Consider the following 60,948-nt stretch of genomic DNA (forward strand, 5'->3'; position numbering starts at 1 on the left):
ACACCCCTCCTCCTTCTCTTCGTGTCAGGCACTGCGAGGACACAAGAGGGCTGCTACCGGAGGAGAGAGCAGTCCTTTGTAGGGTGCAGTTTCAGGGAGTTACCCCCAGTCCCCCAAATGGGCCCCCGTGCTTGGCCTTGGTGGTTGTTTAGGGACTTCTTTGTGTGGACATATCAAACTTGAGCGTGCAGTTTGCTTCTGCCAGGACAGGCAGAGTTGCTCGATACAGTGTCAGGAAGATGAATTGTCTGCTAAAGGTGGTCAGGGTTCCCTGGACCTTTCCTTGGCATGGCTCGGCCCAGCCTTGGTGGAGAGGGGCTTAAGACCATCCAGTTCAGGAGTAGCGGAGGTGTTACATACTTATGCTCTTGATCGACAAACCAACTCTTCCTGCTTAAACATGCTTGCTCTAGAAATTGCTGTGCCATTTTCTATCTCGTGCATTACTTAAAAGGCAAGCAAACTTGACAGCAAATGGGACCAAGCAATAAATGAACTTGCACTGTGTGACTTCATAGGTCAACAGGACAGGGAGGGGAGGAAAGGGAGGGGAGAAAGAAAACACAATTAACAGCTTGCTTTCAGACCCATTTCTCTCTCTGCCACAGTCAGACAGGTTCCTACTTAAATCAAGCAACTACATTTTTCATTCTGAATGAATCACTGCAATTCTGAGACAGAAATAATAAAGGAACTGTGTGTCTGTGCCTGCCACCCAAACCATTAATACAGCACATCTGTGGCTAATGATTGCTAGTGGCATTTGCCTTTTGCAGGACTAGGGAGAAAGAAATTGCCTCTGTAGGAAGTAGTGTGACTCATTTTCTTTTCAGATGGGAACATCCCAGTCCCTAGCATAAGGTGAGAAAAGGGGTTCACGATCCCTGGGCAGTTACTTCTATGGATGCAAGAAGCAAAGCACTATGCACAGCTCTGCATTTGCCAAAACTATGGTCAACAAACAGCCATCGTGCTGCTGTCACAAAGCACTGGCTTCCAGGGGTAGGAAGGGATAGGACACAAGTATTAATCGTCAATAATCATTCCCAACCTCTCTAGCAAGACTGCAGAAACATCTGTTTCTGTCTGCAAAGTGGATAACTGTGCTCAGAAGCCACAGCAGATGGGCAGGATAAGTGTGTGTGACTGATTATGTGACATGAATACTCAAAAACTATGTTCAGTTTTGGGCATTTCACTACAAGAAGGAAATTGAGGAGCTGGAGTGTGTCCAAATAAGAACAATGAATCTGGTAAAGGGTCTAGAGAACAAGTCCTGTGAAGAGGAGCTGAGGGAACTGGGGTTGTTTAGTGTGGAGATTAGGAGGCTGAGCGGAGACCTTATCGCTCTGTATAGCTACCTGAAAGGAGGTTATAGCAATAACCTAACTATGCCCCACCCCTCCCATCACTCCAGCATCGTGGCACTCTGTTGTATTGTTATGTCCCCTTACCTACTTTTGGTGTCACCTTCTGTCACACAAATAGCCTGCTGTGCCACTGCCAAAAGTTAATGCTGTGCTGGCCTTTCCCATATGCATATGGATTCAGCTGGGTCTCCAGGACTTTTTATAGTCCTTCAGCTCAGTCCTATCTTTGGTAGCATCAGCATTTCCATAGCAACCAACTGTGATGTCAAAGTAACGTTTTTTTTTGTTTTTTTTTTTTTTTTGTGAAAACAGCAGGGAACAATGAACTCTTCATAAGCAAAGATTCAATTTTCATGCAAGTGTCTCTCATAATGTCTGCAACCACTGCTGTTTATGTTTCTAATCCTAATTATCTCACTGTTATCTTGTTGACCCCCATCTGTCACACCCACCTGTTGCATGATCTTTAGTTCAGTAGTGCAGCGTGTGCTTCCTTACAGGAATATGTGTGTGCTGTTGAGGAGGAAGGTGCGCTCCCTTCAAAGCAAAGGGAAGCAGCAAGAGGAATAGAAGAGATGTAGCAGTAGCATTTAGATGCAAAAATCATTTTTTTTTTTCTAAACCAGAACTAGTTTAACCAGTCAACATGAGCCATCTCCAACCATTTTCTGTGGTGGATGTTTTTACAAGTAATAGTAGTGATGTGAACTGAGCCTCCTGATGATACTTCCCCTAACTTCTTACAAGCAGGATCTCCAGAGATCTGCAGATGACAGGGGAAGAATCATGGATTAATCTATTACATTGACAAATAAAGGAACAAAGCTAAAAATGAGCTTTTAAGCCACAAAGTCTGCATGCTAACCATATCTTAAATAAACCCTCAATACCACAGATTCTGCCTTAGTCTTGTCCACTTGCAGTGCTTCCACTATGCATACGCTGTAACCCGGAAGACAGCAATGAACAGTGGGGGATTTCACTTGTAATAGGATCTGTCCATCTTCATCTGCAGTACTGGATATTCTTTGGACAAAAACACTCATGTGATGGAGACCATCTTTTGGTACTGAGGATTAAACCTGTAATTTGTAACAGTTCTGATCTGTAGGACAGACTTCCCCCCTATATAAGGCAGGAGAAACAACATATTGTAACTAAATGCTGCAAAGAGTAGAATTTATCTACTCAGAGCTTTCCAACATGTCATCCGTTTTGTTGGACTGATTGTGTCTTTTCACTTTAAATGAAAATATAAAGGTTACTTCTGTATGCACACCAGTGAATGGGGTTTGCCCAGTTCTAATTTGGGCAGTAAAGAGTCAACATACTCCTCCCTGCCCAACCTAAATCAACAAATAAATGAGTTAATGTCCTCTTTAATTACAGGTAAGTCACTGGGTCATTGACAGCAGAAAATGCTCTGTGGTTTCTCCTGCTTTGAATTCCCTAACACTATAAAATAAGTACATAAATACAAAACAGAGTTGAGAGGTGAAAATGAACTGGTTACTCCCTGGCTCTGCAGAGAAAACAAGTTCACACAAAACATCCACCTGCATTTACTACATCAGAAGACATAGGCAGGACTCTTACTAATCTATAAATTAGCTTGCAGACTTGCTTCTCCCCACTCATGTAGGCACTAGCCATTGCCCTGCCTCCTCTGGTGTCACGCAGTGACCATTGGAGCACTGGACATGGGTCTCCGCTGCCCAGATGTGGCACAATGCAGGCCTGCACAGAAAAGGGGGCATCAGGTGCTCAGAGTCCTAAGCACAGAAATGTCTCATATCACAGGGTGTCTGCAGCTCCCATCTTATCACTGTATGATGTGCAGCTGGGCCATTTGCTGTGCTGAGCTGGCTGCTGGTTCAAGCAGCATGCAAGACATTATCTGAGCACCTGCATGGCCTAACCTGACACCCTTGGCCTCCATTCACCTTGCAGCAGCCACTAATTCTGAAGCCTAATGATGTCCACAAACCTGGCAATTATTCAGTTAATCATTTAAAAATAAACAAATGCATTTAAACTCAGTATATCCCAATAGTTCCAGCCATATTACAGCTATCCCTGCATTAATGATTTGAAAAATGCTAGTGTTACAGTTACTTATTGCAGACATACTGCAGTTTATTTCAGTATTGCCACCACTTTGCAAAAATAATTTCTATCTGTTTTAATTCTTTTTCAGCCAGTCTGATGACAATAATAATTATTTTTGGAAAAAATTAAGCAAGACAAAACACCAAATAAATACTCGTAACATGATTTATTACAAAAAATCCCAACAGAATGCAGATAGATAGTATATAACAGGATGTAGGTAATACAGAACAACACAAACTTTGCATGCTACTTTCTAAATTTTATGGCAAATTGATTGCCACCCCAAAAGACTTTGTAAGGATTCAACTTTCTAGCTGTGACATTCATGATCTTTTCTATCAACATAACATGTTTGAATTTGTTGAGAAAATGTGTGTTTCTATGTTCCAAGCACTCAGGCACACATTCCTTCATGCTTCTTATTAGTTTTAAACAGCTATAGTGCAGATCCAGTCTAAAGAACCCATTTCAAGCTGTATACAAGAGTGAGGGACACAATAGTACTAGATTACCAAATTCCTTAATTACTAATCTGGGACTGTATACCCCAAACTGACTGTTTCTTACTCCAGACTAGAGCACATAACTCCTTGCAGCAGCAGTAGACAATTACAAATGGGGTCCCAAGAAATCAAAGACTTAGATGGCAGAGCTTAAAGGGAGCAAATCTGGCAGTCAGTTGAGTTAAAAATATATAAGAACTATGCCCAGACTGCAGGCCAGGAATATTGTGGCACTGAAAACACGATTTTTTCTGGAGCTGAGCCTGAGCTATTCCAAGCTCTTTCACAACCACCTTGGGACGTGATGGAAGGAACACGCATTCATCCTCTTCCTATTAGGGAAGGAGAAACAGAGTCCTCTGGGACCATGGGCAGGGCAAAACTCATCCTCAAACTCCTATCTGGTGCTTCTGTGGTACACTGGCATGTTGCTGAAGTCACCTGCAATGGTGCTTTTCAGCTGTTCCCAAAGATACCCAGGACTTTCCATTGACAGCAACCTTCTGTGGCCTCCAAAGGGCCATTGATTAGCTGAAGAGCTTTCACTGGGGCTCACATAAGCCCTCGGACTCAGTTCCATGCTCTGTTATCTAATCCGGTATTTTTTCTGAAATTTTAAAGCCAGTTTTTCGTTATCTTTAGCTCTTCCTAATAACAGGCTAATATCTGTGTTTTGCTCATTATAAGTACTAGACCTCTGCAGTACATATTACCTGTGAGAAAAGCCTGCAGCTCTGAAAACTAGTCCAAAGGTGCCTAAAAATCAGGCACCACCCGAAAATGATGGATGACTTTGGAAAGTCTGCCTTACTTCTCTTTTTGGAAAACAGCAGCATCTGGCTGATCAGTAGCTGGTGGTTTTGTGACAGGCCAGAAATAATCCTGTCCCTATATATTTCTGGGCATATTAGAATTTAATTAATTTGCGCAGCAAAATTTTATTCACTTATTCAGTTAGCAAAACCGATTACAGTCATAGGATTTCTTGGTTTTACTAATTAAAGGCTCAAAGCAAAGTTTCATTTCTGAATCTTCGGAAGTCTGGAAAGAAAAAGGGGGGGAAGCCCCATACATTTGGAAAATTATCTTACCTCTGAGACCATCTCTTACCCTATGTAAAAAGATAGGCTGTATTTACTGCTACTGGCAACAGAAGGGCAAGCTGCAAAGATAATACTGGCAAATAACCAAAGCTGGTAGTGCCCTGGAGGCTGACAGCAAAGGAGATATCCATAGCTGCTATACTTGTATGAATTTGATTGGGAGAAGGAGGTAGTCAGAACAAATGTCTCCAGCATCTTTGAGTATTTGGTGGTATCACATCCTCTTCTCAGCTTGTGTCTAAATGCCTGTATAATGCAGAACCCAGACGCCATTTTTTCTATTCTTCGCCTTGGAAATGCTCAGTTGGCTGACAGTTGTTCCAGAGAAGCAGTGCAACAAGCACACCCCTTCCTGTCTGCCATGTGCATCAGGAGGGAAATCAAAGTTTGCCTGTGCAGCATGTGACTGACACCTGACTCCTGTGTAATATCAATCCTGCTTCCCCACTTCTTCCCTCTAAGTTCACTGCCACTGGCAAAAGTTGTCTTGGTATACAAATACAGCAGTGCTTCTGTGTCTTGCTTGAGCTGGAGAGAACAATGGCCACTAGTTAGCAATAGCCTGCTGAGTATTTGCCATCCACTCGGTTCTTCCTGATGTGTCAGGAACCTCAGACCCTGCTCAGGTGATGGACAGGGAAGAAAACAGGAAAACTGGAGGAGCTGAGCTCCTACCTGTAGGGTGAAGGTGGAAAGTGATGTGCCTCTCCTCTTGTTCCTAACCCATGGCGGTCCTGTCTTGATGGCATTCCTTTTTTTTAGAGAGGTGAGATCCTTTATGAAGCCTCTTCTGAGAAATTTCTCTGGGCATATATGAGGGGACAGCTTCTGCCTTGCAGTGAGGAATGACGTGCCTCAGTCACAGAGAGGCTGATGTGTGATGCCAGAGTGCATATATGCTGTTCATGAAGCAAGGAAGTTTTAACTGCTTTTGGAGCAGCTTTGTTGTTGTTTAGTTTTTTAATTAACTTTCCTCAGAATAAGAGACAAGAAGAGAGAACAGATTTTCCTTTGCCTGCAATTCATTTCCAGATGACAGGATGCCACAAGCCGCTGAGACACCGAGAAGGACAGGCACTTCCAGTGAGGTGGGAGAAAAGCATCTTCCCAGTGGTCTGAACTGTTAGCATTCAGAAACTGATCCTGACCTCCCCACAAACCATTTGTGATTATGTTGTGGGGAAGAATTTCCCTGCTCCTTTCCAGCTTTATAATCCCATGGACCTGATAATAAAAAGAAGCCACAGCATGGGGAGTCTAGGGCAAGTCTCCATGGGACAAGTCTCCACAGCCAACTCTCCATGGACAACTCTTTATGGGACAACTCTACATGGCCAACTCTGCAGGGAAAGCTCTACTCAATAAGCCCCAAACCTTAACCCTCCTGGTATAGGATTATCCCCGTGGAGAGCTGTCTGTTTAGAATTGTTTGGGGATTTGTCTGCTGCAGAGAGTTGTCCCTGAGGAGAGTCAGGCATGTAGAGTTGTTTCATGGAGAGTTGTCTCTGCAGAGCTGTCCCATTAGACAGCACAGGCCAGGCAGCTGTTTTGGTGAGATTCCCCAAAACACAATATTTATATTGAACTTGGGTAATAAAGTGACTGTCGTAATTAAGGAGGGGTGATATCCTTCTTTTGCAGGGCCATCAGTGTTGCATCTCTCCATCTTGCACCTCTCCATCTTTTATACATATTTCTGGGCCACACAAACCAGTGCCTCCTTCATTGGCTGCCTTCCCTCTGCACCCAGATTCTGCTGTTACACTCCAAAGAACAGTGGGAAGTTGCCCTGATGACGGGATGTCCTCATAAAGCTCCTTCAGCCCAATCTTAGCCTAGTTTGTCCTGCTAGGCTGACCATAGTCTTGCCCTGGCCTCTCTGCATGAGTAGCACTGGGGTGGTTTTTTTTCCACCTTCCCTGAAATAATCCAGTTATTATGGAGAATGGCAGCAATATGGCAGCTGTGGCAAGACTGATCATGCTAGACTGGATGCAAAGGTGAGCTAACAGTCCTGCCAGAGGATCTAAGCTTTAGAGTTAGAGCACCTTTGTGTCATCTATTTGTGTGTGGAATGAATGAAAGAAAACAGTCACTGACCACAAAGTTGGAAGCACTGAGTGAAGCCTCCATCTTTGTATTATCCACCATTATTATGCCAATGCCTACAGCATTCAATCCTTCTGCTGGGAGTAGGGCCAAGCAAGGAACCACACTGGTCCTTTCTGGAGCAGATTAGAGAGATCTCTCCTCAGCAATACATCTTTGGCCAATGGCTACTCTATGAAAGATGGGACAAGCCTGGCTTTCATTCCTTGCTTGTGCCAGGGCTTCCTTAGGATAAACACAGTTGTTGTATTTTGCCCATCCCCTAAAGCCATCCTTTATAGAGGAACAAAAGAGGAATCTGCCAGTCCACATCCACATGTCTGGGTGAAAGGAAGCATGAGACGTTTTCTTCTGGGCCACTGAACAGGAAGGAAAAACTCAGGGAAAATCTCTTCCAGCTGCTTTTGTTCGTTCATTGCTTGTGAGCAAGATATTTTTCTTCCTAGGGCATGAAGGAGGTTGGGCTTATTCTCCTCAGAGCTCAAACCCACAGCAAGCATAAGAAAGGTGTCTATTTCCCAACACTCTCTCCCTCTTCACAGCTGAATTCAAGAGTAGATCTACTGATTTTCTTTAGCGAATGAGGATGTGGCAGGGATGTGGCAGACTACCTTGGAGAGCGGGCTGGTCTTTGCATGCCCAGTAAGATGCACGGCCTCAGGCTGGCTGTCTCAGCTTCAAGCCCCACAGAACTGCTGTCATTCCTGCCTTTCAGACTTTGGATGGAGCAGTTCCAATCAGCAGACTGTGAATGACTCAAATGCTCTTCATCAGCAGATACTAAATCTTGCCCTTTCACTTTCCAGGAAGGGTGAAGAAACTGATTTATTCAATGTGCTGGGGTGGCAGAGGACAGAACAAAACTGTGAAAAGGAACAGCATATTCTCTGACATTATTCAAATCTTGAGTCTTTAGCATGCAATCCGCCCTTCCAGGATTTCAGCACTCTCATGAGTGATATTTTAATTTGCATCCAATTACAAATAAAGTGTGTGCCATTCAACTTTCTAAGGAAACTGACAAGCTGGCATGTGAGATCCTCCTTGTAGCTCATGATAAACTGGTTGCAGAAAGCTACTGCAACTGTGCTTGATTGTATCATCATTGCTTCTCAGAGTGGTCAGACTGCTTATCTTTATCATGTGTTCCATGCTGCAAACTGCATGTGGTGATTTTTGTTTTGCTGAAGGGGGAAGGAGAGAGCAGGTAGTTCATTTTTGGAAAAGCACATAGTGCAAAACCACTCTACTGTGGTACTGAAGTCCTGAGCAAAGGATTAGTTTTATTACTAATATTCTCTTCTAATACAATGATGATTACAGGTATCAGCACTTCTATCGGGCACAGTGCAAACACAATATATTACCTCTCCCTGCCCCTCAGATTACCAAAAATGCAACATCAGTCTGATGTCAGCAAATCTGAAACCATCAAGTGGCTGGGAATTTATCATCCTAGACAGAAAGATGCAGATCACTGATCACCTCCTCCTCACATGCTCAAGCCTTTGATTCAGTCCCCTGTGCAATAACTCTCTTTGCCTTTAAAAAGCAGAGCAAACCAAAGATCTATGCTGCGACCCAGGATTCTGTAGGACCTGGGGCTCTTGGTAGGGAGCACAGCCTGTCTCTGGAAGACTTGCAGCAAGTGGCATCTTACAGCCAGGCAGACTTCATCCCCGAGTGGATTCATCTCTCTGTCCAGAGATATGTGTTCTGCCAGATCAGCCTTTTTAAAGCCTTTACTAAACAAATTCCAAAGGGATGCTGGCAAGACACTGTTATCAACAATGTTAAGATTTGTTTTAAAAATACTTCACTTCTATTGTTTTAAGGGTATTTTTTATTTCTGCTATTATTTTTTGCTGAAAAGTGCTGACACCTGTGGATGGATTCATGTCTAATCACGCTTAATTCACTCCTGGCTAAAGCCAAGGCAATACACTTTTCTTATCTCAGACAGTGCTTAATCAATGGTGATGCCAGTGAATGAACTCTTGACTTCTGAATCTCTTTTTTTTTTATTCTTTTCCAGCTTCTCTCCAAGGAGGCCATGGGATTCAAACCGATAATGTGGCCAACAGCTTTTCCAGATTTTTAGTGTCATGCTGATATGATTCATTCCCACAAGCAGCCAATTTCCCAGTTGGCAAATAACCCCTCTACAAGCCTCAGTTCTTTCCCTGCCTTAGATAATCCAAATTTTAGCCTCTGGGGAGCTGGCAGTCCCAAATTCTGGGGCAAATGCTAATTAAACAGCTGCATTTCTGCCCCTCAGGGCTTGTAACAAAAGGCAACAGCTGTGTGAGAATTTCTGCTATCTCAGTGCTGGAGTCAATGAGCTGAGCAAAACTTTGTGCATGCCCCGTTCCCTGACCTGTGCAGGTGGCTTGCACAGTGCACAGCATTACATAGGCCTTGTTTTTTGGCTGTGCTGGAGCACAATGAGTAACGGGGACTGAAGCTGTCTTTCTGACAGGGCAGAAAAGGTGCATCATCCCCAAATGACACTAACCCCATCCTGAGAGGTCAGTTCCCCACCGAAGAGAAGCACCAACCCCTGGTGGTGTATTTCCAGGGATTCCAGGATCTTTCTGGAGATCTTTTGCTCTCCTTCCATAACGAAGAGGATTTGCTTCTTTGGGTGATGTGTTGATAAAGGAAGGTCTGAAATCCTTTCTTTTTTTCTGAAAAGAGAAATGAAGTATTTTTCCTCAGCTAGTTTTTTTCATTACAGATAAAGCCAAGTACCACCTGGCTTTTCCTCTGAAATGGTACAGAAATGGGTGAGAAATGGGTTACCATTCTAACATCACAGATGCATTTGAAGGGGACCATGAGGGAAAGAGACCCACCTAAAGCCATGTTTGCTTTTGTTAACACTTAATCAATTCAGATTTTCAACACAGAGCTGGGAGAAAAGACTGTGAAAGGAGTTCACAAGCCGCCTGAGACCATGGGGAATCTCCCACCACTCTTGCTTTGCCTGTGGCATCACGTCCCTTGGTTGCTTTGTCATTTTCCTTGGGTGCTGCAACTTGAGCACCCAACCTTGTGTGGAGTGACCCTGCAACACAGTGGTGAAGTCAGGACCAGAGTCCAGAACCCAGTAGCTTGGGAAGAAGTGACAGGGAAACTGCTTTCTCCTCTTGCTAAAGGATTTTACCTCACCCATCCTGTCCTCCCTTGTCTCTGCTCAGGGACTAAAGTTCAAATATCACAGAGATTACAAATGGGGAATAGTTTTCAGTGAGAGCATGGGCAAGTTCACCTCTGATGAGCTGAGGTTTCCTGACCATGCAATGTTTTGCCAAGTGACTCTCTTCCCTGAGCCCTTATTGTTTTTCTGTTTGCTGTGCCAACAGGTAGAACATATTGTATAATGGCATCTCTTTTTGCATGTTATTATTCTGTTTTTAATATGAAGCAGCAGAAAAGCTGAGGCAGATCTGGGGCCTGGAAGAGAACCACGGGGAGAACAGCATCTCTTTGCTGCAGTGCAAATGGTACAGCATCGATCCTGACTTGTTATGGCGCTGATCCCAGGCTTAGGCAGAATGCTACCAATCATGTCTGCTGGTCATCTTCTGTCAACCTGTCAACATAAATAATAGAAAGGAAAGCTAGACAGTTCTAATTACTTTTTCCTAGGCTGTACACATACCTTTTCTATGCTAGCACGTAATCACTGCTTATGTGGAAAGAATAAAGTGTGGCTGGCCCTTATCTCCTAGCATTTTTCCCCAAGGTAAGTGGTGTTACAGAGTACTCAGAGTATCAGGCAAAGCCTCCTACAACATTTCAGATCAACTACATCGCCTCAGTCTCAGTGTGTAGCTGCCTGCTGCTGAGGATTGACCAGGATGTGGCAAAGAATATGTCTAATTCTCTGTTCCTTTATATACATACGTTTTGAACTGGTGCTTTAAGGTTTGTGCAACACAAAGTCCTGCAGCTGTGGATTTTTTACCTTTGCATGTAAGCAGCAGCATGCAGTGCAAGGCCTTAAAGCACTTGTGGCTCCCCATGGAGCCAAGGACTAGTGCCCTCTTCCTGGCCTGGGGAATATTTACCCTGTGTGCAGCCTTTGCTGCTTTCTGGAGCAACCTGCTCCTCCCTGAAAAGCACTTGCCCACTCTATGTCAATCCATGTCCCTCAGTCTGTAGAGCCTCTTCTGCTCTATTTAACCCGAGGCTATCATGTATATCCATGCTTAGCTTGTGGTCTCCTCTGATGATTTTTATGTGGAAAGCCGTTTACTTTTCCAAGTGCTCCTGAGTCTGTTCAGAAGGGTAAACAAAGTGTTCAGATTTCTAAAACTCTTCAGCTGAGATTTCAAACAAGCAGCAGAAGACCTCCATTGGTGCACACCCTGGTGCAGGGTATACTAGGGACAGACAAGTGGGCACACACTCTCCCTCTGTAGCATTCGATTCATCATTGCTGCAGGTGACTGAAGCACAGCAGATGAGGAGAAACAAGGCTAGAGACTTTCTTCTCAGACCAGAATAAGAAGAGGTTTAAGCTCTGTATACTGGAAAGGTGACAGGAGGGGTTAACAGTAATCGGCTAAACCGGGACAGCCTTGTGTTACCAATTTAAAAAGAGGCAGACAAATTTCTCCCATTTTCAGCATCCAGCACTGCCTCCAGCTTGGTAGTTCCCACTCAGTCTGGCCTGTTTCACAGAGACTGCATGACCTGATGAGCTGAAAGGGAGCTTTACCCTGCTGGGGCAGAAGCTGCAGCTCTGCTTCTAGCCGGGAAGAAAGCATGGCCAAGGAATGGGGGAATGTCCATGCTGCATGGGGGGCATCAAGAAGCTCTTTTCTGCTGCCCAGGAAAATGGGACATGGAAAAGCAGAGTTCTTGCAGAGTCTTGAAACACTGATACGTTCCTGTAGTCCATAGAGAGAACAAAAGGAAACTGTGGAGAAACCCTAGCAGACAAATGACAAAAAGCTATGGCAAGTCTGAAACTCCCTAGAAGCAGTAGAAGAGACCTGGAGGAAGATTCATTATTCGTTCCCTGGGTATCTGCAAGTAACAGCAGACAGAAACAGGGGAGAGGCTTCTTTCCTGAGAAGACCTGAGCCAATCAGTGAACCTAACATTTTGTGTAGCTCAGGCAGAAAAGGCAAGCTCCAGGTCTGCATTAGACAACAGCAATCAGTGCTGGTGCAGCATAAAACCAGTATTTCACCAGAGTGAGGATGTCCATGCGACTGGTCACTACCTCTGAGAAAAGCGCTGGGAGGGCATGAGCAATGGCCTCAGGACAGTATCAAGAAGAGTCACAGCAGCTCATCAAATCCATAATTACTTGTAACTGAAATAAAGCAGTGAGGAGAGAAATGAAATCAGCAAAGTGGACAGGTACAGAAGGAGGAGCCTGAGGACGTTAACTGCTGGCTTCCCTCATGGTCTGTCAAGACTCCTTAGAAAGGAGGGTTAAAATGCAGAGTTATGGAACTGGAGATTGCTCTCAGGCAGTGAGGTTTGAGGCTGCCAGTCTCAATGAGGCCCTGGCCAAGCTAAAGGAGTCAGTTAAAACATACCTCTACCTGGGCTGTTCCAGCAATCTGCTTGTGTGCAGCAGATACCTCCAGCAATATTAGAGAAGAGGCCAGTCTAAAATACGCAGGGATCTTCTGGTGATGAAACAGCATCTGTGGATGCAGCTGACACCTGAACTCAAAACAAAAAGCAGTTTGCTGCTTCTGCTAGACACTATCGCTACAGGAGAAATGCAGTTTCATCCTCTTGCACGGCTCAATGATCTAACTAAAGCAATCCAGCTTTTGTGAAGTGTCCCTAACAAATACAGAACTTGCATGGGCCCCCATTGCCCAGTCCTTCTCCTGCAGAATATCTCATATCTTACTGATGGACTAAACCTTGCTGTAGATTGAGCTTTGGGGCCTTCATCCTTCCCAGAGCTCTGTTGCTCTCATAAACCACCCTGGCTTTGCTCTTGTGTCCTGTGCTTTATGGTACAAGTCTGACATTCACTGATTGCTTCATAGTCTTCTATGCACTCCAGTAATACAGCTTTGCTGCAAGCCAGCAGCACCCTCCTCCAGCCAAGCTAAAAGTGGACACAGAAACTAGTCCTCTAACAACAACTTATAATGCCCCCATTACATCCAGATTTAGGTCCTAAGGGGACACAGGGCTGTAGCGCTCTCCTGCATAGTGCACAGTCCTGCAGCACCTGAGCTGCATGAGGGACACAGGGATAGTAATGGTAAGGGGTGCCATCAACAGTCTTGTCATAGCCAAGTAGAAGTAAAGATGCAAGCCAGGTCTGAGGTCAAGCCAGGAAACCCAGACACCCCAGGAAGAGGTACGGGGGCAGGTATGCCTACAACATACAAGGTCTGACACAAAAACCCTACACTAACCCTCTAGCTCAGTAACCAAGGGTGAGAGGGAAGAGATGGTTATAGAACATGTTCAGATCTGTCACAGTGAGACAAGGCTCAACTTGATCACTTCACTGAAGTGACTGGATGTGTGCCCAAATATAAATGTTTTCTTACCATTGGTTGGAAAATGTCAGTGTGCAAAAGTGAACAGTGAGTTAACATCAAGTTTCTTGTGAAACTGAAGAAATCCATGACAGAAACTTTTCAATTATTGACTGAGAGTTATGGTGAAGAGATCTCAAAGATCAAGTTGGTGCTCAAATGAACCCATTTTCTGTCGGCAGAAGAAGTGAAAACAAAACCTATGGAGATCCTCAACAGCCTTTCAGAAAATGATTTGTGGAATGGCTTTGAACGTTGGCAGCATCATATGCGGCTGTGTGTCAACTCAGAAGGGAACTATTTTGAATGTGATTATAGTTTATTTTCTTAATTTGTTAAATAAGAAGAGTTACAGGCACAGTGTCCGAATTTTTTTGTGTCGGACCTTGTATATGAGGCTAGGACTGAAGGACCAGGGATGAACTTAAATAGGGCTCCTGGGCCCAGGGCAAAGGCTGTGGATGGGGGTCCCAGGTGAGGCTGGCAGGATTAATTAAAGAATATGGATGTCCTCAGGGCCCTGACACAGAGCTGCAAATGAGCAGTTTTAAAAGTTGTGAATGACTATTTCTTACAGTGAGAGCCTCCAATTCACCTTGCTTCCTCTCCTGTATCTGGCAGTGGGTAATTTCAGACACCTGAAGAGCCTAAGAACAGAGCAAGCCCAGAGTCAAACCTCTGAAGGTTTTCACAGCCTCCATCAATGTATAGTTTAGGCACTATCTGAGCCAAGTACGGCCTCTGCATTCTGCTGGATTTGTTTTCCCTGAACCTGTCTGGTGTTTCCCATTCAGCATCCACCATATCATTTTGTGGGCAGTTCTGCAGCACCACTACACATCATGTGAAAAGCTGCTTACCTGTGAACGTTTTGAATCTGCCACCTGTCACCTTCATTTGAGCCCTCTGACCTTTTGAATCAGAGGAAGCAAAGGCTAATCATTCTCTGCTGATTTCTTCCATGCCACCTGAACCACTGATTTCATGTCAATGGGCACAGAACAGCTGAAGGCTGCAAACTCTGTGTGCTCTTAACATGTCAGTGAACATGCAGTGGATTGGTAGCAGCCCCTGTGTCCTCTCTCTTCCTTTGAATGAGCTTATTTTGGTAACTTGATGGGATAGAGGGCAAAGATGGAGGTACCCAGGCAGATGCTTTTCTGTAGTCTTTGCAACTGCTAGACTCATTCAGACCTAAGAAAGCCACCAGCACTGTGAAAACACGACCTCTCTTGCCTACCTCAGGCTCGCTGGTTGCTAGAGCCAGCTAGGCAGATCAAATGCCCATTGCATCTCATTACTTCTGTGACCTGACACTGAAAAAAATGCACCTTTTCTGTTAATGTTCTTACCTGCCACCCATCTCCAGACTATGGAAATTAAAGTTTGAGATAGGGAATGACATTCAGCTGTGCTCTTCTTGCCTTCGCAAAGATGAGTATTTCTTTACATATTTGCTTTTTTTTTTTTTTTTTTAAATCAGGGCCTCTGGAAAACAATCCCCTCCTCTCCCTAAAAATACTGGGAGATACAAACATTGAGACTTTGGCCTCTGTGTTAATGTCATTGAATAAGCTGCACCTCTCCGCTTTCTCTCTGCTTTTTTTTTTTTCTTTCATTTTACCCTTCAAACTCTGAAAGTGTTCCTGAAAATCATTCCTTCAGACATTCCTTAGAGGATGCTACTGCCTGCACAAGAGCAGCTGGACCCCCTCTGAAGGTCTACAAGGCTGAAATGTGCTGATAGGAGACAGCAGGAGGGAGAGACTCAGACAGCCAGAGCAGAATGGCTTAACCTCTGAGCTGCTGGGTCTCACCCGCTCACTGTCATGCTCAATGATCTCATGTGTAGGCTGCTGGGTCACACCCAGCTGCTGTCTGGATGCCTTCCCTCTTGGAACGAATGATTGGTAGGTGGAAAAGTGGTGAAGTGTGTACCAAGCAGATGGAAAAATAATGCAGGACCAAAAATGATACAGCACCTGCAAGTATCAAGAAAAGACAGCAGAGAGGAGCTGGGAGATGCTAGTCAACAGAATCACAGAATCACAGAGATCACCAGGTTGGAAAGGCCCACTGGATCATCGCGTCCACCATTCCTAACACTCCCCTAAAACCATGTCCCTCAGCACTTCATCCACCCGTTCCTTGAACACCTCAGGAGAAGGCGACTCGACCACCTCCCTGGGCAGCCTGTTCCAGTGCCCAATGACTCTTTCTGTGAAGAGATTTTTTCTGATATCCAACCTGACCTCCCTGGTGGAGCTAGCAGGCCATTCCCTCTTGGAGAAGAGGCCAGCTCCCTCCTCTCCACAACCTCCTTTTAGGTAGTTGTAGAGAGTAATAAGGTCTCCCCTCAGCCTCCTCTTCTCCAGGCTAAACAACCCAGCTCTCTCAGCCGCTCCTCGTAAGACTGTGTTCTCACAGCCCCTTCACCAGCTTCGTTGCTCTTCTCTGGACATGTTTCCAGAGCCTCAAACATCCTTCTTGTGGTGAGGGGTCCAGAACTGAACACACAGTATTCGAGGTTCAGTCTCACCAGTGCCGGTACAGAGGGAGAAATAACCTCCCTGAACCTGCTGGTAACCCCATTTCTGATAAAAGCCAAGATGCCGTTGGCCTTCTTGGCCACCTGGCGCACACTGCTGGCTCATGTTCAGTCGGATGTCAACCAGCACCCCCCAGGTCCTTCTCTTCTGTGCAGCTCTCCCAGCCACTCTTCCCACCAGTCCTGTAGCACGCATAGGGGTTGTTGTGCCCCAAGTGCAGGACCGGCATTTGGCCTTGTTAAACCTCATGCCATTGGTCTCAGCCCAGCGGTCCAGCCTGTTCAGATCCCTTTGCAGAGCCTCCCTACCCTCCAGCAGATCCACACTTCCTCCCAGCTTAGTGTCATCTGCAAACTTGCTGCGGGTGCACTCAATGCCTTCATCCAGGTCATTGATAAAGACATTGAACAGAGCTGGACCCAGTACTGAGCCCTGAGGAACTCCACTTGTAACTGGCCTCCAGCTGAGTTAACTCCATTGACCACCACTCTCTGGGCCCGGCCATCCACCAGTTTCCAACACGGAGAGTGTGCCAAAGGGAAGCAATGCATGGCTGGCTATCTTTCTGAAACAGCTATGTTGTAGTCACCCTGTGATTTTCTATAACTGGAGTCCATTGTCTGCTCTCAGAGGCAGCACATCGTTGTTTCCTAGAGGGTTAGGCTGGTATTGAGCACACATCAAAGAGGCCATCCTTTGTGAATGGCTACTGGATGCCCTGCAGATGGTGAGGATCACCAGCAGCCTGTGGTACGTGAGTGGGGCCATGGTTCCTTAGCAGAAAGCTCCTCTGTTCTCTCCTCCATAGCCCCCTCCAGTAGATGGAAACTTCAGTCCTCTCCAGAGTTTTATGTGATCCCGAAGCCTGTGACAGGTCCTCTGCCTTGCTTCTTGGAGCAGAAAAAAACCTGGGTACTCAAAGGAATTCATTCTTGTGCCATTGTAGACCTTTTTCCTGTTTTACTTCTCTGGTTTGGCTGTCTGCTAGCCTTTGTGCCATCCTCAGCCCTAGCTGCTGATTGTAGCTCCGCAATGGACCCTAATTCTTCCTTCCCCTAAACTCCACCCTTTGCAGCTTTACCCTCCCCTTCTACATCACTCTAGTTTTTGCTCCGAAATGCTTCCATTTGCTTCTGTTCACCAGTATATGAGTGGAGTCAGTGTGTTGTGAGGCCTCGGGGCTCTTCAGTGTACCCCAAATAAGGAAAAGCACTTGTATATCATATTTGCAAATTAGGGCTTTCCACTCCTCTGTGCTCCTCTCCCTCCCCAGGGGCAACCTCCACACCTCCTCCCATGCACAGAGTGAAGGCTGATCTGCTGGGCACAGCTACGTTCCTGCAGGACAGGAGAGGACATACTGCAGATACCTCAGCAGCATGCTCTGTTCTTGTCCAGCGCTGGAGAGCTGCATCAATGTGATGGACCTTTAAGCTGAGCTGTCACAACGCAAGTGGAAGTGACATCACAGAGCGAATCACAGCCCGTATCTGTCTGCCCACTATCCTGCCTCTTTGCTCCCTTCACACTCAGAATGTGGCTTACTTACAGCAGTGATTCCTCCAATGTCAATCGCACAAGCAAGGTGGAGAATGAAGGATGCAGAGGGAACATATTGCCCAGCAGCATGTGGCCCAGCAGCCAGTAGGTTGTGACCTAACACACCAGGAAACTCACAGAACCACATGTGCTCTGGGATTAAGCCAGTCTGGTACTGGGGTGTGCGTCAGAAGAAATGCATCCTTGGGGTAACACCCTACAAGGGATTTTACCACCCTGCCTGCCCCTCCTTGAAAGGAATTTTCAGCATCCTTCTGAGTCTTGCTCAGATCTCTCTGCTGTCTACTTTATCCGGAGTTTTCTGCTTTTGGTGGGAACAGTTCTATGAGTTTTAGACTGGACCAGAGATCAGCAAAGCCTGTCTGATGAAGTGGGTGATGCCGGCAAAACAGTGGCGCCCTCTCCTGCCTTATCCTTCCTTTTTTGGTTTGCAGCCAAGTCATCGCTGCCTTTACAGGGTTTTATCAGACACAAATACCCCGTGTCTCTCCCTCACCCAAGGAAAGCAAAACTTACCTCATCATCCTGGAGACCTCTTCTCCCACAGCAATCTGCAAGCCATTGCTCTTACATAACGCTTGGCACTTTTACTCTTCTGACTCTCATTTCCATCTAACAGTCTCTAAGATCTTGCAGGCCCATTTATTTCCTCTGTCGCGTGTCCCTGGCAGAGATTTCCCTGCTCCTAGTTTGGCTGAGGTCTGAGCGGACCCTGCATTACCCTACCCTGCCCCAGCACTCCTGATGGTGGCAGCTGAACTCTTTCTATCTGCAGTACAACCTAGGCTTTATTTGCAGCTGTCTGGTACGTTTAACTGTACAAACCCACTGTTGTGCAGTGGAAGGGGAGAGGTCTGATGCACTCAGCTACAGGGCTTGCAAATCCACCAGTGGGGTCCTGCAACAATGAATCTGTCTCAGACTGGCTCTGATGGACTTCTGCCCTGCAAACTTAAGTGTACAACATGAATTTGTTAGGTAAATTTTAATTTATATAAATACCAGCTAAGGTTTTGTTTATTATTTCCCAGCAAGAGATTCCATTTAAGAGAGAGAGAAGACATTTTGTAATTATATAATGAGAGTATGATGCACATTTGGAGGTCCAGGTGGTTTTCTAGGGGGCAGAGATTCACCTAGATCTCGTGCGTGAATATAGAGCAGTCTGCAGTGGGAAATCCCTACACACTATTCTGCATATAATTCCCTTATGAGGTATCTCCAAGGTATGAGGTTTAGGCAGAGATTTCCAGCAGTCAGTTGTCCTTCATAACCTCAGCAGCTAACGCTGCAACCTAAGCTGTCCAGAAAGTTGTCTCTTATTGTACCTATTGCCATTAATGAAAACTTCCAGGTTGAAAGGGAATGTCGTTATCTTAACAAGATACTAAGGGTTATGGTTCCAGTAGCAAATGACGAAGCCCAAGAAAATTCAGCAGGCTAGAGATCATGGGAAATACAGGACCTGACCTTGTACAGTCTCCAAACTTGTATAGTCTCTGCACTTTTTCTGTCAGCTGATGCTAAATGCACATTTATGAACATCAAAGGGGGAAGAGGTTAGCTGGCAAAGATTGAAGTCAGGATACCCACTGATCAGCTTTGCCGTTGCTCTGAAGTTTGACAGTATTGTTGCAGCCCTTCTGTTTTCCTTCAGCAGCCGCTGTGGTCCAGTGCGGAGGGGCAGACCTTGCTAGCAGAGCTGGAATGTGATTTATTGCACTGATGCTGACTCAGCTGGTGTACAAGGGTACATTCTGAACCTCATCTACCTGCTAACGTTTCCTTAGATGTCTGGGGAGCTAGAACATGGGGACAGACCACCCATCACCCCCTAATTAGAAGAAATGTTTGGAAAGCTCACTTGGAAACAGACATGTTGATAGGCCAGGGGATCAAATCTTGGACTCTTACATGTGAATAATCCCATATGGATTGACATTAGCAGGAACCAGCAACCTCTAGGGCATACACACATGCTGCATTGTGCATCTGGAATGCATGGCTTGGCAGAGTCAGGAAGAAACAGCTGCAAAAAGCAGCACCAGGTTTTGATGGAATATGTATTGACTCCTATTGGATCAGAAACAAAACCTGTGGGGAGGAGGGAGGGCTGTCCTCTCACGTGGCTTGGCTTCCTATGGTAAACTGGTCACTTCTCTGCCAGCTTTCAGCAATGGTGTAGGTCCTCTCAGCAAAGTGAGGCCACATAATGTAGAACCCCGGGCACCTGTGGCGTAAAGCTGTCCCAAGGATAATCAGAGACACCAGGGTGCAAGCTTCAAGAACAGAGAAAGTATTTCTGTTGGATTTTGGGCTTTTAGCCCTGCTATGACACCATGAGCCCAGGTCTTACCACGGAGTGGGCTGGCTGCCAATTTTTTCTAATTTACATCTTGGTTGGCCAAGACAGGGTTAATTACAGATCAATTCACTTTCTTCTGCTAATGTTCGAAAGTTGTTGGAATGCAAAGAAAGCAATGAAAAGTTTAGCTTGGCTGTCACTCAATGGCAAGAAGGACAGGTGCCCTTAGGCTGTGGTGTTGGGCAACAACCTTGGAAGGAAGTATTCTAGTAGCCTGCTGAGAGTCTGGCTGGAGATTTGAGAAGTGACTTTAAGCTTCAGATGCCTCAAGGGGTAGTGAAGCTGGAGGCTGGAGAGGGTGGTCAAAGTATTACACGTGCTAGCTCAATTATAAACATCCTGAAATATTAAGGTTTTTTTCCCTCCTCCCCCCTAAAATCATAGCTCTCTGCTTGTTACTGTAGGCTACAGGGTGCACTTGTTCTTAGACTCTTTTCTCTAATCATTGGAATTATGATCTGTATTATTGCTAGTGGGAGAAAGCTCAGGTGTCTAAATCACTATCAAGAAACTGGAAACCTACACCCCCAAAGCCCTGCTGAACGACTGCAAAATAGCCAGAGTTGACAATGCTGCAGATAAGTCAGGCCCAGAGCAACTGAGTATATTTCCAAAGGTTACTTTCCTGCAATTCCTCCTCCTAAATGGCCCTGGCTACTCTGATGAGGGTTGATCTTCATTAATGACGGAGAGGAATGTGAGAAGGCAAAATCAGCAGCAACTCCTACAGACAGTTTAATAAAGCAACAAATGCTGTTTTCCCCTGAGGTTTGTATTTATTCTGGCAGTGCTATGATGAGGCAGAAGAAAAGCTAGGTTGGAGGGCTGGTTCTGGTGACTCCTGGAGCACCAAGTATCCTGTGTGGCTTCCTTTCTATCTCATAATGGATATAGGATTTGTGTCTCCTCTTCCTCAGTGAGGAAACTTCCAAGATCCTTTCTCCTTACTGTCTCAGCTCATAGGAACTCAGCGTCAGAGAATGCAACCTTTCTGTTCCGCAGGCCCAAGCTGTACTTGGAGAGAAAAGTAGAAGAATGCTTTAAGACTCCAGCCCACTTCCTGGCGTGGGAATAAACAGTATGTGTAGAGAATCATAGAATCATAGAATAGTTTGGGTTGGAAGGGACCTTAAAGATCATCTAGTTCCAACCCTCCTGCCATAGGCAGGGACACCTCCCACAAGATCAGGCTGCCCAAGGCCCCATCCAACCTGGCCTTGAACACCTCCAGGGATGGGGCGTGCACTACTTCCTTGGGCAACCTGTTTCAGTGCCTCACCAGTCTCATTGGGAAGAAATTCTTCCTTATGTCTAGTCTAAATTTGCCCTTCTTCAGTTTATAGCCGTTGCCCATAGTCCTGTCACCACAAGCCTTTCTGAACAGTCCCTCTCCAGCTTTTTTGTAAGCCCCTTTCAGGTCCTAGAAGATTGCTATAAGATCTCCACTGAGCCTTTTCTTTTCCAGGCTGAGCAAGCTTCTCTCAGCCTGTCCTCGTATGAAAGGCACACCAGCCCTCTGATCATCTTTGTAGCCCTCATCTGGACCCGTTCCAACAGCTCCATATCCTTCTTATGTTAAGGATTCCAGAACTGGACACAATACTCCAGATGAGGTCTCACAAGAGAGTAATAGAGGGGCAGAATCACCTCCCTCAACCTGCTGGCCACGCTTCTTTTGATGCAGCCCAGGATACAGTTGGCCTCCTGGGCTGTGAGTGCACACTGCTGGCTCATGTCAAGCTTCTCATCAACCAGCTCCCTCAAGTCCTTCTCTGCAGGGCTGCACTCAGTCACATTATCCCTCATCCTCTATTGAAATTGGGAATTGCCCCGACCCAGGTGTAGGACCTTGCACTTGGCTCATGAGGCTCATAAGGTTCTCACAGGCCCACCTCTCCAGCCTGTCCAGGTCCCTCTGGATGACATCCCATTCTTCCACTGTGGCAACTGCACCACTCAGCTTGGTGTCATCTACAAACTTGCAGAGAGTGCACTCAATCTCGCTGTCAATGCCATTGATGAAGATATTAAATAGCACTGGTCCCGGTATGGACCCCTAAGGGACACCACTTGTCACGGATCTCCATCTGGACTTTGAGCCATTGACCACTACTCTCTGAATACGACCACAAGGTTCCTATTGGTTCCTCTGGTAGAAGTCTGTAGGCCTCACCAGGTTGGGAAGTTTACCCTTACCCAGGCTCCTGGGCGGCAGCAGACTTCCCCGTGAGTAGGGTCTGCTCAACATATTGGACCCTCTGTCCCCCTCAGTAGAGTCTCCTACAACTATGACTCTCTTTTCCATCCTCGTGGCAGTTGTGGTAATATGGCGTGGGTGTCATTGCGGTCTCTGCCCTTGCTCTGATGTAGGTGCATCACCCTCCACTTTTTCCTCCAGTCCGCCCTCCACATTAAGAGCCTATGTGATCATTCGTACGTACGTGACCCAGAAAGGCATGCAGGGAAAATGGAGTTATGTAAGAAGTAACATTACCAATATGTCCAGAGAGACAAGCTCAAACGGTGTCACATGCACCTTCATATTCGGATAAGTAGCTCTGAGCGTCTGCAGTGACAACAAGGTCAAATGAAACATAATAAGAACCAAAAAGAGAAAAGCAGCTTGACTACACAAACCCTTGGCAAAATGAAACCAGTTTTGAAGCCCAGCTACAAAAAATATGGCCAATAGCAATTTTAATTCTCCTGTGGTGAGTAATGTCTCCTGGCACCTAGCAAGCAGTTGACATCAAGCTAGCAGATGTCAGGAAGGATGTTGAATAATCCCGTGTTTTGCAGCAGCATCAGCACATGGTCATTCTATACGCAGAATGCAGGCAGCAGTCTCCTGAGATGCCTAACTATAATAACTGACTCTTTCTGGCACCCCATGGGTGGGGCAACTATGGAGCTGGTCTTGGTAGCTCCTGAACAGGTGTAAAGGGTACGAACTATATCATTTCCCAGATCAGTTTTCAGCAGCTCCTTGAGCTTCTGAACTGAGACAGTCTCTGAGGCCCACCTGCTGTTTCCGCAAACACCAAAGTGAAGGTACTTCACTGCAGTAAGCACAAGATCTGAGCAACACCTTTCTTTGTGGAGATACCCAGTGAGAAAGTGTCTCCCCTGGATCTTGTAGAGACTCTAGCCCTTTTAAAGGGAAGTCTGCAAGCTGTGGTATAAATCCATGAGTATGATCTCTGAAATGTAGTTATTTCTTTGAAGGGTGCTAGCCCTCTCTTACAGAACTTCAGCATTCACTTCCCCTTCTGCTCTTTAGTCTACTAAACCAGAAATTATATGTTACTGTAGGTAAGTTAAAAAATACTAAAAATGGTTTGTGATCTACTAAAAATTGAGGGAGGTTTATCTAGCATGTTGGGTAACTGTGTGGACTGTGTGAAGTATTGTCTAACTTGTTTGGTCTTCTGATGGTTTGACGTGTCTTGAGTGACATAGTAAAAAACAGTTGCCATACTTAGTCATTAATGAGTGGAGGACCACATATTTCACTCATTCAGCTCATATACCAGAAATGACAGCTTATTTCAGTGTGTTATGCTGTTGCTCAATGCATTGTGCAACCACATAGGGTTTAGGACTGAACCCAGTACCTTATTAATTCAAACAGTACGGTGCCAGCCTCTGATCAAGGGGATCTAGGGACCTCATGCAGTGCCAGTGGTTTGTTTCTTTTGTTTTCTATGCCAGCAGGTGAAACATTTTTCTCTGCACAGGAGTCATGAAACTTGCTCTAGTTGGAGTTTTTAGGAGCAGGGAGTGGCATGTGGCCATATGTTTCATAGTGATAGACAAAAAAATACCTGCAAGTATATTTGCATTACTTAAGGATTTTTCTTGCCTGATATGATTATGCACTTCTTTTTCCTGTGCTTTTGCAATATCAGAAATGTCAAGTCCCTTCTATTTCTCACTGTTGTTGGGATAGTTGTGAAGTACTAAAGAGTGCTAACCCACAGATATTGACTCATGACTCTGATCACCAGTTGCCAGCCTTGAATAATTCCCAGGTTCCATTCCCTGTGCTCCCCCTCTGCACAGCTCTTAGTACATACAGATCTTTTTATGTGAACTCCCGAGCCACCTGCTCCCCTCCTCACTTGCTGCTCTTTCTCTCTCAGCATGAAATGTCTGGCTAAGGTCTTACTGGCCTGAAGGACCTAACAGCTGCTGAACTGTGGTTATTACCACAAAAAAAAGGAGCTAGGGAAGTAGAAAGACTAGTCACTTAGCTGTAATATTTTTTCTCTCCAAGTGAGGAGGCAAAGTGGTGGAGTTTGTAATTTCTTTTTCTTTTTTTTTTTTTTCTCATTTATTTGCTAAAAGGTAAGAAAAGAAGCTTTATTGAATTGTTGGCTTCATGTCTTGTCGTCCCTCCCTCCAGAGTCATCAATCTACACAGCTATTGGCAGCCCAATTGTAATTCTTCGTACCCAATAAAATTGAGTTTTTTCCTCTATAACAACAAAGAGCTTTTGTTAATTCACCCCAAACTTTTATTAGCTGTTTTTGCTAGGTATTTTGCAAGGCTTCATGTCTGTGTTTGGCTTGTGTTTTATTACATTCACCATTACCCTCTCCAAGATGCTCCTGTGCTCCCTCTCCTGTGCTTTTGTCTCCTTCCCACCACCTCTTGTCAGCTTGGGATGAAACTCCTATTTCTTGATGTTTGTCCTTGCACATGGTTGTATCAAAAAGTACTTAGATTGAATAGGCCTATGGCCAAGTAATCCAGCCAATGCCATATGACTGATAGTGGTAGACACTACCCTGTAGGTTGTAAGGACTTTGTGCCAGAGTTGAACCACTTGGAAGTATTGTGCTGCCCTCTGGCACAGTTGTCAGACAACACAGTGTGATTATTATTATCTGCATCCTTTTCTTCCTTCCCTATCTTCTTCCATTTTACAAAAAAAGACTTTTTTTCTGAATACCGTGAGACTTTGTGGAATTTGGGGCAAGGAGTATTTCTTATGAACCGATTCAATAACTCCTCCTTAAATCCTTCTTTCCTCTCCCCTCCCATAATGGAACACTCTTACTTCTCCCTTCAGTGGTTTCCCTCTCTCCTCTGACAAATAGCCTTTGAGCAACTAATCAGCATTGCTGAAAAGTGAGCCTGGACCAAAGGATTTCCTATATTTCTGATTTAGGAAATAGAGATTACAAAAAAAAGATCAGGCCCAGAGCAACAACCAGAAGGCTTTAGCTGTTGGCTAGATCAGTGGTAACCAAAGCCAGGGGGCATGCACTTCATAGGGTGCACAAGATGATCCATTGGGGTGCAGAAAGAAAATACTATAAATTCAGTAGTTACATGTAGGAGGTCCGACACAATAAGCCCGAGACTAATCCTACAGCCTCCGGAACCAAGAGTGGGAGGGAAGAGATAAAGAGATGGTTATAGAACATGTTCTGAACTGTCACAGTGAGACAAGGCTCAACTCGATCACTTCACTGGAGCAAGTGGATATGTGTCCAAATATAAATGTTTCTTACCAATGGTTGGAAAATGTCAGTGTGCAAAACAGTGAACAGTGAGTTAACATCAAATTTCTTGTGAAACTGAAGAAATCCATGACAGAAACTTTTCAATTATTGACTGAGAGTTTATGGTGAAGAGATCTCAAAGATTCAAGTTGGTGCTCAAATGAACCCATTTTCTGCCGGTAGAAAGAAGTGAACCAAAACCTATGGAGATCCTCAACAGCCTTTCAGAAAATGATTTGTGGAATGGCTTTGAACGTTGGCAGCATCATATGCAGCTGTGTGTAACTCAGAATAGAATTATTTTGAAGGTGATCATAGTTGATTCTCTTAATTTGTTAAATAAAGTCTTACAGGCACAGTGTCTGGGTTTTTTTTGCATTGGACCTTGTATAAAATGTATAAATAAATATACATCTATCAGGGATGTGTGCTCAAAATTTTCTACTGATAGGGGTATTGTTAGGCTCCTTTGAAAGGTTCATAGGTCCCATTTGATTTGAGTTAAGCTGACAACAAGACCAGCCATCCTGTTCAGAAACTGATTTTATTTGACATTTATATTATTTTAGGCTATGGCTGTAGCTATTGGTAAAGAAGCACTGCTATATAGGAGAGAAAGAAGAGAGACAGAGAGAGAGAGAGGTATCACCACCTTTTGTTCCCGTGACAGTCCTCTGTCTGTTTGTTGTCGAGGTCTTCAGTGTGGTGGGTGCACACGACATGTTGCCCGGGGAGACACATTTTATGCTCCACTGCACCAAGCCTCTTCCTCCTCATTAACATCAGAGGCAAGAGGAGGTGTCCCCTCTGTCTGCGCACGTCATGCAGAAACCTCTGAAGGTCTATGAGGGGCTTTTATATTAGTTACCCCCCAAATGCTAGGCAAAGCGCTCATGGATTGGTCAAGCATGGCTTCTCCTCTGCTCCTGATTGGCTAATTTTTGGGAACTCAGTTCTAGGAATGAAGCCTACCTTTCATCACATCTCAGATGCAGTTCTCATTTTCACAGCAACCAAACCACAAAACATAATGTTTGGAACACTCTAGCCAATCCAAACCGAAAATATTTGGGACTTTCTAAGAGAAACAGTGTTTCACAGGCATGCAATTAAAAAAGTTTGGAGACCACTGATCTACATTACCACAACATGCCTCCCCTTCCACACTGGACATTTTCAGTCCAAGGAGACGACAGAACCAGCCACTGCAAGTGTACTTTAAACTTGGCTATGAACAGAAAGATCTTAGAGACAGGAGGGCCACATGAAAAAGAGATAACCAGGGATAACACCCCTGATAACCTGGTTTCTGCATGTACACAAGCTAGAGGCTATTACTATATTTGCCTGGTGGACAAGCAGAACTTCAAGGGTCAGCATGAGTCAATGTTTCCCAAGCGGTCATTTTCTGTTTTGAAGGTGATCCTCCGAAGTTCTGAACATGGACACTGATGGATGGTAATCTCTGTTATAGTCAATGTGTACATATGAGTATTTTCCAGTATAAGAACATAAAATTTAGTACCACTTAGAAATCAAAAATTAGGCCTGAGCCCTGTATATATTAGGCTGTATACAAAAAGCTACACCACCACCAGGGAGAAGGGCTCTGGAGCAGAGGAATCGTGAAGAGGGACTTTGCTTAAAGGAGCAAGACTGTGGCAGCAAAAAGTGTGGCAAGGGAGAGGGTTCTCCAGCCCCGTTTCCAGAGTGGATGACATGGAGGCAGCTCCGACTCAGCGTGGGAAGGGACAGGAATCACAATGGTCAATACCCCTCACGTACAAGAGCAGCCTCCATGAACACGAGCGACCAGTAGCGCTGTGAACAGGACAGGCAAGCAGGAAATGGTGCAGCAGTTTGTGCAGGCAGTTCACGAAAACAGAGCATGCAGGGAGGCATGTCTTTGAAGGGGGTATTCCGCTGGCCGAGTGAGACTCCTGAGCTAGCAGCACCCAAGCACATTCTGCGACCACCTGCACAGGTCAAGGACACTCGTCCTACCTGACCCTCAAGGCAAAATGGTGGGAACTCATCTCAGAGCAAAGGCATCAGCTACGTCTGGGGAGTCTGCACCACTACCCCAGCGGTGGCCAGTGCTCTACCTAGATGGAGCTGCTGAGGGCAGAGGCTGTGGTGCAGACTTCAGACTGCAGACTCCTGGAGCAAGGGTGGGAGTGTGTGCAAAAGGTGTGCCCAGGAGGAGGAGCTCCTGCAGCAGGTGGCTGAGCTACAGGAAGCAATGAGAGGGCTGCACAACATCATGGAGGCTGAGAAGGCATTAGATATGTGGTTCCAAGTGCAGCTCTGCAGCCCACAGCCGAACAGCCATAAACTCCCCCACCAGCACACAAAGAGGGAGGAATAATGCAGCAGAACTGATGCTTACAAGGGCAAGGACCAGCAAGAAGAAGAGGCTTCCCTGAAGTCAGAGGTGTCCTTGCAGAACCATTTCACTTCTCTGCATCAGACAGAAGAGGAGACACCCATCAATCAGCAGAGACGCTGGAGCCAGTAAGGCAGCCTGATTTGCTCCCCAGACAAGAACCAGCTTAACAAAGAAAAGGCAATAGGTGATAGTAGTAGGAGAATCTTCTGAGAGGTAGAGAGGCACCCAATTGCCAGCCTGACCTGCTCTCCAGAGAGGTGTGTTGCCTACCAGGGGCTCACACCAGGGATGTCACCAAGAGGCTGCCAAGCCTTTTACAACCCACTGACTCCTATCTGCTGCTATTGTTTCACATGGGTACCAGTGATACAGCCAGGAGCAGTCTGAGGGGTATTAAACTAAACATCCCAGAGGAGGGGAATCTCAGTCCATCCCAGTTTGATGCCAGTGACATCAATAGATGCCCAGAGCCTGAAGAAGGATCGCAGGTCAGCAGGAAGGCACCTGAAGAGCAACACAAAGGATTTGCAGCCAGAAAGACAGCTCCACAGAGGCACAACTTAAGTGCCTCTATGGAAACACATATAGCATGAGGAATAAAGAAGAGGAGCTAGAGACATGCACACATCTGCAGGGCTATTACCTCATTGGCATCATGAAGACATAGTGGGGTAGATCCTATGATTGGAGTGTTGAGATGGAGGGATACAGGCTCTTTAGGAAGGAGAGGTAGGGGAGACCGGGACGGGGTGTCACTTTCTATGTCAATGATCAGCTGGAGTGCATGGAGCTCCACCTGAGGATGGATGAGGAGCAGACCCAGTCTGGAGCACATTACTGCCAAACAATGGGGCACGTTTCCCACCAGCAGATGCCAGTGTGAAGGCAAATGCTCGCTTAGCCAGCTGTTGAGCGTGCTTGTGGACTGCCGAGTGGCACATGCCTGAATAGAATGTGGTTCCTCTGCTTCGGGCATGAGATCAAGTCTGGAAGAGGAGGTCAATGAGAGCCTTAAGGGATCTGACTGTGTGCTGGTCTTGAGGCTTTACAGAGTGACTTCAGCTCTGTCACCAAAGTGGCATGAGGATGGGCTTATATCAAAGACATCCATTTTGGCTCACACATAATAGGTGAATCAAGCTGAAAAAGCACTGAGGAGAAGAAGCTTTAACCCTTCTCTGCTTCCTTGCAGGGTCTGGAAAGGGGAGTCAGTCACCAAGCCATCCTTGGATGTGTACATGCAGCTCCTTGTCTAGCCCGCTTTCCAGTCAGTCCAACTCCCCAGTGGTGTTCAGACAACATCCTCCCACCACCCCACTCCTTCTTTGAGGCTTCTGGCAGTCCTGGGGTTTCCTGGGTGGAGGCTGCAAAACACAGAGTGTCCAGGGCAGACTCCAGAGGAAACTTTCATATGGCACTTGGAATGTCCCCCGTAACTGCTGGCTCCTGCTGCTCTTTGTCCTGCCAGCCCTGGGGAAGTTTCTGAATCCCTTGGCTCGAATATGCCCCCCACGTGGATGGGTTAAAAATCCATAGTCAGCTCAGTTAATGTCAAATAGATTGTTACTTAGGAAACAAAGCACCAGAAAGTATGTTACTCATTAACTGCCCTCTCTTGCCCTGACTGTACCTCTCAGGCACAGTCTCAGGAAGAGAATGTGCACCATGGATTGCTGTCTTCCAGCTTTTGTGGACACTGCACAGACCCTTCTTTACAAAGGTAGGTGTTGATGTATGTGTTGTATCACTAGGGCAGCTATCCTGTTCTTCCATCAGTGCTTCCACTATTTAGGCTGCTGTGTGATTTGTTTGGGTTGATTTTTTTTATTTAAAAAAGAAAAATCTACAAGTACAGACTGTGATGGCTTGTTAATAATACAGTGCCTCTTTCTGTGCAGGGATGCCTCAGAACTTGTCTGAATCCTGCCAAAAGCCTTTTTTTAAAATAACGAGCTTTTTTTTTTTTTTTTTGTAATACAACAAACCAAAACCACATCAGCTCCACACTACGTTCATTTGTGCAGGTTTCTGTTCACCACACATTCTAACAGTGAAGCTACAAACCCTGGAGTGGAGAGGTGGTGGGCAGAATGGCGTCTTGTAGAAATGCCACCAAGATACAAGGCTGACAGCAACACAGACAGGCATTGCTGTTGCTACTTGCATAACTTAATGAAACAAAGACCATTACAGCAAAATTTCTCAAGAACTAATTTCTGCCTTGTGCCATGGCCCAAAGTATATTTTAACAGTTTGCTGGCCTGCTCTTTCTGCCCTACCTCTTGCACAGTCTGGCTCTCTTCAGTCCTAGCTTCCCTCTGCTCTCCTCAGCCTGTACTTTCCTCTTTCACTCCATCAAGGATGATGAGCCAAGTAAGGAACTGCAACCGGAGCTGCAACAGGAGGCAATGCCAGCCAGTAAGGAGAAAGATAGTTATCTATAGGACATTGCAACATATTGTGGCTTGGTGCCAGGTACAATACACGTCAGATAGAAATATCTTTCATGCTGCTTCTTAGCTATGAGGAGTTAATGTATGTTTTAACTTGTGCTTCAGAGATTCCCCATTGCTTCAGAGAGGCATAATTTCTGGCAGAGCATGACATTTATTTTTCATTATGAAGCTGCAGTAACATGATACCAGTGTGACAGCTGTAGGAGTCTGAAGATAACTGAAGCATCATGATGGGTCCTGAGTAATGTTATAGAGTAATGTTATACCCGTGGTTGTAATGTTCTGTGGAGAAGATAATTTTTAGCCGTTTGCATGTATTTAATTCTTTATAATAATTCAACATGCAGTTAATTTGATGTTCTGTCCCTGTGACCAATTCTTTAATTTGGTGCATATTGCTACAATTACGATATTACATGAGACTTGGCTTTAAAATAAGTTTATAAACAGCATTTGGAATTTTAATTATGAAATTTAAGTGACTACTGTCAGTGGATGGGAACCCTGTGCTTAAGTATGAGGAGCACAGCTCACTAAAATTGAGATATGCTTATGCATGTTTCCACTTTTAGGGGCACTTGTTTCAAGTTTCCAGACATTTCCTCACATACATGAAAGGCATTTTAAAATGATAGCTAAGGTTCTCATGCAGTATCTTGATTGAGGAATCTAGAATGCTTGGAAAAGGCTCAAAATCACAAGAACTGGACAGACTCATGATTGGGTAGGACTAAATTCAGGGCTGGGAAAGACGCAAGACGAGAAAGTAACTGTGGCCAAGTCCCTTCAAGGCTGTCATGCCAAAGCAAGCTATTGTACAGTTGGCCATGGGTACTAGCCCTGCTGGAGAAGAAGGACTCTCCCAACTAAAATGTCCCTTGTGTCAGCCTAGGGTTCCTTGCCAGGAAAGCCTGCACTCCAGCAGCCTCAGTTCTACAGAGCAACAGTGCCTGTTCCAGCATTGAAATTTTGGAGAGATGCGATTCCCAAGGAAAGTATTTCCTTATCACACCATCATATTTAATAAAACAGCTCCAAAGAATCAGCGTGGATTATTTTTTTCAATGTGATTTTTATTAGTACTCTATTCAGCCCAGCAGATGACAGCACGCAAACCATGCAAAGTGTAAATATTTACAGATCATGTTCAATGGTATTTAGTACTCTGCAAGTATACTGTCAACATTTCTACCCAGATTCTTTCCTAATCGCAGCATGAAAGTTGGCAGATGCATGTCCTCTGTGAAATGATAGTTACGGAAAAAATGGTATCAGGCTAAATAGGTTCTTGGCTTAATTAGACTGGAATTATACCAGAAGTGAATCTGGTCCACACCAAGTTAAAACTCTGTTATAGGAGCTAGTACCTACCACAAGCAGAGCTGGAGGGACGATGCTTCCAGGGGGACAGCTCACCCAAGTAGGCTGAGAACCTTTCTTGGCACTGGTTGGAAAGGGCCATTATGATGCGGGGCAGGGAGGTTCAACCTTCCATGTGTTTTAAGGGATGTAGTTCCATCCTATTATGTCTTTTCTTAGATATAATTGGAGATATATGACTACTCTTTGCATTGCATCAACTGGCTAAGTTTATGTGAATAGTCCAGAAGAGCAAATATTCCCTATCCCAGTCATTAAAACAGAAGTGTGTTATTTCTTAAACACCGACCTTCCTTTTGATCTCTAGCTCAGTCAGTGCAAAATCCTTGAATGGATTAATGTTTGAGACATAGCTTCAATATATTGGAGCCATTTCTGTTTAAACTAATATCCTAAAATCTCCTTTCCTGCACCTCCAGCGCTATCCCCTTTGACAGCATTTCATTACATTCCATAATCTCTGTTCTACTGACAATCTGGAATAAACACAAACCAACTGAAATCTCAACAGTGGCTTAGCCTTCATTTATAGTTTATGAAAACCTGCTATTGCAAGCATGCGTTAGCACCAGTTTTTTCACAGGACACATGTAAAGTTGCAAAGTTCTCTAAACACTTCAAAATCATGTCCTCCGGGATTCTCAAAGGAAATAGCCTGAATGACTGGTATTCTTCGTGCATCATAGGGAAAGAGGTGAGTGAGGGCACATTTATGACATCTCATTCGCTTTCTGTGTTCACAGCTTTTTGAGTGCTTGTGCTTTCCTGTTCCATATCTTGGCTTCTCCATGTTCATTTTCTTTTCTCCTGAGACTGTTTTTCCCAGAAATGTTCTTTTTTTCCCACCACGCCAACCCTAAAGCCCATGTGCCCTCCCGCTTTGACTTCATATTATCTCCTCTCATTGTTGTGTTTTGTCCTGCCAGGTAATCTGTTCTACACCAGACAGTCCTCCTCCCCTCTTCAACTGTCTCTTCTAATTATCTTAAATTGCAGGGCTTCCTTCTCCTTCTTCCTTCTATTAAAAGGAGGAGAGGGAATATTTCAGTAGATTTCACTATCCTACATGACTGATGGAATGATTTATCTGCACAATATATACAAACAGACATGCTTTAAATTGAGTCCTTAATGTGGAGAGCTGGCCAGCTCTACATTTTGACTACTTTTAATTAACTGGTGGATCATGGTATCAACTCCTCCTCAACGCTTATTTTGAAAAGCAAATTTGTATGTTTGGGATGTGTGAATAATTTCAGCATTACTTTCATCTATAGTCAGATTAGCAGCTGAAATCCTTACATGATCTGCAGTAGCAACTGCTTCTTACCTTCTCAATTCCAGAAATCACTACGTAAAGCATCTTACAGTATGGACTGCATCTGTATGTGCACAATTCTGTTTTCGGCACCTTTTAGTGATGATACTTCTTTGGGCAAGCTGAAAATAACTCAAAGGAGCTGAATTCAAGAGATAGCATGCTTGCTCTAGAATGGGCACCCATGACTTAAAGAAGTCCTGCATGTATTGACATTTCATGGAATCTGCTCCACACATCAGAATGTGTTTCAGACCTGTATATTATATATATGTTGTATATATATGTATATAATATGGTATACAAAAGCTTCACAGCTCCACTCCAAGCAGCTGTGGGCTGCTGATGTGCCAACTTCTGGCATAGACAATAGCATTAAAAATATTAAAACAAACAACAAGGAGTTGATTTCTGCTATTTGAGTCAATATTTAATTCAGCAGCATTCGCTGCTTAAACAACGCTGTTGACAGTGCACTATCACACCTAGTAAACCAGACTTGCATGGTTTACATGAGAAAAGTTATGCTTAGATTATGGTAAACAGCTCTGGTTTTCGTAGTCCAGGTTAGCAAGAAGCTGTTAGCCTGTACATTTTTCTAATTTTTACTTCTTGGGGGCAACTATGGAAGTGTGGATTCAACGAATCTAGCCGCTCTTCCTCTACTCATTGCAAAAAAATCTGTGACATTTGCTTGCAGAAAACATGGGCAAAACATGTTGACATTAAACTGAGCTTTACCAAAAAAAGACACTCCTGCTGCTGTGCCACAGCTTGTGGAGGTGGTGGATGCTGGAGTTCAGGTGACAAAATCTTAGAAGAACGCAAACTGACTACAGTTTCTCACAGGTGTATCCTGCACCAAACACTAAAACACACAGATCGTGGAATCATAGAATCACCAGGTTGGAAAAGACCTCTTGGATCATCGAGTCCAACCATTCCTATTTGCCAATAAACCATGTCCCTAAGCACCTCATCTGCCCGTCTTCTAAATACCTCCTAGGATGGTGATTCAACCACCTCCCTGGGCAGCCTCTGCCAGTGTCCGATGACCCCTTCTGTGAAAATTTTTTTCTGAGATCCAGTGTGAACCTCCCCAGCGCAGCTTGAAGCCATCCCCCCTTGTCCTATCACCTGTTGCTTGGGAGAAGAGGCCAGCACCCTCCTCTCTACAACCTCCTTTCAGGCAGTTGTAGAGAGCAATAAGGTCTCCCCTCAGCCTCCTCTTCTCCAGGCTAAACAACCCCAGTTCCCTCAGCTGCTCCTTGTTAAGACTTGTTCTCCAGCCACTTCACCAGCTTCATTGCTCTTCTCTGGACACGCTCCAGAGCCTCAACATCCTTCTTGCAGCAAGGGGCCCAGAACTGAACAGAGTATTTCAGGATCTTAAGCTGTGGCATACGTTTTGGACCATCTGGCTGGACCGCTGGGCTGAGACCCATGGCATGAGGTTTAACAAGGCCAAATGCTGGGTCTTGCATTTGGGGCACAACCCTCTGCAGCACCACGGGCTTGGGGAAGAGTGGCTGGAAAGCTGCCTGGAGAAGGACCTGGGGGTAATGGTTGACAGCGACTGAACACGAACCAGCAGAGTGCCCAAGTGGCCAAAAAGGCCAATGGCATCTTGGCTTGTATCAGAAATAGCGTGGCCAGCAGGTCCAGAGAGGTTAGTCTACCCCTATACTCGTCACTCGCGAGACCGCACCTCGAACACTCCCCGCAGCTAAAGTGGCAGCTCCACCCCTGACGGGGCGGGTCTGCCAGCTGTCTGTTCCGCGTGCGCGGCGCCCGCTCTCGCCCCCGTGCCACGCCGCTTCCGGGGCGACGAGCACAGTCCGCGCGTGGCGCCGGGGGGGAGGGGCGCGGGGCGGTGCTGCGCGAGGGGTTCCGCCCATTCCTCGGGGCGGCCGCGCGCGGGGTCTGGGGTGGTGCACAGGGTGTGCGGTGAGCTGCGCGCGCGGGGCTGCTGGGGGCGGGAGGGTAGCTCGCAGGTTCGCGACTGATTCGGAGCCCCCTTGGCGCTCACGCCGCCGCTGCCCTGCGCGTGCGACCGCGGGGGGGCTCCGTTCTGGGGGCGGAGCTCGCTCGCTGTAGTTGCGGGGAGGGCGCTGCCTCCAGAGGAGCCATCGGGCCGTATGGACCGCCTCAAAAACCCGGTGTCTGTCGCAGCTCGCCCTTACGCCCTGCATCACAGATAGGTAAAGTGTCTTGTGTGTGAATAATTCATGTCGATTGAGATTACCTTTGCAAGTAGAATCCTGCTTTGTGCGGTATCTTACTACGACAATTTTGGCCTTATCCTTCCTGAAGTGAAGGTTTTCGGTAGGTTTGACAGGGCAAGGTGTCAGCTGGAACCCGGTGAACGGTAGGAAGAATGAACTCTGCTCTTTGGCCGTGCTCTCAAATACAGCATCCTGTGGGGATGTCCTATTGCAGTGGATCTTGTTCTGGTGGATTCAGTGAATCCCTTAACTTTGCCCTCTGCTGTCTCCCAAACTTTGTCTTATAGGATTGGCAATGCAGAATCCTATCTCAGGATCCTGTCAGGTAAGTTGCCTTCATGTCCTACACATTAGCTGTCTGAATCCCTGCTAGGCTTGGTCATGCAATAACACTCTTGTTTCCTGATAACGTGAGTAGTTGACTGCTTACTGGAGGAAAAAACTCACAGGAATACTAATCCTCCCCACATTGAGCATGCTTGCAGCCTCGCTGAGTGAGGTGACCTTACTGTTAAGTAAGCATTAGGTGCTCGTTAGACCTCAGAGGGTTTGCAGCTTTGAAAACTAGTCTATAAGATGCATGTTGATGAAGTGTCTTTCTCTCAAAAGTGCATGTATCTCTGTATTAATCTTACTTATCTACTGTAATTTTCTGTTACTATATATGTGAATGCAGTCCGTTACGTTGTAATGGATAGTTTAAAGGGAATCTGTCAGTTTTTATTAGCTTCCACACCTGTAGTAGATTAATGCATTTGGTGTGCACATTACTGCTTGGTTCTGGGATATATACTATATGTATATATATAGTACTTTTCTGGGGGAAATTCCCAGCTGTTTCCCGCTTGACATGTTGGTGCAGACATCTCTATTTTTTGTTTTAATTGCAAATTCTCTGCTGGATTTAAAAACCTGTCTGCTAGAAAACAGACATCACATCTGGTTGTCTGCTATTGAAATTCTAATTAGCATATATGTGCAACCTGCAGCCTCTGCCTTCTGAGGGAAGGCTCCTGAGCAGACTTTTCAAAAGCGGGAGTAATATGCAAGCAAAATTTCAGGCTTCAGTGATGAAAAAACTCCATTCTGAAGGCCTGATAATGTATTCAAAGTATCTGGCTGCCTGCCCTGGATTACAGGGTTAGGTAATGTACTTTCAAATGTTGTAGGTGACTTTTTCAGTTGTATGTGGCTGGCTAAATTTTCAAGGGAAAATGCTGCAGGGGCATTAAAGATGGAACATGTTTTCTTAAAGCAGTGCATGCTGGAAGTGTCCAAAGCTTTGCTTAAGGAAACCATGACTTGATTTGTTAGGGTAGAGTTTCTTGCCTACTTTTTTTTTTTAAAAAAAGTCATGGATAAAATTTTTCTCCATGAAGCTTTTTGTATGCAGTTCTGATGAAGCGTCCCTGTCCTCTGACACTGTTAACTGAGCACATGCTCCATCATAGAATCTCTTGGTTGGAAAAGACCTTTGAGATCATCAAGTCCAATCATACCTGTCCGCTGTCCAATCATATCCCTGAGCAGCTCATCTACTTGTCCTTTAAATGCCTCCAGGGTTGGCAACTCAGCCACCTCCCTGGGCAATGCCCAATAACCCTTTCGGTGAGAAATTTTTCCTGATGTCTAATCTGAACCTCCCCTGCTGCAGCTTGAGGCCATTTCCTCATCCTAACACTTGTACTTGGGAAAAGAGGCCAACAACCATCTTGCTACAACCTCCTTTCAGGTAGTTGTAGAAAGTTATGAGGTCTCCCCTTGGCCTCCTTTTCTCCAGGCTAAACAACCCCACTTCCCTCAACTGCCTCGCATAAGGCTTGTTCTCCAATCTCTTCACCAGCTTAGTTGCACTTCACCGGACACTCACCAGTGCCTCAATATCCTTCTTGTAGTGAGGGGTCCAAAACTAAACACAGTATTCAAGGTGCGGCCTCACCAATGCTGAGTGCAGGGACACAGTCACTTCCTTGGTCCTACTGGCCATACTGTTTCTGATACAAGCCAGGATGCCATTGGCCTTCTTGGCCATTGGACACACTCGTATTCACCTGATTGTCAACCAACACCTCCAGGTCCTTCTCTGCCAGGCAGCTTTCCAGCCTCTCTTCCTCAAGCCTGTAGACCTGCACAGGGCAGTTGTGTCCCAGGTGCAGGACTCAACATTTGGCCTTGTTGAACCTCATACTGTTGATCACAGCCCATCAATCCAGCCTGCTCAGATCCCTCTGTAGAGCCTCCCTACCCTCGAGCAGATTGACACTTCCTCCCAGCTTAGTGTCATGTACAGACTTTAAGGGTACGCTCAGTCCCTTAATCCAGATCGTTGATAAAGATATTGAACAGAACTGGATCCAGCACTGAGCCAGGGGGACACCACTTGTTACCAGCCTCCAACTGGATTTAACTTCATTTACCACCACTCTTTGGGCATGTCCGTCCAGCCATTTTTTAACCCAGCAGAGGGTGTGTTTGTCCAGGCCAGTGGCATCCAATTTCTCAAGCAGAATACTGTGAGAAATGGTGTCAAAGGCTTTGTTAAAGTCCAAGAACGCTACATCCACAGTCTTTCTCTCGTCCATGAAGCGGGTAACCTTGTCATAGAAGATCACGTCAGTTTGACAGGACCTGCATTTCATAAACCCATGTTGACTGGGCCTGATCTGATTGTCCTGCGTGTACTGTGTGATAGCACTCAAGATTATTTGCTCCATGACCTTGCCCGGCACTGAGGTCACACTGACAGGCCTGTAGTTCCCCAGATTCTCCCTTCAATCTTTCTTGTAAATGACTGTAAGTTTTCCCAGCCTCCAGTGAAGGAGGACTATATGTCATTATCCACACTTGAACGCAGTTTTATAAACTGAAAGCACCATAAAGGATATCCAGCAAGAGTTCATGTCAGTATATTTGCACTGAAAACTTACGGGGCACTTGAATGCGGGAGAAATGAACTTGTGGCTCTCCTGTGTTGCCACAAACCAGGTAGTTTTTGGCTGCTGCTACTTCATCCTGGATGATGTGCATGTTCTGAGTGATTCTGGGTTTATCACTTTGAGCAGTCGTGTAGATGGCTGTGCGTCACCCACGTGCATTTCCTCACAGCCCTTTTCTCCCTATGGAGATCTTCTATATTGCCTGCATGCATGTGCTGAACAGTAATGTTCAGATCCATCTGCTCCGACTTGTTTCTGCTGTCATCAGTGGACCCCATATACAAGCATGTCCAGGCACTGCTAATGTCTTTTTCAGATTGTTTTTGCTCTTTGATTGTTCCTTTGTGTTTGATACAAACTTCTACTAGCAAGAGCAGTTTTGCACAGGAAAGTTTTGTCAGAGGAAAACACAGTCAATTCACTAGCACTTGCATGCAGATCCTCAGATGCTATGCGTTGCTATGGCTCCTTTGCAGAGCAATACCAATCCACACTAGCCATTTGAATTGTTTAAATTGGGATTGGGTGCCTTTCAGAAGGAGGTGTTCATCCATATGAACACAGTGCTGGTACAAAGTTCACTTGCATGGTATCTTACTTAGTAAGATACCCTGTCTACCTCCCAGACACCCATCCCAACACAGTAATTGCTGGATGAAACTCCGTGGCTGTACCAGGAGCCAAACTAGATGATCTTTGTGTCTTTTTGTCTTTCTACCCATAAAAGGATTCAGACAGCCAGATCCCTGCTGAGTGCACTTTTGGTGGATGCCATCTGACACTGTTCTGGCTCGGCAAGGTTACTTCCCTTCCTGGCTTCCAGGCTGTTCTGCAGGTGTAACCCTTTGTCATACCCCACTTGTCAATGGATACCCAGTCTGTTTGGGTCTGGGAAGGACTCCCAAAAGGCTGCTGTCTTTGACTGGGAAGCAAGGAAGTCCTGTGAAGTAAACTGTGATTGAATCCTTTTTCTCTGGACTCTAGCAAGCACTTAAAACATTTGTTCCTCTTGTCAATTCTGCTCCATTGGACTGAAGTTCTGGATCCATTTGTACAACTTAGACTTTGAGGAGTCAGTGGAGCTTGTAAGCTGACAAGGTAGGGTGTAAGGAAGATGCTGGTGCTGCAGGTACAGTAGCAGTGCTGAAAATGGGTGGAAGCAGGAGCTGTTTGTGCACTTCGGAAATGTTCACAGGTTTTGACTGCTGGCAATCCAAGGAGATCTCCATGCTGGTAAGGTGCCCAGGGTGTCTGTGATACAGCAGTTCATCCAGGAGACGACAAGATATCTCTGCTGTGGTACAGGGCTCCCTTCTTGAAGGAGTGTTTGCGTGGACATTGCAGCATGTTCTTGTGAATAACTTATCCAACAAAAGTAAGCGGCAAGAACTGCAGAAGTGGGTTTTAATGCTCAGTGGAAGCATATGTGTGTGGGGTTGGTGTGTGGAGCTGCACTTAACTGCTTGCTGTTGTGCTGTCTGGCTTCCTTGTTGCTTTGGTTCTTTAGTTTTATTCACAGAAACCCTGCATTGGTTGATGGCTTTGCTGTGCTATTATTGTGATTATCGCTGAAATGAGGTTTCCCCTAGGCAATTTTGAATGTTGAACAGCGTTGATGCCAAAACTTCTGGCAGTCTTCCGTTGCCTCTGCTGGCCTTGTTTTTCTTTGCTATCATGGGCTTGGCCTTAAGAATCAGATCTTGGACATCAGTGCTGGGAATTGGGGGTGCTGCTGCACTGACAGTGAGTTGGTGCTTTGCAGTATCACTGGACAGGGTGGAACTGAAATGTAGTCCCCCATAGTTGCATCACTATGGTGGGGGAGCTAATTTTGAAATGCACTTTACAGAACATGAGATCTTTGGAACGGCAGTGTGTGATCCTGGAGTTTCCATGACATCCTTTCCTCCCAGTTCATGCAATAACTTGTCAACTATTTGGAAGGCACATTGGGTGCTTGTTTATGTGCCCAATGTGGAATAAAAAAAACAGAACAGAGGGCAGAGAGCCAGGGATATGGGTACTTACTTATTTGCAGCAGCTGGACCATTCCCCAGCTGGACCCAGGGTCCATCTGTACATCTTGCATCTGCTTGAAGAACCAGCTGTGTCCTCCATTTCAACAGGAGGTTAGGTCTGTGCAGTCAGTGTGGTTTGCAGCTGCATGCCTCTGTACATTGCCACAGCTCCTATCACCTTTTCATGGAGAGTCTCAGTTGAGTTGTGTTCAGTAAAGGACAAATAAATTGTGCTCTCCATATGTGGCTATGGAGTGTCTTAAGCTCCCATAGCTATCATCATTATTCCCTTAATACACAGAGAGGGAAGGGGTGGTTGTCTGTGTACAAGGGCACAGACATTTATTGAGACATTCAGCAAGTCCTCTTCACAACCATCACTGCTAATTACGGTGCTCTGGCCTCTGACTGCCCAGGAGCGTATTGGAATTGCTTTCCCTGAGCTCCAGCTGACTTGGTGCCGGGCCTGGAGAACTGCTTATGCAATAGTTCATTGGAACACATGAGCGCATGTGTCAGATAGAGAAGTTGCATTGGGTTTACATCCATTTTATTAAAAAAATAAAGGGACAGAGAAAAAGAAGTGATTTGATGAAATTTGCATTGAATTTTGCCTGTATATTTGTGTTGGACTTATATTTTTTGGCTTGAGGAGACTTTGCAGCACTTTAACTAAATCTGTGTTTAAATCCACTTAAGTTAAACTCGCACTACAACTTGTCTGTGGAGACCAGGTTGAAAGCTCATTAATTTTAATAGGATTAAGCATGTTATTTTCTGAGCCATCTTCTCTATCTTCCTTGGATTGGCTTCTCTGTATTAAAAAGCAGGATAAACCTTTCCAGTCTTCCATCTCTTTGTGAAAATACTTTGACAGTCTCAGAGAAGTGATGCAGTATTTTACACATTTTTTCTATGCTTTCAGCTGTAGTCTTACTGTTTGCAGGCTTTTATTGGCTTTTGCTTCCCCTAAAGGTGAAATAATTCCTGACAGAAAAAAAATGGTTACAAGTGTTTACCTGGTAAGTTTCTTCGCTCAAATTTTTTTTTTGTTTTCCTCCCTCTGGACAGATTTAAAACTGCTGTGAAGCAAGGCCATTAGTAGAGGGAGGTTTTGTAAAAGTCAGTAGGAATTGAGCATCTGTAGATGGGTAAGGACAAAATTCATCCCTGTCCATGAACTGGGAATAAATTGAAGAACAGGAAATAAAGGTAGAAGTGTTATGAAGGCAAAGTGATTGAAGAGAAATACTGGGGATCCATTTAAGACAACCATTAATTGGAGAGGAGGCTACTTCATGCGTTTGTGCTACCTCTTAACTTGCTGATTTCTCAATGTACATCATCCCCTGAATCTTACTATTGACTATTTTTGATTTGTATGTGTTTTATTTTGTAGGATCACTCCTCTTCCTCCCTCTCCTTCATAAAAGACAAACACCACAGCAGGTATTTCTGTATGTACCTGAGATGCTCTTAATGACGCTCTTAGTAAATATGTGCTTTCATAGGAAAGTAGGCTGACTTGTAGCTCATGCACTAGTCTGGATGTCAAGAGATGATTTTCATTTCCATCTCTGACTAGTTCTTCTTATAGCTAAACACAAATTGCTCAATCTTCTCACAGCTCTTCCTCCACCTTGTGAGATCAGGAAAGGTTGGCTTATGCTCTGATCTTTTGAACTGATGTCCTGTCATACTATGGACTGACCTCTGTTACAATGATTGCTCTGGTGTATTTGTGTCAGCAAAGCTCCTTTACATCACCATCCTTTTGATGGACATTTACATCATCAGCATGTCTTTTTGCTGGCTGTAGCATCTGGACTTAAATTCTCACATCTAAGTACAGAAGGAGACCATGATGGAAAAAGACTCTTTATTTTATTTTATTTTATTTTATTTTATTTTATTTTATTTTATTTTATTTTATTCTATTTTATTCTATTTTATTTTATTTTAATTTTTTCCATAAGATAAACAGGCGAATGGCTTGTTAAGGAGGTTAGAGTTTCTAATGCGTGAGACAAGCCTAATGATAAGTTGAAATTCTCCATATCCAAGCCAAGAGCATTTACTCCATAGATCTCTACCGGCGTGGGTGCTAGTCTAGTGTTAACTTAATAAATGAGTATGCATTGCAACAAATATTTTTTCCTGCCTTTCTCAGCTGTGCTGGTCAAGCTTTCTCAGCTTTTTCCTGCCAAGATCAGTTTTCTTTTAAGTAATCATTTTTTCCCATTTCAAAGCTCTTTGTGCCCCAGCTGATGTGGAAAGATGATGTCACTACAATTTCACAGTAATTTCTGTGAATCTACATGTGGGTTTCTGACACTCTTTGACTTGATGAGGCTTAATAAAAGAGTGGTACGCTTCCCCCCTTTAAAAAGAAAACATTCTATACCCATGTTTTGTTTTTTAAAATAAAAAGAATTTGGAAAATATTAATTCATGAGCATGATAGATAGTACTGGGACTGTAGGCATGACCAACTTGAGCTGCCCCAAGCGTTGACTGAAATCCTTCTGCTAAATGAGCTTTTAGGTAATTGAGTATTTTGGGCCAAATTTGTCTGCAGAACCATATTGAAATCTTTAAGATTACTATTACAGCTGTATCTGCTTGGGCAGATTTACTTCATTATATAATTTGAGGCCATTGAAGTGAAAGTGCCCTTCTGTAAAGTGGCTCAGATACCCAAGAACTGAGTGCTGAGAGAGAAGCTGGGTTTTGTAGGGAAGCTGGGGGAGTTTGCTGCTTTCTAGGGCAGATGAAGTCTTTAATGTCTCCTCACTTGCTAATGAAACTCATCAAGATCCTTCCACTGAAGCTGAAAGTACTTTCAGCTAGGCTCTCAGGAAAATTAGTGAGAGTAAAGTATGAGCTGTTATAATAGCTTTGTTAAACCTGTGGGTGGGTGCTTGCATTGTTAAAGATGCAGCTGGTAGGGGAGGTGGTGTCTCCTTGCCCTGCTGAAGCTTATGTGTCTCAGGTATCATCGCTCTGAACTGGGAGACCGGAGCAGAACCTATTGTGATGGAGATCCCATTGTCTCCATGGTGATACACCTGAATGTTGTCTGCACTCTGCATTTTTAAGTCCTCATGGTTACTGACATTAGGATAATAATTAATGTACTTCCTGCTGACGAAAAGGTGTCTCATACAATGTTACCAGGCTTAGACCTGTACTTTCAGGTTATTTCATGCTTTCATTAAGTATGTAAATGCTCCGTAGCCAAGAACAGGTTGCACAACTCTTTTGTTGGGGATAACTAAAGCTTAATAGCTTTAGGTGTGGGCTAATCATGAGAGAGTGAAAGTGAGTTTATGTGTGGGAGACCCCTGCAACCAGCTGATGGGACTCTCCAGCAGGCAAGTTGGACTTGTTTGTCTGATGTCTAGTTCTGAGAAGCCTAAACTTTTTTAAAGGAAGAGGCTGAAGAAGTGTTTTACCTTAGGACTGGCCACCTGGGTCCTTGCTCATCTGTGTTTATAGTGTTTTCTCATCCCAGGCTTGCAGAGGCTCTAGCAGTCAACTGGATTTGGGGCAAAAGGTGGCATTTGGTAGGCATGATGAGTATATAAATTCTGGTGGAAATTATTTAGTTCTTGACATGTCTTTTGTTTTGTATCTTGATTTCATTCAGACACAAACAGTTCCACTGGTTGATTCCTGACCTGTCATGGTGTTCTGTGATCTGATGATATCAGACATATTTGTATTGGATTACATTGGAGCTGAAGTCTTCAAAACACCATTCACTTGTAGTGTGGCTTTCTCATGTTTGTCCTTACCCTTGAATTTGTTGTTGGTGCTTGGACAACGTCCTCCAGGCAGTCTCTTGACCTAGATAATTAGTGTATGCTAAGCTCATCTTTGGATCAGGGTGAGCTGATCTTTTGGTATTTTGATTTTTCTAGTTCACTGTTCTCCTTGTTACTGTATCAGAGCATCTTTGGCATAAAATCAGTAGCCAGAGTTTTCTAATGGGTTCAGTTTGTGCTGCTGCTTTTAGGTCACAACTTCTGGAGGAATAAGAATAGACTCTTGCTTTTATTTGAATGTTACAAGTTGAGAGAGAGGTTTCAGCTTTGCTTTTTCCATATTCTGTTGCTGTACTGCTGAGCAAAAATTGAAGATGGAGGTAAGCACAGAGGCAGCCAAGAATGTCTCAGAAAATATCCGTATTAGAACCCTATCTGTCCAGTAAAATACAGAACATAAGAGAGATTATGGGAGAAGATAGAGTTTTTCACATCCATGTCTTTGGTGTAAATTAAACTGATGTTTGTAGTAGTTGTAATCTGCCATGGTGAACTGCTCTGCTGAATGTATATGTCCATTGTATTCAGGTAACCTTGTAGAACAGTTTTGGAGTCCTCATTAGCAGCATCAGCATCAGACAGATAGATAGACCTTCAATATTGAGCTCAGAAAGGTTTAGAAGAATTTCCCGCTGCCTGTGCAATCCCCGTTCCATAAATAAGGGGTTCTTTGTACAAAGACATTTGTATAGAAAGCTTTGAGGAGCTCAAACCAAGCTTATTTTGCTTTGAACTATTAATCAGTTAGCATCAGGACTCAAGACTTAAATGGGTTACTCTAAAACTGAAAAGAAGGAACCTAGAACAAGGCAGGAGAGCACAGGTGCAGCACTGTTGCTGTATAGGAGACAAGACCCAAGAGCTGGGCTGAAGCATTTCCACAGATGCTGGCTTGGCAGCCATGGTCATCCGTGAGAGTAAGCACAGGAAATAATGTTTTCCCTCTAGGTTCTGATGACTCATAAATTTAAATTCAGGTTGATACATGACTTGAAGGCTATGAAGAACCTACCACAGGAAAGACCAGCAAGGATGTGGAGAGCTGCTACTGCATTTGATTCTCTCTTTGTTTGGAAAAAATAGACTTGGCTAAGCTTTTCCACCCCCCTTGCCCTGTGATTTCCACTTCTTTCAAGCTGTCAGAATCACAAAGCAGGGAGGCATGTGTCAGCAACCTCACTTGGTATTGCTCTAGGTGTCTTCCTGGCTTTGAGAGTTAGAGAAGAATCTTTTTATTTGTGCTAACATATATATGGTGAAAACTTCCCAATATCATATCACATCGTGATAATCTGGAATGTCTTTTTGTTGCATTTCACCTGGCAGACCTTCCTTATAAAGCTACCTTTGTTTTTTAACTGGCGTTCTTAGCTTAAAAAGAAATCTCCTATAGTCTAGGAGCCCTCAGGTAGTTTTGCTTGTGAGGGTAACCTGAGGTGGAGGCACGTATCTTTTGGTTATTTTTTTTTTTTTTCATTTGTTTAATTCTCCATGTTTTGGGAGTGGTGTTGACCTTGCGAAGATGCTGTTCCTGTGTTCTGCAGAGCCTTGGCCCTGTGTAGTATAATGCAACTTTGTCAGCATGGAGCTGAAAGTGCTATGTACTCATGAAATTTCATGTTTTGTCTAAGTGTGATCAGAGTTTTTTGCCCAAACTTGGCATTCATGTCTTTGAAAACGACTTTAAGGTGTTTGCTCTATTCATGAAGAGCATCTTGAAAGTCCTGGTCTATTATGTTTGGCCATTTATAAGCAGAAGAATGGATTTTCTTGCTGAGAGTAATATGTAGCAGCTACAGAAATACTTCAGCAGCTGCAAGCTTCTTCTAAAAAGCATCATTTCCATGCCAGTCTTTGAGAAGATACAGCAGCCTTCTCAGAGGCTGTCTGCTCAGTGACGTTGGATTATTCCTTGCTGTCTGGCTTAATAATTCCCATCTAAGTTAGTCACATTTGAATTTAAAGGGTCCATTAGGTGCACCGAGTGAGGATGTTGTCTCTGTCCTTTTGACTTCATCATTTGCAGCTGTTGGTGTACTGTGGCACATTCTTTGAAGCTTGTAAATACAGCTGTAGGCATGACAGTCATCTTCTGATGGGGTGTGTGTCATGCAGATTGATGGGCGATTTAGCCATAGATGGGAACTACACTACAAACTGAAGAGGTGGCTCATATTTAGGAGAGGAAAAGATGTATAACTTTAGCGCTGCCTAGTTAAAATGGTTTTGCTTATTGACTGTTATTCTTAACAGATTCCAGTGTAATCTGTGGACTGTTTGGTTTTGTAGGATTTTTTAAAATCTTTTTTTTTGCAAACACTTATCTGGAGAAACATCAGAAAAGGCAACAGGAGACCAAACTGATGTCTGATACCTTATTCTGCCCGCTGCAGTGAGAAGTGTGCCTGCTAATGTGGAGGGATGTTGCAGCTCTTCCCTAACACATGACCAGCTGTGCGGTGTTACTCCTTGAAGAAGTTATGTGGTAGGAGAAGGAATATAAGTGATGTTCTTCTGGACCTGAGCTGGCAATTTTTCTTCTCTGAATCACATTTTGGAGCATTTGTAACTTGTTTCCTACCAGCAGATCAGCCGAGAATGCTCTGCTGGCGTTATGTCAGGTACTGATCAGATCCAGCTTGTTGGTAACCATCCTTGCCTGGCTGATGTATCCATGAGATAATTCAGTGATTTCTAGGCACGTTTTCCTTCAAAGGTCCCTCTGAAAGTATGGAACTCTGCATGTCTCACCTCAGTCATCCTCCCAGGGGAGCATTTTGTTAATACCGGAAATGGTGGGGGTATGGAGAGCCTGTATTTGGGCAGCAAATTGACCTTTGACCGTTGTATCCTGGGTTTTCTAAAGAAGTGGAAACGCTTCATGCTGTGCAGGTGTCTCGGGAAGTCAAAAGAACTGTGCCCAGAGCAGGGACCTAGTAATGCATTTCCTCCCCTGTAATCTCTAATGCTTCTCTGCTTCACAGCCTCTGTTCAGTTTGTCCTTCATTGTTGATGGCACATGGCATTTTATAGAAACAGCTTTTTACCTTGTCATTAGCTTTCTTTGGGAGCCAAAGGAACTTAATGGCTCTATATCTGCCGCTCAGAGAATGGTATAACTTCATTTGGTCATGAGCAGCTGGCAGTAGGTCAGCCTCATTTGCTGGTGCTGCCCATTCTGTCTCCAGACCTACCTACGCATGCAACTTCAGCCTTGGAGGTAAGCTTGGGAGGCCAAATACTTCTCGAGATTAGAGCAGAGATCCCCTGTCTCCTGCGTTCTAGCCTTGTTTGAAAATATAAGATATGCTTGACTTCCTTTGTCACAATCTGGTTTAATTCTGTTTATCTGAAGAGTGAAATATAACATTTGTTTTGAGTGACGACAGATGATTTGTTTAGCAGCACTTGCAAGTTGAAGCTAGGCCTTGTCTTCTCAGTTTGATGGGAAAGTAGCATAATTGTCTGCAAAAGGTTTTCCTATCCTTTTCCACCCTTGTTTTCCCTGTTTTGTTGTTATACTGAGGAGAGAAGATTTCTTTACAGCCTTTTGACTTTATTTCATGCCTAGTCCATACATGCTTTTTATGTGTGAATTTTGGGGCAGTGTCTGCTGGCTCTTTGATGACAGCTCAACTGAACATGTGTTGCCCTAAATTATTTTACTTTGCTCATTTTTTACCTCTGATCTCAAACACACATGTACACTCCTTTCCATGTTTTTCTGTTTAGTTCTACATCTTTCACTTTGGTGCCATCATTGCATGCACCTTGCAGTTACCTAACCTGGAGCAACTAAGGTTGGCTGGGAGGTTGTAGAGGCAAGGTGTTTGTGTTCCAAAGGCTTCATTCTGCTTTTGCAACATCAACCCTGTCAGTGTTGTTTAGGTAATACTTTGAATTTTTTTTGCCTAAGTTTTTTGGCTCAAGCAGTGAGGTATCAGCAAGAGTGGAAGAATGCTTCTGAGACGCAGCAGGCAATGCCCTCTGGATGTGTGTGTACATTGCAATGTCATCAGTCATGTAGTTGTTGGCTCAAAGTTATTCTGGTTTTCCAGTGTGCCTGTTCCCTATAGAATTATAGCTACAGATGGTAAAAGTAAACTTAGCGCGTTTCAGAGTGTAGTACTTTCCCAGCTTTTATTTGTTTCTGTCTTTGGTGGTTTGATTTGACTTTTAATTTCCTTGGGGGTGCTCTGCAGGTGGAGAAGGTGAAATTCACTTAAAGAGTGCATTTTGCCCTGATTTTGCAAAAATACTTCTGATGGGAACAGTAAGATTCATTTCCTCCTTTGAGTTGTCTCTGGCATCCAGAAGATGATTTTTTTCTGGGGAACAACACAATCTGGAGAAGAAGCTTTAGCAGGTACTTTTCTGGGATGTAGGTGTGTGGGAGTGGGTGCTCAGTGGGGTCTCCAAGTACAAATGGAGCCATGTGGGACTGACTGGAAGTGTGATAGAGAGGCAGAAATAAAGCTTATTATTTGTATTTATAAAATACAATTGTTAAGTTGAGAAAAGTGATCCACAACTAATTGCAACTCTGATTTTGAATGTGTGGAATTATGCTAAGGTGGAAGAGGCCGAAAAGCAAAACCCTAGTTGGAAGTTCTGCTGTTTAATAAGCATTTCAGGCATCATCTGGACTGCATTAAGATATGACTACATCTGGTTTTCCCCTTGCTGGACTTGAAAATGGACTGTTCACTTGTCTGCTGTACTTAGAGTGTGTATTGTGTTTGTCTACTTCACATGCTCACTCTGTAATTCATAAAAGGATTTTCATTACTGGCTAAAAAATATTTTAAAATATTTAAAAATAGTTTAAGTTTTTAAGTTTGTACAGAGTGCCTTGGGGGAGGGATTATCAGCTGACCCCTGATGAGACCATGTTTCTTGAGAGGGAAGGGGGAGATAAACCTCTTGTTTGAGCTTGGCGTGTCCTGTGTAACTGGTGATGGCCTAATCAGAAAGGCTGACAGGTGCTTTGGAGAGGTGAGAGGCATTTACTGGGATTTTGCTTCTTCTGGAGCTGTTATAGTCAAGTGGGACCAAAGTCAGCTGTGATGGAAGGACTTTTGGTGGGCTAATGTGGTTGGGGATACAAAGCATCTCTGTACTTAAACAACTGTGTTAATGCAGCAGCTTCTAGACACTAAGCGTGATCAGCATGTGATTTTACAAATACATACAGTTCTTCGGTCAGCTGAAATTAAGAGTATGGTATTTGTCCTAAAAGACTGACATTCTAACTATAGTAAAAACTGTAGTATTTGTGCATAGGTGTAATGCTGCTATATCTGCATTTCCAAACGGCAATGGAAGATGTTTATTGTTTGAGGCTTGGTTAATATAACTACAAAGGTATTAGTAAAGGTAGGGAAAAAAAAACTGTAGTAAGAGTGTTCTTTGTATTCATTACTGTAGTGAATTTCTAGTAAATTTAATTCCCTACTAGCATTATTTACTGTTTTCTTTAAAACAGTAAGTGCATATGTTATTGCATAGCCAATTAATTCTCAGGGTCACTTCTTAGGCTATAAAATATTGCTCGTTGTAAGCCTTTTACCTTGCAGAGGGGCAGCAAACATAAGCTGGACTCTGTTTTAAATGTAAAATTTATCACTAATGGTTGGGTTTTTTTCTTTTTTTTCTGTGGGTCAGATACTACTTGCTGAATCTCTGCCTGTGACCTGTGAACTTTACAAAAAGTGCTCTTATTTCTGCATAAAATGGTGGGAGTGCTGGTTGACAAACAGTTCTCTAAGTGTCTTGATAAGGTACCTAGAGTTCATGAGGGAACACAAGTAGCTTGCTTTAAGTTGAAGGATTCAGAGTTTAAAGCACACTCCAGTACCTGAAAGGGGCCTGCAAGAAAGCTGGGGAGGGACTATTCACAAAGGCTTGTAGTGATAGGACTATGGGCAATGGGTATAAACTAGAGAGGAGCAAATTTAGACTAGACATAAGGAAGAACTTCTTCCCAATGAGAGTGGTGAGGCACTGGAACAGGTTGCCCAAGGAAGTTGTGGATATCCCATTCCTGGAGGTGTTCAAGGCCAGGTTGGATGGGGCCTTGGGCAGCGTGATCTATTGGGATATGTCCCTGCCTATGGCAGGAGGGTTGGAACTAGATGATCTTTAAGGTCCCTTCCAAACTATTCTATGATTCTATGATTTTGCTATCTGTCAGCTCTAGGAATATCTCTGATGGGCAGAGTATTTCACATCTTCCCTTGCTTTCCCCCTTGCTCTCAGTCTTGTCAACTGGAGTTTTCAATGATAGAACTACAGCACATGATGAATGACAGCAAGAGCATGCTAAGGCAAACTTGTGGAAGTGCCTTGGAATTCAGAACAGTGGGAGAAGTATTGACATTATCTTGGCTGAATAACACAAATTCGTATTATCAATTGCATGCTGAAGACATGGGGTTGCTTTCCTGAGCAGCCAATGCCTGTGTTGCAGAGGTGTGGTGGTGTATTGCACAGGTCATCTCTCCTGTGCTGATACTTTCAAATCCTGTTAAGGTGCACTTAGAAAAGCAAGTGAGGAGAAAGGAATGAGCAAAGTCAGTCTGCACAGTGCATGGGAAGGAGATCCTGGCGAAGCCTATGCTGGCTGACACCAGGTGCAGTCTCTGGTACACAGGACTAGATGGGGCTGGTGAGCTGCCTTTCTCCAACAAGACTTCTATTGTCATGTCAGACTTAGAAATGTTTCCAGCTGCCAAGTGGGATGACCCAGGTGTGAGCTGACTGCAGTGAGAAACCTGCTCACAAAAACAAGCATGATGCTGTGCACACATAATCCATGGAGAAAGCTGCAGAGGAGTGCACAGTCTAAGGTCAGCAGTGCAAGTACCCTTCTGTCCAGTTCTTTCAGGCTCCCCTGAATTTAAGGCATTACATTTTAGTATCAAGTTTTGTCCCCATCTCTGACTCTCTGATAGTCCAATGTGGACTTGTATATTGTGTGTCCTCTGTGAAGCTTGGGGTAGCTGTTTATATTTCAGTGTTTTTCAGTTAGGGTGGTTTTGAAGTTAAAACTGTGTCACTTTGTTTGCGGCCTTAGGGCATAGAGTGAGCAGGAAAATATGGAAACAGAAGTTTCATGATATGTAGCATCAAAATGTTTCAATCTGGGAATCAAAGCTAATAAGTATTATCTTGGGCTTTCTTGAAAGAAAAAAGGCTCTGACTCAGATTCTTAAATTGCCAAATGTGCTCAGGGCGAAACTTCTTGCGTGGATGGCTAAGTCATGGTTTTACACATGTTAACTGCTGGATTTTTTCACTATGCTGGTTATAACATTCACATGTCCTGCTTGTTTTGTGTTGTGAACTGCTTTTGCATCTTCATCTGCAGTCATCACATACTCCTCTCAGATGTCATGCAAAGTTGAATTTCAGCTCTGTTTGAAGGCTGTGACATTTCTCTTTATAAATGCAGAATGACTAAAGCTTGCTTCCATGATGAGAAAGAAGGTTGCCCTTAAAAACTGCACGGGGAAGAGATTTAAGATTGGTCCGGTTCAGTCTGAACTGTTTAGCAGCGCATATAAAGCTTTAAAAATTCTTTGAAACAAGAGGGTAAATCCAGGTAGAAGATGATGATCTGCTCTGAAGTCAACAGGAGCTGCTCTAGTGACTTCAAGGGTGAGAACCCACCCATTGGGATAATCTCTTGGGTGCATTGGTAATGAAGAAAAGACATTGCCTATTTATTGTTTTATGTGGGGAAGTGAAGGCTTACTGTAGGTGTGAATATACGGTAACAGCTGATGTGTCTGTGTAATGTCTGGGAAGACCTGAAACATTGGCTTTTGCTTGTTTTCGATCAATGTTTCTTTTATCATTTTGCAATAAGCAGGAAAATCAGAGCAGGAATCAAATAAGATTGATGCTTGGTTTCGATAGGCTTGATGTAAAGGCAGAGCCAGGACTATGGTTCCCCATATTGTCAGTGTGCTCAAGATGGTGCAAAACCTTCTGCTGAGCCTGGGACAATATTAAGGATCCCAGAGTGAGTCAAAAGACATCATGTCTGTGATGCCAGTACACCTTTGGGCTTTGAGTTTGGCTTTGTACACATCACTTTAACTTCAGCTGATCTCCACTGGGGCCTGAGAGAAGGAGAGCAACATACCTTTCCAAAGAAAAAGTCTTTCTGAATTTGGGAATGGTCTTTTCCTACCTCTGTGCCGTTGCCTGTATGTTATGTAATGAGACTTGCCTGCCTTTTATACTTTTTTTTTTGCATTCTGGCTGATAGGAGTGTGTTTAGTGGAACACTCTTGACAAAAATTGTTCTTTTTTTTTTCCGGCAGTGCATCTGAACGTGATATATGAAAGAATTGCTCCCAGGAAGAGAAGCCTCCCTGCAAGGCCAACCCTCCAACCCTGAAGATGTGGACTGCCATCATATTCTTTCTGCTGATTTCCTTCTCTATATGTGAACACAGGTTTTCTGTCCTGAAAGGGAGAGGAGTCCATGTAATGCGAATAAACAGGCTTACAACTGAAAAGCAATGCAGGCAGGCTTGTCAAAACCGAGATGCCTCAGGTGAGGTTCTTGCCCCTTAGCTGGAATGCCAGTTGGGCTTTTGTTCCTTAAAGGTCTCTGCTGTTCCCCTGACAACTATCTTTCTTAATTCCGGTGGTTTACAGGCATTTATAGTTACAGCTTCTTTGCACACTCCTATGGTGCTTCTGACAGCTTTGCTTAGATTGAATCCAGAACAACCATTTCCCAGGTACCTTCTAGCTTCTATAAGAAGCAGCATGAATGTGCACTTGCTGTGCACTGGTAGTGTGCAAGCATAATTAAGTCTCTTGACTTGAAGAATGATTATTCCATGCTGCCAGATGTTTGCAAGTGAACAGTGCCGTTGTAGAGAGCTGTGATGGAATGAGTAGTCTTTGCTCACTGGTCTTTATGTGCGTTTTTTCTGCCTTAGGAGAAACCAGTTATACTCTGCAACCAAGCACAGGGTTAAACAAGTCTGAAGAGATGAGAGCCTTCTGCTGTCTACCTCTGATATGTCTTTATCAAGCATTAAACTTGTAAATGAGTCTTTTAGAGTTATCCTTATGAAGGACTTTAACTTATCTGTCCTCATGTGAAAGCTTGTAGCACCTACAAGTAATTGGTGATGCAGTAGTGAAGATGAGACTGTAACTTGGGTTGGGGGGAGGGATGAGTGAACACTGTGGACATGTGTTTTAACCTCCTGATATCTTGATAAGGGTAGAAAAGGTGCTATTAGCTGCCTCTTCCAGAGGAGGGAAATAAGGAATTTAATAGTCTGTGATCAGGGCTGTGAGATGAGTTGAGTGCATGCTTCAACCCTGTTGCTGATTTCAATCACTTTTTTAACACCCTTCACTTTGTTCTCTCCTGACATGTTTTGTACAGGCAAGTCCAGTTGAGCGTTGGCTTTGTTGGGAAGAGGGGATTGAGCCTCTGGAATTAGATGACCCATTCCATCTTCAGGAAACCAAGCAAAACTAAACTTGAAGTGTAAACCTTTTCAGGTTTAAATACAGTATTAAATTCACTGAGGCAATATAATTTCCTTTTGTTATTTGATGGCCAGTCTGCGCTACCTGATGTCAAGGGAGATGGACAGCATTCAAACTCTTGACATAAATGTATAGCTATGTGCAGAGAGATCATCTGGAGAGAAGGACTCGATGTCTTTTTATTTTATGATTAGCTTCAGATTTTAAGATCAGCTTTACTGCTCTCATTCACTTTCCCTAAGAATATTTATTTTTGTGCTTTCTTTCATTACATTCATGAGGTCTGAGACTCAGATGTCAGAATAGCTACACTTATGTAACTGTCAGTAAAGAAGCAGTGGTTACTCTTTTTTAAGGTATTAAATGTTAAGTTGCTGGCCAGGGTTGCCTGGGGAGATGTCCTCATAGCTACACTGCTTGGAGAGTGGAAAAAATAACATTCCTAGCTGGTTATGCTTTCTTCTGTAGATGTAATTTATACCCTTGCCGACGTATCATCACTAACGTGGAGCAATAGTGCAGCTATCACAAAAAGAACCTGTTTTGCAAGTACTTTCACATCTCGGATGTGCCCTGCAGAAAAGGAATGGTTACTGATCTAGCTGTTCCAACATCACATTTGAATATCCACATCAGAGGCCAGGATACAAAGTCAGCAGACTAACCTGTCACAAAATGATTGTACCAATATCATGAGAGTTTGACACTTCAATTACTTGCTAATAAAAGCCCCAAAACACTTTATGGCTGGCAGCATGGGTTGTAACTCTAAGATCCATAGGCTGTCTAATGCAGTGGATTCAAATCAAATCTCCAGGTGCTGCTATGGTAAGTGATACGCGTAATGGAGAAAGTGTCTGTTTTAGCAAAATCTGGCAATCCAGGTGAGCACTGTAAACTTGTAAGATCAGCTGGTGCTCTTCTCTTTTCATCCCTAGACATATTCAGAGCTCTCTGAAGTTTCTTCTGTGGTGGCCAGTCCAGAACTGGAGGGGGACATCTTGTCTATCTGAGTAGGCTGGGTCTGAGAACAGAGCCGCTTTGCCATACTTCTGGGCTATCTTGTATGTTCTGGGGAAAATATAATATGGCTGCAAGAGCAAACATTCCTACTCCCTACTTCCACAATACATCTACTTCCCTGGCTTCTGCTTGCCTTTGGGCGTCTGTGGTTTCTTTCAGCAGAAACCAGGGTGCTTTGAGCATGCTGACCCCATTAGTCTCTTGACCTTTCTGAACTGATTGACATATATGTAGCCAGTGCAAGATATGCTGCTGGCTTTTTGTTTTCCCCTTCCAAGAAGTGAGAAATCACACAATTTACAGTAGTAGATGGTCTGTGTTTCTCCACTAGTGTGGCCTATCAAGCAAGGAACAGGAGGTGGGATTGGGAATCGAGGTATCCAAACATGCTTTCATTTCTGAGGAGAGGACTTTAATTTCTCGAAGGGCTGCCACTGTACCTTCTGCTCTGTGTGATTGTTGAAGCTTTTCATTTTTATTGCTTCTTAAGTACCATTTTTTAAAGGCTTTGAATAGTTTCAGTCACTTTCTTAATATTTTATCGAAGTCAGTAAAATTCCACCTTTACTACTTTCTCTAGGACTGTCAAAACAGACCACAGTACAGAGCTTTCTCCAAGCTCATGCGTTTTCCACAAGTCCTTTAAATAATTATGGTAATACAAATGGATTTTTTATGAGAAGTTCAAGCTTTTAATAGCCTTAATCCTCAGTGAAGGTAATTCTCTTTGTAGATGAGAGTTTTGAATATATGTACCACATAGGCATGTTCTTTACCCTTTCTCACACTTCTAACAAAAAACAGAAGTTAGCTTCTCCTACTGTACACTTAAGTTCCTTTTAATACACTGATGAGTGGTCAGCTGGGCACACACCTGTTCCATCTCAGACTGAGCACTGTGTTATCTTCTGTGGTTTTTTGTTACAGCATGTGTCCCAGAAATTAATCGTGTGCTACTGTGGTATTACATAAAATCATAAGATAATTTAGGCAGGAAGGTCTCTAGTCTGAACCCAACTTAGATTTGGCTGTTTAGGACCTGATGGAAAGTGTACCACCTCTCTGGCTCCCAGTCCAGTGTTGGAATGCACTTGTGGTGGAAACTAGTTTTTTGCCTTGATGATTCTATGTTGAGTTGAGATTTCTTCTACATCATCTGCTCCAGCCCTTCAGACATCTATTAGTCTCCCTTGAACTCGCTCCAGCATGTCAGTACGGCTCTTGTATGCTGGGGAGCCCAAAACTGAGTGCAGTGTTTGAGATGGCTTCTCAGTGCATGTTAGAGGAGGTTTGTTCTTTCCCTCAAAGCTTGGTTATGTATATGTAGGCATGTCCAGAAGGAAGTTAGTAAGTTCAAAGAGATGCCGAGCGAGAAGAGTTTCTGCTGTGATGAGTTTATTTAGCTTATGTTGACTTAATACAAGACAATTTTGGTGATGACTACCATGGGGAACGCTGTCATTGTTCAGTGAATGAAGAATAAATGTCTGTGTAACTCCGAGCACTGAGGTGAGAGCTGTCTCCTGTGGGTGATGAGATGGGTGTCTTCTCAGATTTGGCTCACTTTTTTTTTTCCTCATTGAGACATCTGGATGAACGCCAGCATTTAAGATGGGTCGAAACTGTAGTGTTCTTGTCTGGGTGAGTGAATTGTTATTAGGGGATGTTGGTACCAGAAGACAGACAGGGAGGTAGGCTGCAGCTGCTGTATTGATTTCATTGGCTTTGCAATGAAATCCAATGGATCCAATGAATCCTTTAAGGCGAGACCTTCGAGCTGTCGTGTTTGGTTTGGGTTTTTTTTTTTACTTCTTTAAATACAGCCATGAAGCAGTGTGTCCAGTATACATTTTCTCTGCTGTTTTCAGGTAGCCATCGATGTAATTGGTCTGTGCCCTACCAGAAAAGCTGCATCCTCTTGCAGTGCCACCAGCTAAGCATGTGCCAGAATGCCGGAGAAGAAGACATCAAAGGTCTGCTTGGAGGTAACACCATGCTTCAGACTAAATACAGGATCCTGGTACTTTCGCTTTAAAGGTTTACGTTTAGACTTTGACTGGCTCTCTGCTGAGTGAGATGGGTTGTGAAATGCCTGCAGACATTTTGTGGATAAAGTGGTTCACTGGAAAAACTATTTCACTAGCCTCATAAGGGCTCTGGCACTTACATATGCATGGTATGTCTTTGAGTAACTCCTGTAACTAAGTAACAATTTGTGTCCATGCTGAAGACATAATTCATTCAAGCAATTTGCACTCCATGCACTGTCCTTTGGAAAATAAAGACATAACAGATGTATTTATACTTTTTTAACAGAAAGGAAAATGTTTTGGCATTGTTTTTTCTCAGATTGCCAAGATTTTGTGCCAGAGGCAGCAGTCTGCTTCTGTAATCAGAACAGCCTTAGCAGCAATTGCTCATGGTGACTTTCCAGTGCCAGGGACTTCAATTTTAATTAAGTGACACAATAACAAAATGGACCTTGTTGGTAATTGAGGAGTCAGTCTTCTAAAGTACATTCCAAGAGTTTGCTGTAACCAAGTTTAAAAAAAAAAAAAGTTTGTTCATGTTTCTTTTGGGTTGACAAGGGTTTCTCTGCAACGTAGCAACCAGACCATTGATAAGCACATGGGATTTATGTCACTGTAAATCTAGATCACTAGTTGTGAAGGAAATTCTCCCAAAGTATGAAGGTATAACTGGAAATTTCCACTCAATTTTGAGAGGCTTGGTCGATGCCATGTAACTTTGAAAGCATGAGTCATCTTCTCAGGAGCTGGCATTTGTAATGCTGCTCCTGTTGGTCATGTGCTTCTGCATTGCAGCTCTTTATCCACCTTTTGTTGAATTAATTCCCTGTTTGGGAAATGCCAGAGGTAAGTGGCAAAAAAAAAACCCCCAAACAAACAAACTGACCCCCCAAATCCCAGCAATAACAAAAAAAACCCCAAAACTGTAAGTGGATTGTGAGCAATAAAGGCAGAGGTTAGAGGTTTTCTGTTCTTGCTGACTTCAGGACTGATTTATTCGTTTGTAATACAAGTACTACAGAGTACGTGTTCTGGTTTGCATATTGGGGGTGTGAGGTCAGATTTGAACTTGAGGGTTTTATTCTTATGAAACTCATTGGTTTTGTCTTTTTGAAGAAATTGTCAGTGAGAAAAGGGAAACAGTCCTGTTTCACCACCAAAGCTATCCACAGAAAAAGGAGAGGATGGTGAATACACGGGCTAACCGACACAATGTGGAAAACCTGGTTTCAGCAACTCAGACTCTTAAGATTCACTTGAGGCATTTGCTTGAGGTTGAGAGTGAAGATGTAACAAGTGCCAGGAAAACAATTCCAAGCAATGCTACCAGCACCACAGTGACTACCACCACTGCCAGAGGCGTAACAACAAACGTTACAAATGCAACTGTCCTTACAAAAGCTTATGAAGTAGCTGCCAACACGTCAGATTCCTCTGGAGGTTTTGGGTTCCTTGCAGAAGCCATGTCATCAGCTGCTTCTTCTCCCACTTCTGGTAACATCCCTGCTTCCACTTCCAGCCACGTCACAAAGCTTGTGACCACTACTGAAAAAACAGGAAACAGTAGTTTTGTTTCAGTATTATCCCCTACTTCTACTTCTGGTCCCCTCACTGTTATTTCTCAAGCAGGTACTCAAATGCCTCAAACAGAACAGTTCAACCCAGCCACCACCATCACAAGCGGTCGCCATTCTAGTAGCCCTGTCACTGTTGGAGCTAGCCCAAAGATGCGGAGCACAACATTGACCACCCTCATCTTGCAGAACACAGTAACATCTTCCATTGCTTCCTCTCGTGCCACAGCATTCACTCCCTTGGAAAGTTCACACTCTGCAACTACACTGCCTGTTGTTACATTGCTATATCTAGAGACAGAAACAAGTACAGCCACAAAATCCTTGAGTAAATCAACATCTCTTCTGGGCTCTACAAGAGGTGCCACAGTTTTAACTACCATCTCTGCAGCAAAAACTACGACTGCACGTGGAATGAAGTCAACATCTCACATTTCCTCAGTAACCACAGCTCCTGCAGATGCACCCAAAACAACAGCTTTGGGCCTTGCAGAAACTCAGGGCATGGACAATGATTATTTTCTCATTGCTGCCGAGCCCCTGACCCAGTACTTAGTGGATAAAAGTTCGCTTCTTGCAGTGCTTTTAGTTGGTACTTTTTTTTTCATGACTATTATAGTTCTCTTCCTTATTCAGGCCTATGAGAGCTACAAGAAGAAGGATTACACACAAGTGGATTATCTGATCAATGGAATGTATGTGGACTCAGAGATGTGAAAGGATGGGGATGAAACTGTAGTCAGAGAGATGGAAAGCAGATTGAAAGCCTGCCTGATGTGGTTTTCTTTCCTATTTGCCTATAACATAAACTGAAAGTGCTTCCAAATTTACTTCTGGTGCAATTGAGCGGAAATGCCATGTACTGTATTAAGAAAAAGAAGGTTTTTTAATTCAACTGTGCAACAGGTTGCTGTAAAAAAAGCAATTTAAAAAAGAGTAATTTTTAAAATTTCCATATGCACAAAAGGTTTGGCCATTATTTTCCGTTGCAAAACAAACCTAACAAGCGGTAAGCCATGATCCTCAGAAAATGCTGTGGCACTTTTTCAACTGTTTACGGTGAAATTCCTTGTGTTACATTCATTTCACGTGTGCTCCTCTGAAAACAGAGCTAAGGATACTATCACCTTTTTTGAAGTGCTCTGAAATCACCAGATAAGTACTGCTGCAACAGGGGGCTTTTAAGCCAATGCATGTCATGTTTCAGTATGCTTCTTGCTTGTAAAGAGATCTGTTTACAAGGCATTGTAAACTCTGTTTACTGCTAAACCAAGATGTCTTTTCACCATGGAGCAGATTACTGTGCCTCTGCACTTAAATGATCTTATTTTTGTATTCACTTAATAAATGGGGCCCTGTGGGCATTTCTTATTGCATTTCTGTTTTCATTCCTGTCCCTGCCTGTTCAGAAGTAGGCAAGTGGGCTTTGGGGGCTTAAGCAAATTAGCTCTACTTCAATATTCCAAGTATGGAGCCTTTGAACGCCTCAGTGGAAGTATGGATGTGTCGCAGAAGATGCTGATCATTTTCCAGGGTACTGCTTCTGTAATTTCAGAGCAGTATACTGCCAGCCTCCCAGGTATGCAGAGCCATTCACTCCTTATTATCTTTCATGCATAGAGCATTATGCCCTAGTTGGTTTTTTGTGGTGCATGTTGTACCAGTTCAGAGTTGCTGGTAATATGGAAACCTTATTGTATATGCAGTTGCAGCTCACCTTCTGATATCTGCAGTTGAGAAAGTAGAAAACGCTTGATTTTTGGCAAGTATTCTTCAGTGATTGATGTATCTTATTGGAATGACATATACATACCAATAGCAAAATGCTGAATCAAGGTGTGTTGTATTTTTTTTAACTGGATTGATAGCTTGTCTCTCAAATTAGTTGGCTCTTCTTTAATCCTGCTTGCATGTAATCCTGAGGATGATAATAGGTAAACCTCAGAATTTGAGCTGTTGGGTTTTGTTTTGATTATTTATCCAAATTATTTGGCTGTTCAGTGTTCATGCTTAAGCTGAAAGCGCTGTGATAAAGCTGCAAATAGCACATGCAGCAGCTGAGGCGAGGGGTTATTTGAAGGAAATGAATGGGAGGTAATTTCTTGAATCTTACCCATACATATTTTGAGGACAGAATTTCAGCAAGTGTGTTGAGGAAAGGAAAGGGATTGCTGTGGAAGTGACATGACTTGGTTGTCAGCGTCAGGTTGAGTTTTGCAGTGCTTTCGTATGGACTGCATCTGCATGCTAGTAGGTTAGAGTATCTCTCAGGATAAATGGATAGTGTGGTTTGGGGAGCCTCCCTCCTTTGAAGGCTTGAAGTATAGATGACAAAATTCACATGACACTTCTGTAAGGGGAAAAAAAGTTTGAGGGACTGAATTTTTAATTGGTTTCTCTTCAGCAGGAGGGAACTGAACCCTGATCTCTGCCGTCTACCAGGAGAGGCTTGTGTGCAGTATATATGCAACAGGCTGCTGGGAACATCCCCCAGCAAAGCTGGGGAGTTGTACCCCATTGAGATGTTTGGGTATG

At 44.0% G+C, this 60,948-nt stretch overlaps 1 protein-coding gene across 10 annotated transcripts; it reads left to right on the forward strand.

Moving 5' to 3' along the window:
- The first annotated feature begins 29,796 nt into the window (after positions 1–29,796).
- Positions 29,797–59,813, forward strand: C5H11orf24 (chromosome 5 C11orf24 homolog). 10 transcript variants are annotated; one of them, XM_054068050.1, is made up of 6 exons: positions 35,209–35,456; positions 35,768–35,805; positions 39,144–39,210; positions 52,727–52,827; positions 56,678–56,794; positions 57,956–59,812. In XM_054068050.1, exons 3-6 carry the CDS (start codon positions 39,185–39,187, stop codon positions 59,128–59,130), a joined length of 1,419 nt encoding a protein of 472 aa, XP_053924025.1. In that variant the 5' UTR covers positions 35,209–35,456; positions 35,768–35,805; positions 39,144–39,184; the 3' UTR covers positions 59,131–59,812. The 10 variants fall into 10 exon arrangements, with proteins under 10 accessions (XP_053924022.1, XP_053924026.1, XP_053924023.1 ...); XM_054068043.1 differs by lacking the exon at positions 39,144–39,210 and having other exon boundaries at positions 52,592–52,827; positions 57,956–59,811; XM_054068047.1 differs by lacking the exons at positions 35,209–35,456; positions 35,768–35,805; positions 39,144–39,210 and adding an exon at positions 29,797–29,821 and having other exon boundaries at positions 52,592–52,827; positions 57,956–59,811.
- The last annotated feature ends 1,135 nt before the right edge of the window (positions 59,814–60,948 follow it).

This window comes from Cuculus canorus, chromosome 5 (assembly GCF_017976375.1).
Source record: "Cuculus canorus isolate bCucCan1 chromosome 5, bCucCan1.pri, whole genome shotgun sequence".
Lineage (NCBI taxonomy): Eukaryota > Metazoa > Chordata > Aves > Cuculiformes > Cuculidae > Cuculus > Cuculus canorus.

Coding starts and splice junctions, on each gene's coding strand:
- C5H11orf24 (XM_054068047.1), top strand. CDS start 52,671: ATGTGGACTGCCATCATATTCTTTCTGCTGATTTCCTTCTCTATATGT. Junction 52,828..56,677: donor TCAAAACCGAGATGCCTCAG/GTGAGGTTCTTG, acceptor TGCTGTTTTCAG/GTAGCCATCGATGTAATTGG. Junction 56,795..57,955: donor CATCAAAGGTCTGCTTGGAG/GTAACACCATGC, acceptor GTCTTTTTGAAG/AAATTGTCAGTGAGAAAAGG.